Below are 72,089 nucleotides of genomic sequence, written 5' to 3' on the forward strand. Positions count from 1 at the left end.
TTCTAGACTTAGGGAAATATTTGCTGATATTACGATAAGTGACAGGTATTCTAAACACTCGTGAGGCATTTATACACTCTCATTCATCATTAAACTTGACACGCCTCAGACTGTAGCCATAAAGGAACGCTAAAGCCTAAACGTTACACACCATGTCCAGACATATACATGTATCATTTAGCAACGCCATCAGACACGTGAATACGAAAAATCATGTTATGGAATAGACTCAATAGAGCACGTTTTGGAATGCAACAGTACTTCAGTGGTGTAGTGAATGTCGCCCCGCCCTGTCTTTTAGCCACCAAAAGTTCAAAACTTCTGCCTGAAAATTTAGAGTGAATCCTTTGCCTTTAGTTACTGAACCTTCCCGTGGTTTTCACAATCCCGCATCAGTTAGCGAACGGTCCCGAGGAATTCAGTTTCCATCACGGCGGGATAGAATCCAGATGTGAGAGGCGGGCTAACGTAGGGGTTTCAGTTTACGTAATTTTGATTTAAAAATAGAACAGATGGACGTGGTCATTATCAAACAAAACCAAATTTCCCTCATAATAGAAGTTTTTGTTCAGCAAAGAAAATTCCACAGTGGATTGCAATTATTTCATTTTCTATTCACACACACAGGATAACCCGGCAACCCCCTACTGACCCTTAGTCTGTTTATATGTTGTTTACCCATGGTCTACCTTACCTCGTGAGCTGTTTACTTCTATGAATCATTATTTGAGAATCTGGAATTTAGTACAATCTCTGCCAGATAATTTTCTCACCTAGTGATCAAAACTACGGCAAGTATTTGCGTAGCTGCACTAGACGTCATGTCACTGAGTGAATGCATATAGCCCACACAAAATTATTCCGATGTATACACCACCACACAAACCATTGATTTGCAAATTCTACAAACCTTTGAATACCAACACATGCCAGCTTTTCTTACCTGGAAGTTAGTTGATACACAGTCGCCAGTTAAACAACTGCACAACGCGATTGCGGACTCCTGTAAAGCCGGAAATTTGGAAAACTGCTCAAGATGCCGGTCAAGATTCCGTACTGATGCCGACAGGAAAGCCGCCCCGGCAATGCCATGACCCGGAAGTATTCCCGGTCTGAGGTCAAACTTCACTCCCTGATTACCCAACAAATGTACACGGGCTTTAAAACAAAGTGCAGTGCGTAATCGTGCTTGCTGTCTTAGAGTACATGTACTAGTAGGAGTAGGCATCCATGATCTTTCATATACTACTAGTTACAGGTTCGCGATAGCGGAACCTGTTCTACTTTACCTCGATTTTATGGGCGCCGCCATTTTGTTTCCCGTCATGCAATGGGGCAGGCCAAAGTTGAGTGAAGTGCATTGTGGGACCTGTCACCGGGCCACAGTGTAAGGACGACGCCTAGCGGTATGTTTGGAAAGAGCAGTAACTGAAAGCCTACCTGGTTGTGTGTTCATTTTGGCAGGAGTGTATAGAGGCGATGGCTTTGGCGTAATATACGCTGATTGTGTTTAGCACTTGCAATTGAAGTTCAATGTAATTTTCTTAGCATGACGGGAAGGAAACATGGCGGACCTAAGGTTTTTTGTTCTTTTTGGATGATGAGATGATGAGGCTTTGGTATTAGTAGGGTGGTCTTGTGGATCTTGTCGGAGGCCGAAGCTAGGGACGACAGATTGTCCTCAAGTACAGGGTCAGTAGGTGGGATAAATGACATGGAGATTTGGTATTAGTGGGGTGGTCTAGTGGATCTTGTCGGAGGCCGAAGCTAGGGACGACAGATTGTCCTCAAGTACAGGGTCAGTAGGTGGGATAAATGGCATGGAGATTTGGTATAAGTGGAGTGGTCTTCTGGATCTTGTCGGAGGCCGAAGCTAGGGACGACAGATTGTCCTCAAGTACAGGGTCAGTAGGTGGGATAAATGGCATGAAGAGTTGGTATTAGTAGGGTGGTCTTGTGGATCTTGTCGGAGGCCAAAGCTAGGGACGACAGATTGTCCTCAAGTACAGGGTCAGTAGGTGGGATAAATGACATGGAGATTTGGTATTAGTGGGGTGGTCTAGTGGATCTTGTCGGAGGCCGAAGCTAGGGACGACAGATTGTCCTCAAGTACAGGGTCAGTAGGTGGGATAAATGGCATGGAGATTTGGTATTAGTGGGGTGGTCTTGTGGATTTTGTCGGAGGCCGAAGCTAGGGACGACAGATTGTCCTCAAGTACAGGGTTAGTACGTTCAATTGATGAGATGAAGTTGGGGGATGTGATTTTGTCCATCTGAATATTAAGCATCCTGAAACCTGTCCTGTCTAACATTCATAACAGAATAGTCCTTTTTTGTCTGACCTAGGACCTAACTCTAAGAAGTGACAAACTGAGGAATGACAGATAGACTTGCTTTGGTCAAGACTTTTAGACTTGACCTCTGACCTTGCAGTGGGAGACACCTGTACTAGGTCATCTATTACAGCTGTAGAGCCAGGGAACTCCTGTTGCACATGATCATTGGATATTGTACAAAAACTATGCAGATGTCCTACTATAAATACCATACATGCCTCCCTTGTATTTAAGATATTATTATATAGCAGTGAATCATTGAACAAATCTTATATGGCCGTTGTACTCGTTAGTTTGATAACTGGATGTACTGAATAACAGCAATCAGTTTCGATTACAATATAGACTGTATCATTCTCCAGTCTCAAAGCCTGGCTACTGGAGAAGCCAAATGTAATAAAATAATTGACGATACAATTGAACTAGTTGTTGTTACAATGACTGTCGTTCTTTATGCTCAAATGTTTTGTTGTCACTGTCCTTGTAAGGACATATGATGGATCCAGACAATCAAACAATTTGGTCAGGGGTGGTCCTCTGGCTAATGTCTTCAGACATTATGACATTTGGTATCGATCATCCAGACTCTATTGTCTTTTGCGTCCTTATACTGGACATCGAAGAGCACGTTCAGATCGGCCTCGTCGCATCGGCTGTGCCGGGAACTGCCGTCACGTCGGTCTCGGGCGGTGTCTGCTCCCTAATGCAAGGGAAGAAGAGAAAGTGCCCGGGGAAGTACATCCCGGGCCAGATGGATGGGTGGCTGACGTGTCAGGTCCATCAGTGGTCAGCTTCCCCGGATCAGGAACGCCGGGAAGAGACGGTGCCCGTTGGCCGTCCTGTGCCCCGTTATGATCATTCTTGGCCGAGGGTCGCTGCATGTATACTGAAAAAGAAGAAGACATGTGCCCCTTGAACAGTTTCAACCTGACAACCAAATGCAACCACTGGCGACGTCGACATTGACCCAGAACATAGGTTGGGTCAACCTATACATGTACAGTACAGACAAACTCACACGGCCCATGCTGTCAAAACGGACAACTGTTCTCACACATAAACTCACTAGGATCACCACTGAATAAAAACAAACAACAAAGTAGCAAAACCTACGCATACAAAATAGAACAAGAAGCCATAGGTGACAATCCTCCGTGAAGATTTATATATTTCAACAAAAACAATCCCAAGGGTCAACGCCAGACCTACTGTGCAGACATTATAATTAGGCAACGGTTAATACAATGAGGGCGCGTCACAAGCATATAACATAAAAAGACATAAATCCATTACTGCTCCCAGGGCGTGTAAAGATACTGTGCTTCAAGTAAGTTTGAAGTTCATTTTGATTACACACACACAATCATTGCATTCACATAAAGATCGGACTATCATGGTCGTGTCACTATTAACGAAGACACCGTCTTACCGTGCCTGTTACTTATTAAGCGCGACTGGGACAGACCAAATTCCAGCAACAGTCGCGGCTAGCACCGCGAGTGTTACTTCCGCCGGTCAGATACCCGGGATATCTGCTTGGAGAACCTCTGCTACCAGACAACTGCCTAAACCTACGGCCTATTCCACGGGATTGTAAAAGTAGGGATGTTTCTAAAATATGCATTTACTCCAATATCAAAACAGCTACGGTAAAAATAAAAAAGACGTGCATCATCCCGGACATAATGCAACACCACATGCGAAATTACACAGAAATGCGACGTACGGAAGAATGCGTTTTGGCTGCGAACATCTTCCAAAAAACTTGCCATCTCTTAACCATGGGCAAAAACATCTGGAACCACTTATCAAAACCACCCCGTATCTGCATGAAGTTCCACCCCCCACTGCTATTCCAAACAACGCGTTTTTCTGGACCATTCCAATTCGCCTCGTAATTGTAGGGGTGCGTCTGCAGTATTACATTGACCGCGAAAGCAGCAACGGCAAAAATACACATTCGTGCATCAACACGGGCATGCCCGCAGACGGCGTATAAAATTGCGTGCCGATTACACAAAGAGAACCCAGTGTTTTGACTGCGAACACGAAAAATCAGATCTTCACAACACTTCGTTCGGAGGTCCTGACCTCCTTCACGGAGTAATAATAGCTCCATCCCGGCCATCACATTAACTACCATTGTCACGACTTCAACGCGTCAACGCCGTCGAAAAAACAACAACTTTGGAACCTCTAGAGAATTAAAACAACACCAAATTTCCTCAGTTGGCCACATGTCTCGGAGTTATTGAACTTAACGGCCTAACCTTACCATTTTTCGTTCCGAAAAAAATGTAATTTATCGAACCTTCTTTTCGATGTTTTTGACGTCGAAAAATTTCGACGGGCCCTCCGATGTTTTCGACGTCGAAAAATCCCTTTCGATGTTCGACGTTTTCGATGTGTTTCGACGTTTGCGGTTTCGACGTTTTCGTTGTGTGCATCGACGATTTTCGACGTTTTCGTTGTGTGCATCGACGATTTTCGACGTTTTCGTTGTGTGCATCGACGATTTTCGACGTCGGATGGAGACCTAATTATTACCTGACGTTGTCTAATTATGAAAATAAGCCACGCCTCCACTGGTATGCCACGCCTCCAGCACTCAGTAGTTGTAAACGTGTATGTATCCACTCAATTGCGCCCCCTACCTTCCCTGGCTGGGAGCGCTTCTTGTGGACTAAGAGGTATTTTCGTTCTTATTGTTGTTATGTCTGTTCTGTTCTTTTACTGATGACAGATAACCATTTCTGTTTTATTTGGCAATTTGGGCATCGTAACGCAATTAGTAGTTAATCTAAAAGAGATTGGGACTATCTATATCTAAATGACTATCCTTAAACTATTGCCAAACAGTACTAGTATTGATAATTGTAGACCAATCTGTTTACTTAAGGTTGATTCTAAAATATTAGGACATGTACTTGCGAACAGATTAAAGCCTTTTCTGTCAATATCAACCAATCACAATCAAACAGCCTATATCAAAGACAAATGCATTGCACAGAAGTAACGCTGAGTTTGCACTGGGATATCATGACGACATACACAGCAAAGGAATATATTGAATATTTTGACTGCGTTAATCATTACTCAAGATACTAGAGAAAATAAAACGTTGGCAATGAATTTCACCTGGATAAAAACTACTTTAAGCTAAATGTACAAGCGAAATTACCAGTACATGTATCAATAATGGCTGAATTTTTCCCTGTGAAGTAGCTGTGTAAGAGATGGCTGCCCTCTATGTGCAATATTATTTTTTTGTAGTGGAACTACTTGTATTGTATATAAATCAAAACAAAGACATCCTGGGAATCAAGGTGGTGACAACAAAAGAAAAATTACAACCTCATAAGTTGCGGACCAAATGACACCGTTACATGTATTAGGAACGAAAAATCCTTACGTATGCACTGCAATAATGCACTGACTAACTTTAGTATAATTGCAGGAACTGAAATAAGGTATATGGCTTGAATATTAGAAATTCCGAAGATAAAACAAATATATGAAATCCTCGTAGCTTAAGTATGAATCTCCTTTGGATACAATAAGAAACAAAGAATGCGACGAAAGAAATTAGCAAGATAGTCATAAAAATTGAAAATTTGTTAAACGTATGGTAACCTAGACACCTAACTCACGCCATAAAGTTCGCTTCAAAAAAACGCAAAGAATATTTGCGCGAAGAAAATAGTTTACAAGAAAGAATTGAAACTGTTAAAAAAAACCGAGACGACGCGGATAACCCATCTGAAGTTTTGTTTGAAGAACCTGATGCGCTGCAAAGTGAAGTAGAACAAATATACGTGCACAACAGACTGAACAGAAGTTGTACGCTCAGAGGGCAGATTGGATGGAATTCTCCATGTCTCTGACCGATGTAATAAGTATCTATTTGAGCTTAGCTAAACGGATTCATTCTAAAAAGAATATCAAAATGATAAAAACTCAAAGTGGGAAAAATTTTGAACAAAGATTGCTTAATATGCCAACGACTCTAGTTTTCCCATTCAACCACACAATATTTCTCTTGACGCACTAATAGACAAATATCTTTCTGTGATTTTAGGACTAACCCTGAATTTTGATAAATGCAAAGTTTTACAAATAGGCACATTGAAAAGATACACATTTTACTTTGCCATGCCCCCTCCCTTTTCAATGGACAAACGGACCCGTGAGCATGTTAGGTATCAGCCTTACTGGTGAAACCAAAAGGCTGCAGGAAAACTACTGGACTAGATTATCTAAGTTAGACCGGGCGCTTCTCACCTGGAAAGGATATTTCTTAACACTTATGGTAAAATCACATTAGTTAACTTCCTTATAGTTTGACAATTTAGACATGTATTTTTCTAGTTACCTTCTCCATGTACCGAATTTTCACAGAATATGAGAGGAAAATATTTAACTTCATTTGGAACGGTCGCTCGCGAAAAATCTTATATAACTCTTATGGCAACAGAGGACTGGGATTGACACACTTGCCTACTTTTGATCTGACGTGTAAAGCCTATTGGATACCCAGACTATGGAATTCTGATACCCCCGTTAAAGCAAACAGCTAGACGATAAATTCTCCTACACATTTATAGCCAGACTTTATTCCTTTCTACAGTTGTCAAATAACCATATTGAACATATTTGCACCAAGCCCCCTCTCCTTATCAGTCCATTCTTTATTGATGTTCTTAAAGCATCGCAATCCTTTCAATTTAAACCTCCAGAAACGCATTGCAACATACAATGATCACAGCTCTTATGGTTTGATTGAAGCATTCTCCTTGACAATAAGACTATCCAATCCAAATATCAAGGGTTACAACAAATATTATCAATAAATGACCTTTTAAATATTAAGGGTAATGTTTTATCTTATGAAGAATTATTACTGAAATTTGGAAATGTTTTTAATACATTAGAATATAATCAATTAATTTCTGCAATACCTAGTAAATGGAAATAACAGTTGAAAAGAAAATCACCTATCATTGGACCGATTGTATCTAATACATACAATCATTCTTGGTTACAGACACGAAAAATAAATAAGAGTATACAAAAAATACTAGTAACCCCGGTGAAAATACAAATGTATTGGGAAGATGCATTTTGTTTGTTTGTTTGTTTGTTTCGCATAACCGGTAAACCGCCTCTAGGCGTAACACACCAGTTTTGTACATGTGCGTACATGTACAAGCTGCGTAAGACCGGGCTGTAAGGTTTGAACCACTCACACCGGGAAGGTCCCCTACGATAAGTGCGGTGGGTTCTTTAACGTGCTTGGGGTGTGGCTCTCCCCAAACACGGGACCTCCATTTAACGTCCTATCCGAGGGACGTCCATAACCGAAGCTAGGTACTCATTTCCACCTGAGCGAAGTGAGGAAAGTCGTGTAAAGTGCCTTTCCCAAGGGCACAAGTTCGGTGACATGGGTGGGGATCGAACTCATGACCTCTAGGTCCTGAGTCGAACTCGCTACCGCTGCGCCACACATTTCAAATGATTATTCTATGGAAACAAGTATATAGGCTAATATGAGAGTAATATATGACACTACAATATGTCCAAGATTATAACATAAATTTCTACCAAAAAAAGGATGCTATATAGATCTACATGTATTTGGAAACTTAAAGACATCCCTTATTGTGTACACTAGTACTGTACAGTGAAGAAGAAAATACCGTACATTTATTTTGGGGTTGTCCCAGAGTGTATGAATTCTGGAGAGATGTAAAGGACTGGCATCAACAAATAACAAACAAAACATATATATGACGCGGTTCGTGTCATATTTGGGGATGTAAAAAGTGGCATTCCATCAGTTAATAATACAGTTATACTAATTGTACCCTTTTTTTGTTTTCAAACAAAGGGAGAAACTATTATCGTTCAATCACTTTATTTCCTGCATTAAGTCATATCATAGATCAGAATACATAATTGCCACTAGGAAAAATAAACTACTACTACACTAGCGCAAATGGGGGGAAATTACACAAACATTTTTATAATCTGTTGTTTACTCTTGAGTTGTCTCTCACAGCATTACTTTGGCTTTTGTTTTATACCTCCTGTCTCTTAGCCGTTATTACTTTGCATAAAGATATTGTTTGTTTGTTTACTGTATATATATATTGGTTAAACAAAAAAATAATAATAATAAAAAAAGAAAGTTGTACTAATGTGTGTTTAGTGCTGGATGACAATGTAGATGCTTATGTTGCTGGTGTTTGTGATGTTTTGCAGGTCCCACTTCTTCCCACGACCTGGCAGCATGGCAGCTGTGCAGCCTACAACCTCCTCCTGTGCTGCAGCAGACATTTTGATCCTGTGGAGGAAAACATATGATTTTCTTAATTTTCTTATTTTTCAATAGTATATCCTAGTCTGTAGAACGCAAACTCTGGCTTTAGTGGATCCTCCCTACAGGGCGGCTGGATGTTGGGCTACATTTAGCCTGAACCGCGCGAGCCGCTTTCGAAAATTGGAACACCGGGTGTTGTTACATTTTTTTCTAGTTTTAGGGATACAAATTTCGGCTCATTACATCAAAGGGCGTGTTTCCTTGGGTGGGTATGACATAAATAATCTAAAATTCAACATGGTGTATTCCGGTTGTATTCTATATGTAACATTTATATACTGACCTGATTTTTGCCAGCACAGGTGGTCCTGCTACCAGTCGGAGGCACACACACCAGGGCACGCCTCTGTTTGGTGGGACCGCCATGGCCTCCCATGTTCTGTTCCCACTGGTGATGAAGGGAGGTGACCGCACGGGTCGTGTTGGGTCGGCCACCGCCCACTGCAAACTGTGCAGGGGGCCATGTACCACGTGTTCCCCATCGCCACGTGCCCCGGCCTGGTGATAAGAGTTCAAAGTCACAAACAAGTCACAGTCACAAACAAGTCACATTCCAAACATATACTCGCAAACGATTATACACAACAACCACCAAATATCTCATATAAAAAACCGCTTACAAAACCGCGCCTACAATACAGATACTTAATCTACGGCCTATTCCACATGATTACAGGGTGTTTCGGAAATATGATTTTTAACACTGATACTGTCTAAGGGAAACAACGTGCATCATCACGGACATTACGACACACCACATGCCCAGTTACATAGAAATACAACGAAGACAACGATGACTTTTCAACGTGGGTACATTGGAGACGAAACATTGACCGCGAAAGCAGCAACTGTACAAATAAAGACATGTGCATCACAACACAGGTTTGCCTGCAGACGACATACAAAATTGCATGCCGCCGAACCCAGTGTCTTGACTTTGAACACGAAACCGTCTACCCACAATACTCCGCCAGGAGGTAAACCTCCTTCACGGAGTAACAATGAGCAAATAAGTGAAAGTAATATTTTTGAACCAACTTCACCTGACGCAGCAGGAAGTTGTGGGTGGTGACCTCCTGCCTCTCGTGCTCCTGTTGGTCCAGGGTGACGGCGCCACAGCCGGGTATGTGGCATTCCTCCCACCTTCTCCTGCATCCCGTCAGGATGTGGTGTCCCATTTGTCTCCTAAACGAGATGAGTATTTCATTTTTAAACGCAGTACTTGCCGCAAAAACGTAATTAGAGGATTTTGAATTGCTGATTCAGTTGTGAGAGATATCATTTGTAGCCATGGGATGATGACAACGAAGAGACGGAATTTGTGATTTAGCAATTTTACTACACCTTCCGATATCGTCGTCGTTATGGCAGAAGATTATTGTGACACAGTCTGCCTGCTCGATGGTTCCTCTTTAGTTATAGGTGATATCGGAGCGAACATAGTGTTTTACACCATGAAATCATGAATAAAAAGTTCACCTGGCACCTTCCCTTCCACAAAGAAGGGGACATTGGATTCGCGTTTCCGGGCACTTGTTCTCGATATGGTCCTGCATCCTGCTTCTCTTGGCTGTGTTGCCACATCCTATGCACTGTATGTGCACTTCTCCGCAGGTGTCCCTGTGCTCTGCCATGTCCATCCTCAAGGTGGTCTGCTCGCAAGCTGTGCAGTTTATCTATGTAAAATGTATTTAAAAAGCAATATTCAGATAACAATATAAGGTATTAGCGAGCTTCATTTGAACACGAACATACGAAAGATCAAAACGACAAGTTGTGCTTAACGTATGAACAGTGCGTTCGCTGAGCACAGCCCCTTCGCTGTTGAAATTAGTCCCTTCTCTGTTGAATTCTGTTTCTTTGTTGAGCACACCTTTTGTCGTTTTGGTCTTTCGTACGTACGTACGTACGAACAGAAGCATGATTACAAACAAATACAACACACGGATAGAATTAGATGCCTATATTCCTTCCTTTCTTTGTATTGTACGTCATATAAAAATAGCTACCTTTAATCTGTAGGCTGTGTTATATTTCAGTGCTTCTAGACGGTGGTGTAAGTCAATATGTGTTATCATCAATTATGTACTTTTAAACAGTGTAGCAAACAAGGAAAGAGATATTCACCTTCTTCTTGCCACAGACCGCATCGTGGTCACTCAGGCGGCCATGCGGGCCCTTCCAGGTGCACATCGACATACCTGTATGTATATGATGGAAACATCAAATTATAAGATGGATACTGCCCTGCAGCCACCAAACGATCTGCTTAGAGGCCAATCCTGGCCAGATCCGGACCCGGATACTAGTAATATTAGAGCCGGTGGGGCGTGTGGCAGGGCGTATGGCTTCCTGGCCGAAGTTGTTATCACTCATTCGCTAACATTCGCTATTAGGATTACATTGGTTATCCTCAAATTATCGATCACGCATATGTCAACACGGTCCAATATCGACTTATGCTCCCTTCTTGGTTCACATTTATCTTCGCTGCGACAGTATGAGATAATACTTTGTAATTGTATTTGTATTTACCTCCATTTGGGCACCGCACCAATGCCTCGGACAGAAAGTCGTCAATGACCCTGCCCGGCACCATGTCTTTTGGGCGCATCGGCGTCCGGCACGCCGGACATGTATTTCTTCCTCTCAGCCATCTCTGCATGCATGACTTGCAGAAGGCGTGGCCGGCCGGGCAAAACACCGTCTCTCTCAGCAGGCTATAGCTGCGGGATACGGGATATCAATACGGGATATGAGACGTACTGACAATCTCGGCAGGTCAACCTATTATAGTTATTGGTTTCTTGGATATCTGCCGTACCCATTGCTCTATAGCACATATAGGGTCTAAAACTTGTTTATCTTGTTTCTAGAGGGAAGGAAGCCTGCCTATAGCTAGGCGTTTTAACCTGTGCCTTTCTTTCCTGACACGCTGTCTTTCTATGGGGCTGTCACCTCTTCATTGTTAATAAAAGCGCATCGTGCTTTCATGAACTGGACGGGCGGTCTTGAAGGCATGGTTCGTACTTCCAGCCCAGACAACAGTAGGCTCAAAGTTATCACACTGGATAATTTTGAGCCTAGTCAACTAGTAGCCTAGTGTGTTGTGGGTTTGGCGTCCACGCTAGCGCCACCCTCAGTTCTCCAGATACGGTGCCTCCATAGTCCAAGTGTTTTGCAGTTCCAAAAAGTTAAAAAGGCCACTTAACCTACATGCATGATAACAATCAGATACTCGTACATGTACTTACCAAACTCCACACTTGAAGATGTCGGTAATCACTGTCTGTAGGGTCTCCAAATCCCGCTTCACTTCCTCCTGTGCCCTATCAAAATTGGAAAGTGATTTCAGTGGTGCTAATTTCTGGGTATTTCACGGCGCAATTTAGAAACTGTCTTACAAAAAATTGGTTTCAATAGCAGTCTCGGTTATAGTACTAGGCCAGGTAGGTAGGTAGGTAGGTGGGATTCAATACAGTTTATTTCGCGCGAATTCGGATGTACATTTGTGCTCTAACAAGCTAAGGCCAGGTCATGAATAAGCAGGGGAAAAGAATACAGCAAAGCAATAACACTTAAACTATACATACTTATGTGATCTACTGTTTAAAGGTTCATCTTCTTCTCGTTACAGATGAGATTGGTGTTTGTATAGATTTATTTGTGTTTTGAACCCAATAGTTATGGAACTGTAATGCAGTTATCGTGACATGTTATGTTCCCTCCGAGCAAGATTTTTAATGAATTACGTATACCCAAACAACAGCACACGTTCATGATACCTAGCCTGGGAGCCATCCTATTCGCCCAAAAAAAATCTGGAGACGGTTAGGTAATGATCTCATTAGCTAGCCCTTATGGGACCATATGGGAAGAGCTGGGTGTGACCTTTTCAAATTAGACCCTGAATTCAATATAGATATGTTGTTTTTGTAAAGGTAATAAATTTGCTGCACATGAGACGTCTACAACAGTCATTTCTTGCAGCACTTCTTCAAGATGTTTTTTTAGGGCTGTGGTATCTTCGAATCTTCATGACAACATTCTCTCATGCCTGCAACCCATCCCCTGATATATGGCACCCAATTTACTTGATACCACCTAATGTGAGAAAATCAGTCAAATAAAAAGACAACGACCTTGTGATGTTTTTGGCCCTGGAATGAGACGTTTTATTTAGACGAGTCTGCGAGGAGGATGTGGGGCAAAAGTTAACGGTAAATTCAGAAGAGCCGACAACACTAAACTGGCTTGTAAAATTGACCCCGACTTTCTCAAAACTTCCTGGGAATGATTTATGAGCGCTGTTCACCACGTTTTGACTTTTGCATCGACTTAGCAATACAAACTATTATTTATGGTCGCTCAAAGTTCGCTACCCAGCAAATCTTTCATGAGTGCACAGACGGTATAAAACAAAATAATGCCAATAATGGAAGTTATTGGGTGGGGTGTGGGAGTGGTGTTGGGTAGTTTTTGTACATTCTATAATCGTAAAGTACATACCTGGACATAGTTGAAGTTTTTACGCAGGCAGGTCACTCCTGATTATATCGTCCACGAGCACTGATCAGGGATGCGGCGAGCGAGGTAACGTGTGCGTGGTGGTGATGCTGCACTACAACCAGATGCGAATGAAATGGCGACGGTAAGCGGCGAGCGAGGTAACGTGTGCGTGGTGGTGATGCTGCGCTGCACACAGATGCGAATGAAATGGCGACGGTAAGCGCAGGCCGCGCAGACAAACAAGATGTGGCCAACGATGACAGGCTGATTAATAGTCCCTCAAATCGGAAGGTACCAATTGGGGCATGGGGAAGGAGGCTGAGTGTGTGTTTGTGTGTGTCGGTGTGTGTGTGTGTCTGTATGTATGTCTGTCTGTATGTGTGTGCGTGCGCGTGTGTGTCTCTTTGTGTGTGAGCGTCTGTGTGTCTGTCTGTGTGTTTGCGCGCGCGTGTGTGTGTGCGTGCGCGCCTGTGTGTGTGTGTGTGTGTTTTTGTGTGTGTGTCTGTATGTGCGTGAGTTGAGTCTGTGTGCGTGTGAGTCTGCTTGTATGTGTGTGTGTGTGTGTGTGTGTGCGTGGGTTGGGAGGCTGAGTGTTTGTCTGTGTGTGTGTGTGTGTGTGTGTGTGTGTGTGTGTGTGTGTGTGTTTGTGTGTGCGCGTGGGTTGGGAGGCTGAGTGTCTATGTGTTTGTCTGTCTGTGTGTGTGTGTGTGTGTGTGTGAGTGAGTGAGTCTGTCTGTGTGTGTATGTGTGTGTGGGTGGGGGGGGGGTTATGTGGTCATATTGTGGGGGTTGTCTAGTGCCCGGGGGTTGAACACTACTGGGTGGCTTCTCATCTGTTTGTCCAATTTGTTTTTAAAACTGTTCACACTTGGGGCTGTTACCACCTCCTCGAGTAGACTTTTCCACCATGTTACGAGCCTGTTGCTGTAAAAGAGCAGCCTTTTGCTGTTGTTCGCTGATCTTTTGCTTATAAGCGTAAACTATTCCCTTTTAAATTCTTTTGTTTTTGCTCGTATTTTTTGTAGGCCCTCTGTGTCCAGCTTCCCGTGAATGTATTTGTGAGTCATAGTCATGTCCCCACGTATTCCTCTGTGTACCAGTGTTGGGATCCTAGGTGATGATATTTTTGGCCTCTAGCAGCCTGTTATGTTATTGCAACCCAACATCCGGTTTTGAAATTTGGAAGGTAAGTTGCTCTTACTGGGTAACTTTTATATACCAGATGAAGTAACTAGCATTGAAGGTAATAAACAAGTAGCCTCCTTCGGAGCGAGCGCGAAACATTCTCTTCGCGGCAAAAACTCCCTCGGCAGCAACATCGTCCCTCCGCGGCACATGATTACTCGTGTCGCTCGCTCACTGAAAAATGTAATGCCGACGCCCAATATGTCTGTGAAGGAGGCTAATTATCAACGGTAACGGAGGTTACAGTCATTACTGCAAAACATTTGTTCAACAAGAGTGGCTACAGGTGGGACCAAGCACCCCTTTCTCCTGGAGCGGAGGAACGGAGCGGAGGCACAGCGTGCACGGATGGATTCCAGGCTACAGAAAACTTGCAAAAAGTTATCAAAATTGCAATTTCGTGTCTTTCGTATATATGGCTCTATTTCAACTGCAACTGCACGACTACATTTCTTGAGCGGTAGTGGAGGTTACAGATCTTGGCGACAGGTATGAACCACCTCGCACAAGAATAATAATAATGAATGAATGAAGACCTTTATTGTACATTTTTTTACCCCACTGGGCTAAGCACAGGTTATAAAATACATACACATACTCGTATACTAATAAATATTCATATAAATATACATATAACTATTGCATGTACATGTATATATAAATGTCTAATGTATGTAATAGTGACTGGGGCAATTTGACTTGACCAGTGAAAGGACCTGGGCAGCGCAGGCCCTGGCTATCTAAGTATCCAGTTTCAACAGCCACCAAACGTTTTAGACTGCTTTTTGCATTTTATATCTCTCTCATGCGAACTAGAGTAAAATCACTTGCATACACGTCACGTGTAAGACTGAACCAAGAACATGCCGCCACAGTATGGGATCCATAATGAAAGAAGTGCTAGTGTCACGGAAATGAAACCTACAGTGTGTGTCACGGACGAAAAAATGACTATGCATCAAGTTGTACAAAATGATTAATAAACTGGTGGGACTATCAACCACAAAGTGTCTAATACCAGCTCAGAAAAGAACAAGAAGAAATAGTCATGCCTTCAAGTACCAGAGTTATCTGTATCTGTATAGCCGGTATAACCGCCTTTCGGCGTAACACACCAGCTTCGCAGGCACGCGGCGCGGCGGCAGCTGGCTACATAACACCGATCGACTTATTACACCTAACCCTTGAACATCTAACGCTAGACTTTATATAGTGACAATGCCCCTACTGTACTTGTGTTTTCTCCTTCCCGAGTACTAGACTAAGAACAAACTCGAGAAATATTGATAGCCCCACCTACTGGACAAGAATTGAGATTTCATGGAAGATGTTAAATGCGTATTGTTGGGTTTGACGCGATATGCAAAATGCAGCATTGTCATGATGTTTTGTTGAAATTTACTGCATGATCTCTATAAAGAAATGTTGGTTTGTTGCAGTTTCACTTCATCTCGCCAGGATATCTGCATTTATTTTTGAGGAGTTACGCCCAATATGAAAGATCGAATTGTGAGGCGATGGAAAGATTAACAAAAAAGAACGTTTTACGTGATTATCGGTCAATTCTATTGCGAATTTGCCCGAATCTTCTCAAATATTTACTTGCTGCTTTTTTTTTAAATTTCCGCTGGGACACTTTGTAAAGTGTTTAATTACGAAAAAAACTGTTTGGGATACGGTCTACGTTATTGTGCTTAAAGTTACATAGTATCGTATGCTATCCGGTTTCAAAGTATGGTGTACCTGTCTTGAACTAAACGTGATCTTATGTGGCTCTGAAGTGTTATATCCACGATTTCGTCTCAAGACAAACTTTTAAGTTTGTCAAGACAAACTTTTAAGTTTGTTTTTCACCTGTCTTAAAAGACAGGTGAATGCCCGTAGTGCATTAATTAATCACAAATGATCAAGGGAGAGGAAACACCACAGCCAGATCAGTATATCAGCCAAATGTTGGGTAAGGTTTTTACGGATATACAAGATCCTTATCAATTTTTGAACGAAAACACACTTATGTGAGGTGCGGTCCTGAAATCGTGCGCGTGAGAAACGTTATGTTGGGACGACACTTATTGCCAAGATGTCTGGGTGTTATAATTCGCTACGAGTTGAACGCATTTTTTCAAATTTGACTAACTAATTTTTAAATGCTTTTTAGCCCATACCCAAATTCCTATGTCGATATCATAATTCATTTTTAGTTAACCGTCTTAAACATTTGGGAGATTCCTAAATTTTTAATTTGGAGATTTTCATCTTCCCTAACAACTTTAACGTTACATGTCATCTCAATTGAAGACCTTGGATGCCCTGTACTAGCTGTACTAGGGATTAGAAGATCAGCTTTATTACAGCACGGCTAGATCAATATACTAGATTGGTAGTTTTGTCCCTATATGCATGACCTTATTGTTTCATGGTCCTAAAATCGTAGTCGTACTAGGAAAGGTTGGAACACCTCTTTGCCCAACGTGCCGGAGGTCATAGCTTGCTTAGAATTCAGTGGATATGTTTTTTTTACAAAACCCAAGGACTGATTTATGGATCCTTTTATAGACGATACCCGAATTCCCATATTGAAATCATAATTCATTGGTGAGTCACTATCATGCTTGTCCCACCGCGATTGAAAACTTCGTCTTATGCCTCATCCTTCCTGCCACGCATCGAGTCCAACTGGCGTGGCGGCTTTCAACAGAAAGTGTCAGTTGTCTATGCGCAATGGATTCAATCAATATTTCAGTGTGCATATGCCGTGCTCCTGCATGGGTGCTGTTGTGTTGCTGCACCACCTGCCGCACTACGAGGCCACTAATTATTGTTTTAATTGTCGTGTATATACAGTATAATTAAGGATTAATGTCCCGCCTCGAGGTGAATATGGTGTGATAAAGCCTTGTTAGCTGCTATAACCGCCGAATAAAGCCACTGAGTGACCGCAGCTAGCGAACGAGGTGGCTTTATGATTTGATTATAGCAACTAACAACGCTATATCACACCATATTCATCGAGAAATTGTATCATATAGCCTTTCAAAACTTACACAGTTAAGAGTGACACATTATTGTATGTAACATATACAAACTAAATAGAACATATTTCCATCTGGAGTCACCTGAGGTCACTGGGGGAGGGTCGTGTTCTATCTGGGTCAAAGGGAGGGAACAGGTGTTCTTATGAGTCGTCCGAGGTCATTGGAACACTACTCAAGTTATTATTTTTTTTTTTTGGGACAGAATCTTGTTCTATTAGGGTCATCTGAGGATTGTTCGATGTATGGATTGGGATGAATGAATACCCGGTTTTGACTCTATTTGTGACATTACGGCGTCATAAGGAATGTGGAATGGAGCCTTCTGATTGGTCAATGTCACCCGGCTATATGGTTGTTGTTTATTTTTTATGCACATTGTGTATTTATTTGTTGGCATGGTGGCCTTGAAAAGAATTACTTAGGTCCACCTGCTCCACCATGCCTTCCATGTAACTACATACCAAAAACCGTCAACCGGTTCTTGAGTTATCCTATATTTTCAAACAGATAGCCCTGCAGTTTCAAAGCAAAGTCACGTCACTTCCTCCCGAGCACAAGAGCTACATACCATCTAAATTTTATCACCCTAGCATGTCTAGATCATGAGATATCAAAACCAGAAATTCAGTTGCAGTATCATAACAAGCCGCTAGGGGGTCCAAAATTTAATCATTTTGAGGTCTCATCAAGACCTACCCATCTACCAAGTATCAAAACAATCCATCAAAGCCTTCTCGAGTTATCGTGTCTACAGACGGACGGACAGACGAACACACACACATAATACATACACGGACGCCTCTGAAAACATATTTGGCGAAGGTAATTATCAGGACCGGTTAAAATGTCCTCGGACCGCCTGCTCTTGCTGTGATGTCGTCGAGGGTAAGACCAGGAGCACCAAAACAAAAAAGTGCATTCTGATGGTTTATTCAACGTCGTCACACAGGCCAACAGCTTATGGGGGACGATCGGTAGGTGGTCATGGATGGATGGATGAAAAGTTCTAATGGTCCGGGTCAACAGGTGGTTTCCAGATCGCTAGAGACCCCGCCTTCTCTCTCAAAGCTCCAAGTTTTTCCTTTTTTTATTCTCTAAATCTTTGTTCTCCTCCCATTCCCCAATTTGTTAATTCTTATCATGAATCAAATAAGGCCAAAGTATCTTAATTTTGATAAAACAAATCGTCTTTTTTCAAACTTTCCGATGGATTGTAGCGTGTTTATTTCGGGGCCAGGAGAAAGCACGTTCCATCTGAATACTTGTTGTTCATCCTGTTCCTGCAACAAAACTACAAACCAATTACTAGTTCTTCGTAAAGTCAACATCATTATGCTACTTCGAAATATTGCTTTTTATTTGCAAATTACACCAGGAGGGAAACTTGTACATTATTTATTGGCTGTTTTGCACTTGTTCATTTTGATAGGTTGATGACCCCCTCGTGACCCCAATAACCGACAGACTTGTCATGTAACGCGGGGCGTGACCTTCGAGTGAAAGTGTCCTGCTGGCAGCGTGCAGTTCACACGTCCCTGCTAAATCGCCTGTATTAAAGTGTTTTTGAATGTGAATTGTCCTGAGTAATGTCCTTGATTATCCTTTCAGTTACGGCAAGTTAGACTCCTGTGCAGGTTTCGGGGCGGGTAGGAATTTTGATACAGTGTTTCGAATATTTTTTTAACGCGTGATTTCAATAGCCAGCCATCCTAAAACTAGCCGCCGGGAGAACGTTTCATTCTGCGAGCCCCGGAGCCTGCACAGGAGGCCACACAGCCAGTAACATATACAAAATAAAGCTGACATTACACCGGAGGCTTGTCACACAGTTTGTCTTGTCTTTGCCGCAAACCTTGTGACTTGGTTTTAACATTCAGGCTGGTTTTAACATTCACGCATTGGTTATGCTGTTTATTTCCTATCGATTCAGTATTGCAAAGCAAATAAAATGATACTCAGTAACCTGGGTGCCAGGCAAGTTTGGGTCGCTTTATGCGCTACCCATTTTCTTCCGGCAGCCAGAAGCCCTTCGCCCGCCTATTGAAATCACTACTGTGGAGTTGGGACCATGAGGAGTACTCGGCAGGACCGAAGAATGACGTTTATAGTTAGCCTCTACCAGGCACCGCGGATCGCTGGAGTAGTAGAAATTGGCCGAAATAAAGGAATAATACCAGGGAAGTTAGCTGGCCAGAGAAGCTCCATTCAGTGCGACCCACGGGTGGCATAACCGCAGTCCAAAAACTGTCGCTAAAAAACTGCAGCAAGAAACTACACGACGCCGACATCTACATGTACAAAACTTTGGTATAACGTCCTTGTTACACCCTCCCAAGCCGTGGGCCAATTTAGCTGTAAACATAGACGTGTGAATTACTTCTCGCGATACTGTTAATCGTTCCTCGCGGATACGTTAATCGGTACCGAACCAGAGCAGGCGTTAGTATGTAGGGTTGCCTCCTTTGCAGACCTGTTGGACGGCGGCGTTATTTTTTTTTTTCGGAGAGCGGCGCGAGTTATGCTGCAGAGGGGCAATTTTGCCGCGGAGGGAGTTTTGCCACGGAGAGAAGGTTCTCTCCGTGGCAAAGGGGCAAGAGTAAAATGCATTACTGTTTTTCGGAGTCATTGACTTTTTACCTACAGCAGCCTGTGAATTTTGACACATAAACAGTTCTGATCTGTTCACAAATTGTGTGTATGTATGTGTGTGTGTGTGTGTGTGTGTGTGTGTGTGTGTGTGTGTACATGTATGTGTGTGTGTGTGTGTGTGTGTATGTGTATGTGTGTGTGTGTGTGTGTGTTTGTAAAAATCTATCGCTTATGAACGCCATCGTCTGGCACCCAGTCTATTCCGTGACCACCCTGTGACGCCAGTAGGTTGGCGGGGCGTATGGCTTATATCTGGCCCGTTTTCTCTCTTTGAGGCTACTATTTTGGTGGTAGTAGCAGCAACAAAAAAACGGCCATACATAAAAAGCAAACCATCTTCCACCATCAACTTCTGCTTGGAGAGTAATGCAAAATCAGACGTATTTGTCGCGAATTGGGTTGACTTCCCGTAGTTTTCTTATCATGATTGTCCAAGTGTTTATTTTGTTTGAACCCTTGACATCAGCGTTTCCCATGGACATGTTGTGAAATGTGGTTCTCATCATCATGTCCTATGTTTTCACGTCATCAATAATTTCCGTTCTCTTCTCTTCACTGAAACCTACCATGACAGTTGATTGAGGAGACAGATAAGGAGACATGGCTGATACTCCTTTTGCACATGGAGTTAGAACTTATGGGTAGCAAGGTGTTGACATTTTCTGACGTCGTCATAATCCATGTGTGTATACTAACCAAATGTGCTTTATCGTGATATTACCAAAATGATGACTTGCTCGGTTGACCTTCCGTGGCCTAACTTCGTAATTTAATATTCACCTATAGTTCGATCAAGCACCTCTAATACTTCTACTTAGGTAACGTTCGACAAAAATTCACCATCCTCTTGATCTCTTACTTGCAAAATCATGTCCAAATGGTAACTGCGGGTACTTTAATTTTATTGGCTGTACTGCATTGTATTTAGAAAGATGTGGTGACCCATATGTGAATCCGATGACCATTTCTGACTTGACGTGTCCTGTTGGCAGCGTGCGTCCCCTGTACTCCGACATTGTTCCCATGGATACAGTAACATATGGCTAAGTTTAATGGACTGTTCCAAAAATATAATTTGGAGGGGAGGTTGAAGAGATTGGATTTTCTACTTTCTGACTCCCCTTTCATTATCATCCGAGTACAATGTACCTTTAACCCCATTCATTTCATCCATATCCAGGTGCCTTGGCCCCTTAAAATTTTTATCCAAGTGACTTGACCCTATAATTTCATCCAAAGCCAGGGCTTTCTTCTTGTAAACCCCGCCTCAATTCAAATCCAACAAATGCCACACCCACTATACCCCCCTTATGGTAAAATCCGACCTCTTCAACCCGACCCCCCCCCTTCCTTGAATTTGAACCATCTGTGTGATACCGTAGAGAGAAGAGTGCCTTTCTTCCTCCTATCAGTTATTCACACGTCGTCAAACCGTGCGCACGCTTTCCTGTCCGTCCCTCTGTGTCCGTCTCGAAGCCTGACTCTTGTCGTCTCCGCGTTAACTACCTTCGTCATACACGTGGAAGACATGGCAGCACCCTTGTTTGCAGAGATCGAGCTGGTAACACGACCAGGGGCGCCCATGGCCGACTGCTTGGACTGGTTAATGGAGCATCAGTTGCTGGCATCTAGCATGGACTGTCTCCGGTGTGACGGTCATGTGGCGATGGAGTACGTGGAGCGCAGGGACGTAAGTGACGAGTTTACGTGGCGCTGTCCCAGGGCGACGTGTCGTACATCCCGCTCAGTTCGCACGGACTCCATATTCGCCGAGTTCCCCAAGATTGACCTGCGAGTTTTCCTGCGAGTCATCGTAAAGTGGGCGGAGGGAAAACTTGTCAAAGACATAGCTGAGGAGCTGCTTTCCATTGGTTATGTGAGTAAGCACACATTGTGCAAAATGTGCCGGGTCCTCAGACAAGTTTGTGAAAATAAACTTGTCATCGATCCTCCCATTCCAATGGGAGGTCAGAACACTATCCTAGTCATGGATGAGTCAGTTTTCAGGAAAAAACCAAAATATCGACGTGGCCGCAGGGCGAGGCCCATCTGGGTGTTTGGCATTGTGAGGACTGACGTCCAGCCGTGCATTGGTTACATGGAGGTAGTGGAATCCAGGGATGCCAACACTTTGCTGCCAATAATTGAAAGATGTGTACTACCGGGGTCCACCATCTACTCCGACGAATGGGCAGCATACAGACGCGTTCAACAACTGCCAAATGTCGCCCAACACAGCACTGTTAACCACAGCCGTCACTTTGTAGACCCTGTGACCGGGGTTCATACCCAACACATCGAGTCCTACTGGAACCGAAAAAAAAAGAAACTGAAAGCCATGCACGGATGTATGGGAGAGGACACTTCCAGCTACCTCAAAGAAGAAATGTGGCGAGAGAGATACGCTAAAACATCACGGGAGGGACTACAAAGTATCCTAGCCGACATTGCTGAGCAGTACAACGTTTAAACGTTGAACTAACCAAAAGACGGACCGGACAGTTGAGACTGTGTGAAAAAAAAACAAACACTGCCTTAAACAAGGCCATATGTCACCATGGTGGGGTGCCTCCTCGTTGGCGGTTGACGGAAATGCGTTATCTAACTTAATCTATAATATATAGTCCTGACTGGATTACGTATATAGGTTATGTTTGATGCGTAGCTAAATCCCCACCACAAATCCTGACAAAATCACCCCATATAGCTCTGACACTGGTGCAGCTCACACACACAAACAAAGAAATTGGAATAAAGAATGACATACGTTCACTAAAAATACTACACACTACGGTCTTCGTTATACTTCTTATACCTCAATGAATAGTCTTGGTAACCCCAAGCCCTGTAGCCTGGCTACTAGGCTCCGGAATACAGATACAGTCAAACCTGCCACCTCTTCAAGCTCACCACCTGGCCATGGTGACCGCTTTTTCTGGGTACCCAAAATTTTCGCCATTGACGCAGAAATACCTGTGCAAGATCATGCCCGTAGCAAGGATTTTGAATGGGGGGTCCTTGGCATTTCAAAGAAAAAAATCAGACAACTTTTTATTTAATGCTAGTTTCTGCTCTTGTCAGCCCGAAGCCTGCTGTGCCCAACGAACTTTTTTCATATTCACGCCTAACATGGGCCAAATTTAGCCTCCTCATGTTGCAGACTTGTTGGGGGTCTGCGTTAACTGTGATCATGGAGCGTCAGCGAAGCAGTAAATTGAGTAATATGGAGTACATCTCAAACGAAATGCTAAAACACGGGGCTGAACAGTTTTGTAAACCACTGGTACAATCCTTTCAAACGGCGCTTTCCCATTCAATTGGAATACGAGCATACTCACACCAATCTTAAAGTCGGAAAGCAAGTCCAATGTAGCCTGGGTGCCAGACCCATGGCACACTGGACACAAAGTATCTCACTGAGATACTTTGTGTCCAGTGTGCTATGAGTCTGGCACCCAGGCTAGTCCAATGTGTATAATTACCGCGATTTAAGTTGTCCGTCAAAACTATTCATCCTCCTCTTGAATAATAGATTACAGAACTTGTAGAAAAGAATTGTCTGTTAGCTGACACGCGATTTGGTTTCAGAAATAAATGCCGAACAGCTGACGATGTTTTTATTCTTAAAGCTTTAATTTAAAAAAAATATCTCCAAAAAAGAGGGGGAAACTATTTGTTTGCTTTGTCGACATGAAAAAGGCATTTGACAGTGTCTGGCGGCATTATTAAAGCTATATATTATTACTGAGGCACAATGGCCTTGGTGCCCAACGCTGGCGTTTATAAGCGATAGATTTTGGGGTGGGGTGGGGTGCGTGAAGAAGCATACTGTCCGCTACAAACCCGGCTGCCCCAAACCCTTTTATTTCACGCCATCACAGCTTACGCTATGTTACCGACAAGCTCTCTCAGTCGGAGGTCACCGGTAGGGCGGCAGCCGCCAAGAAACGCGATTAGCCAGGGTAGTCTGGCATCTAGATTTGAGATGAGATCTGAAGTACTCTCCAAGCAGAGGTTTGGGGTTATTTTCAGCGTGTTTTTAGGCTTTTTATCTTTTTTTTCTGCACTGGGTTTCGTGGGAATAAATCCAGTGCAACTTGCAAAGAGAAACCCCGATAAAAAAGCCTAGAAACACGCTAAAAATAACCCCAAACCCAAACCTCTGCTTGTGGAGCAATTTGGAGGGATAAAGCCCGCGGCTCGTCCTCCCGGTGTTTATTTTTCTTACATGCGTCAGCAGAGCCTCCCACTGACATGTACGTTCTGACTTGGTTCTAATTACTCATCACGTCTTCATAATTCACGTTCCTTTCTCAAAAACCTCAGTCGCCCGACCCGGCGATCCAAGACCGTACTCTGACACTGTCTCTGATCTAGCTAATTTCACTTTAGCCTGGGTACTAAACCTTTGGTCGGCTTGGCTGTAGTTTTCGGCCGCGCTGAGCTCACGGCTTGCCAGGCTAATTTCACTTTGATTCCTTTTCAATAACTGTGATGCCGGGGTATGATGAGTTGACTTCCTAAACTGGTATGATAAATATACGAAAAAACATAATGAACATAGAATTAGAAATAAAACAAAAGTACAAGTAGCAAGGAGTCTAAAAATTATCTGATGTCTTGTCAACATGTGGCCATGTGTTCTTCGGAAAAGAGAAGCCACATATTTGTTTTCAATTAGAATCGACCGGGACACCCTCTGAGCTAACGGTCGTTTACGATATACCACCAGATGTGTTATCACATTTTATCATCGTGCCTTCCAGTCAGCATTATTTAGCTGAGGTGAACAAATAACATCTTTTGTTAAATGATGATACTAGTATCCTTATGTTATAATTTGCCCTGTAGGAGACATGCAGCACAATGGCACCCGATTGTCGTCAGAGGACATCCCCGCAATATTACGGGAGCATCTGTCGCCTACGAACCCAACGACACTAATCACCACAGTCACCTCCGGTTCTCCTACAAACACCACAGCCACTACTGGATCGAATGCCCCACCAACAGCCCCACCTACGAAACACCACAGCCACTACTGGATCGAATGCCCCACCACCAGACTCCACCACCAACCCAGCAGCCGGGGCACGACCAGACTCCACCACCTCCCCAGCAGGCTGGGCACCACCAGGCTCCACCACCACCTCAGCAGCCGGGGCACCACCAGGCTCCACAGCCACCACAGACTCCACAGCCACTGCAGGCTCCTTGGCTCATGACAACTAGAGTGGCCAGACAAATGGCCACACTGGCCAACAGGGTGCCCTTTGGACCCCTCGGAGGTGGAAACTTTGGTGAGCATACTATTCTGAATAAATGTAATTAAAACCTCATACTGAATGGGAAATATTTGGAAGGGACCAAGTGACTTTGTTGTGTCAGTGTAATTTTTTTAGCTAAGCCTCTTGTTGGTTATAGCTATAGAGTGTAACTTACATACCAGATGCAAAAAAAAACAATGTATCAAGATGTAACAAATCACATTAGACCATAGGCTATGACTACAAGATTGAGGTCATTCGTGCTACTGTGTCATTCATGCTACTGTATCATGTCATGTAGGTCGCATCAGAATGGTGCCAAGGATGGTTCAGCTCCCAACCTGGAGGCACCAGCCACCCCGGGCAGGCCAGATGCAAACCAGGCCACCCCAGCACTCATTGGCAGAGCACCAGCTACCAGCCAGAATGGTGCCAAGGATGGCATTTCAGCCACAGGGAACCCCCTGGAGGTTCTTTCAGAAGTAAGACTTTTCAGGATTCCTGACTCTTAACATTAAAAATGAATGAATGACGAATCACTTATGACAAATCACTTAACCCTCTTCGTGACTCTATTCATCTATTCAGGGTTTGTTTTTCCAGGGACAGTAATTGTCAGAAATGTTATGTCTTTAATGTTGGCTGCTTTAATATGTTTGATCACAAACCTTAAGTCGTTACTTAGAGCACTGCCAGGTCCCCTCAGCCAATAGGGAGCCTGTTTTTTTATGATTATATCCACATGCATGTAGTACTAGCTGCCTTTTTGCCAGTTAGTGAACCTCTCACTGCACTAACTAACCAGCCACCCTCTTCTCAGCCAACCAGTGAGCTGGAATTGGTCTCTCTCTAGTGATAGAGGTGCTCTAACTAACCGAATAGATTAGACTATGTTGGAGACGCCTACTGTGGTATCCATAAAAACAACAGCTGGCCAATGGCAGTGTACAGCTTTCTGCCTTTGGCAGGCTGACCGGCTCACTACCACACATGGCTTGAGTCTTCTCAGACAGCAAAACAACTCCTTGAAACTAGACAGAAAGTGACACTGAACAAAGATTTATAAAGCTAAATATAGTCAGTGTTCGAAATACCCATCTGCAGTCTGCAATTTGCAGATAGATTTTCAAGATTGCAGAAGAGAAAACTTACAATCTGCAATTTTGCAGAAGGAAAAAATAGGCTCCGGATTCAATAATTTTCAATTAGCAAAGCAGTGGCGCTGTGAATAGATCGAAAACCTGCGCCGCACGAACCTGCCGGCGTTTTCCAGCAGACTGTAATGGTCCCAAATAAGGGAATTTGGGGTCAAAGTTGAACGATTTCGACAAGGCGACGAAAGGCGACGATAACCAAATATGGGCACTCGCCATTTTCCGATGTTAGATTTCGTCTCCCGGGAGGACCCGACAACTGCCTCGGCAATTTTCGCTGAGCATTTCCCAGCAGGTGAAGGTGAAGGTGTGATTTCCCAGCAGGCAACACGGCAAAGGAAACATGGCTCCTCCGAAAAACCACACTCGCCTCGGCGTTAATTTGCCGAAATTTTGATGTTTTTCCTTGGTATTTTGCACGATTCAAGCAAAGAAAACAAGTTGATCACATGAACAAAAGAGAAATACAGCACTGGGAACCAAATGGTCCGTTTTGTTGGGCGGTAATTTCTCATTTCGAGTGAAAATTTACGTGCATCACATTGCGACCATATGGTGTAAAATCAGTGATTTTCGGCTCGATCCGAACCAAGCACGGCCCGTAGACTTGTCCTTTATGATTTCTAGATGACTATCGGTACCAAAATAAGGTAAAATATTGTTGCAAAATGAGAGAGACGGAGACTAAGGTAAACTTCTTTTATTTAAAGGCTGGATTTTCATTTTCCTGGCAGGCTTCTTTGTATGTAGTGATCATCAGTTATTCAGTAACGTTACAAATATGGATTTTTGTTCCGGTCAAAAAAAAACCGGTCCACCGACGTTTCGGTTTTTTTGGACCGGACCGATAAAATTTTTCGGTCCGAACATATGTAAAAGAGTGATATTTTGAAGAATTTCAGTAATGCTACAGATTTACAAAGCTATACCGTTATATATATATGATGTAAAAATAGGCATTATTGGTTTCAGAAGGTTGTAATATGGGGGCTTGTGTATTTGCAGAAAGTATTTCAAAATTGCAGGACGAAATTTTGATACTTCTGCAATATTGCAGAGCACTGAAAAAAAAGTATTTCGACCACTGATAGTACTAGTGCAGTAGTGGATGGGGTTTATCAACTTCGTGGACCTAAAAGTGCTCTAAGTTAGATAGAGCATGGTTTGAGGCTGAATACTCGGATTTAGAACTGCCCGCCCAATTTCATGTCACCCTCGGCCTCCAGCCTCCTGAGGCATGAAATCCCCTTGGTGGGCAGGGCAGTTCTATATCCTCATAGTCAGCCTCAAACCATGCTCTATCTATATAGACTAATACATGTACAAGGTAGAGTGAAGACACTCTGTACTTAAATGTACTATTTGAGGGCAAATCTTACACTGTTTGAATGACAGGGGCCCCCAACATCTTTTGTTGTGAGTTAGCCCCGGCCTACACTGTCTCTAAAGTTTGACTCACAAATGAAGTTGTAAACAAGGAATTTGGCCTTCAATAAAGGGAACCCTCTAGAATTTTTTGGGGGATACCAGACCCCATACTGTTCATGGCATTGAGACTCGATGTGTGGCAATGTATTGCAGAAGATTGTCCTTCTGTACTTGACTCCTACACCATAACAAAAATTCCAATGAAACATCAGCTTATCCCAACAGGATTCTTTTACCCCATACACTGTTTACACTAGAACATTGTTTGTCCATACCAGTATGATGGTTGTTGCAGGAATGCTTAATTCAAGAAAATAAGTAAGATTTACAAAATTGCGAGTAGCAAAAATGGCATTATATGAAACCTCTTTGTGGTACAAAACCAAACTGTTAAAACCATACTCTCTTCTTTGATTTTCAGTTACCGATAAGTCGCAGCAGCTAGACCTGGAAACATCTCTTGGATGTGTTGGTGTCACCAAAAGGGGTGGGCATTTCCTAACATGAGAAGTTCAAGATAACTGTATCTTTGAAGAAATACCTTGCACTTAAAGGGAGCAGTACATCTACAGAGGCCATATGAATGACATTACCCCCGAGTCCCATTTCAGTTTTCAAGTAATCTGCAGTTTACACGAAGACGCTGTAGTGTTTGCCGTCTTTCTGAGAGGGAGTCATTAAGCTTGTACTATTGAGAGTGACTGCCATAGATTAGGACGTCTGTGTTTGAGGAATTTTGTTATTCCTACGCTTTAGTTTGTAACTTCATACACTGTTGCTCCTAGATAGTAAACGTTTCATCCAGCTATCATCTGATCATCTCATCTTTTAGAAAGCTTGCAGCACAATATCGTACCATGAAGTGAGAAATGTATTAAATTTACATGTGGATGTGTTATAGAATGCTCTCACAAAAAGGGAAATAAAGTACATACACATAACTTTGAAATGTCTCTATATCTGTATGATAAGGCAATTGGACATGAAAATGAAGAATATGTCAGTGGTCTTGTTAGTGGATAGCATTTTGCATTGTAGATATTGTAGACATCTTTTGTATAAAACGTTTTGCATTTAAATGGTGATTATTGTGTTAACATTGTATGACATACGAGTTAATATTATTATTTTTGCTCTATAAACTTCTGAGGTAGCCATGTATTTAGGATACTTTTTTTGCAAAGCATGCTGAACACAAACATAGGTAAAACACTGCTGAACACCTCTGTACAAGTCTAAAGTGAGGAATACCCATAGAAAATAAAAAGGAAGAAAGTCCTGGAACTCAAAACGTCACATTATTTGCCACAACTGTATCCAACCTGCATGAATTTTATCACCTAATCTTTCTCTGTATTAGGCCATACCAAGAGAAGGTAAATCGAAAACTACACAATTATAAGGTGTTAAGACGAATATTATTCTAATTTCTGATAAGATGTATGTATCCTACTTCCTGCATATAATGCTTTTCAGCACAAATAAAAGTTTTGAGTGTACCCTTTGAGAACATGAATGAAAGTATTGTGTGAATGTGTGTTGTCTCCCATGCATAAAGATCAACATATGATTTTTTGTCGATTTTGAAAAAAATATTTTTTGCCCTTTTCCAATCATACGGCAATACTGGACAAGATGAGGAACCTTGCCTAATTTACACCTAAGCTAATGACGTAGTCCACCGACTTTGACTTCTATCAATGACGCTATAGAATTAGCATAAATGGTGAATTTGTAGGTGTAGAAAGTAAAAAAAAATGTTTAAGGCGTTAGAAAACGTGTGAATTAACAAAAGTCCGTTGTCTAAACCTAAATTTCAAACCAATAAATCTCTATCAAATTCTCGTTTCCATGGTAACACCAAAGGTGAGTATGAAATCGGATATATTAAAGAAAGGTTTTGCGGCTCTACCTCTAAACATTCAGGAATAATGTCACATGAAATCCGTGACACCGGCCTGCCACCCCCTCCCCTCTTGATAAGGTTAAGATGCCTAACTAGTTGAGGCAGCAATACACATCTTTAAAACACTTGACAAGTAGGTGTTAACGAGTACGCAATGAGGTGTGAACTCTTGTGCGTGCGCCTTCTTAAGCTTGGTTAAGTGTTGTCAACATATATGTACCTTGCTCATTCATTGACAAAGACTGGAGTCTTACACTTACAGTCGTAAAGTTGGTGAGTCCAATTTTTGTGTTGGAATTTACAGTTTAAACTTGCTCCATAATAATACATTTTCCTTCGTTATACATAATTATGAAAGGTCATGAGAAAGACATTCACAACAATGAAACAAGAAATTCACAACAACTATATTATTCAGAAGAGTTTTTACGAATTCATTTTCTTAGTAATTAATATGACTATGAATATGATGGTCCAGCTATGCTCGACATAACAATGTCTATTTTTAAAGTCTCATCACATGTAACCATAACTCCCACTTGTGATAGAACGTCCTTGCTCGAATAACGTTTAAGAAGTTTTAAAATAGTTTAACCGCCTTGCTCAAACCGACTCTCTATTGACTTGACCTTCCAAAGGTCACCCTTCGAGTGTGTTGTCAAAATACCGCTTTTTTACCTCCATGGACAGATGCGAAAAAATATCGTACCTTGTTGCCTGATCCTGTAACAACTTAAGCCAATATCCTACCAGAATGTGGCATATGACTGTGGCTGTGACACTTCCCGCAAGATTTACAGATATATAACACATCGAAGAAGTTGAGCAAGGACATTCAACAAGAAATTATGCACCAAGGAGCTTCTATCACCTCTTTGGTTACACTTACAGAATTTTGGAGTGACCCATTCTAACAGGGGTGATTAAAAATACTATGGTAGTATGTTTGCCCTCACTTTGTTGAATCCTATGTGTATGACTTACGTCTATAGTTCGAAAGTTTAACAGAATATTGTCAGTATTGAATATAGTCATATATCACATGAAGTGATCTTTGCGGCCCAAAATGTGTGCACCCAGGATCATCATTACGGCTCCCCTCGACCTGGATGGACCGGACCAGACCGCTTCCGTTAAAAATTGTCACGTGACCTGTACCCAACCAGTGCTCTTATACACATTAGCCACGATTTCAAATGTAAGGAAAGGTTCGACCAACGTCCGCGTCCTGTATGATGTGGCGGCATGCGACACGAGCAAGGGGCTGAGGGATCAAGTCTACAGTGAATTATCTGTGATCACCAACTGTTATGGGACGGTGAGTGAAACTTTATTTAATACAGAAGCTCAGAACAATAACCTCCTTGCTCAGAATGATTGTAATGCAGTGTTCATTGTTCTCAACCCTGCTGGATCCAACATGGCGTCACGTGCCGAAAATTTGTCATATATGTGAATTTTGTAGGACGCAGAAGAAAGATGGGTCATAACCAGGGTTTGAAAGGTATAAATCGTAATCCTGGCAATCTCACGGAGTTCACTATAGGAAATATATTAAAGTAATTAGAATAGGTCGGGTCAACTTTGAGCTTTTTTCCGTAGACCGTAGTTTTTCGTGTGAAGACAAAGGGGTTTGGGTAGGAGGGTATAACTACGTGTATGTACTAGTATGTATGTATGCTTCATACCACATTGAATTTATAACCTACCGTCGACATTGTTCAGTATTGTACAGACTTAGTTATTGGTAAAAATAAGTTGTTAAGGGGATCTTGGTATACGCAAATTGGTTGTATACGCGCCCTCCCCCAACGACTTCCCGCCTTCACATCTGTTTTCTATCATGCCATCATGGTCGCGAAAACACGAGAGAAGAGACAAAGCCAGGGGGAGATTCACTAACTAAGTTGTAATCTGGATTCGGGAGCCTCCTGCTTGAAAAGCAAAATGTCCATGCCATGGTCCAAACCAGTATTCAATGAAGAGTGGCTGCTAATTCTGAAAATGTCTCTACTAATCAGGAATAGGTTTGCCAGCACGCCATTCCAGGGTTTTCTAGATAAATTTAGCATGGGGGAGCAGATTGCAAGCATGGCGAGATAGCAAAGCAACCAAGGTTTCTTTTGAGAGTAACACAGTTTTTAATGCTAGAATTCTTTGTTGTAAATGTGGAAGTTGTGAAATTTGGTTGTGTAAAAGAAAACTCCTTTACACTTCAGGGTTTTTCTAGAAAAGTTTAGCATGAGGGAGCAGATCGCAAGCGTGGCAAGGGGGCAAAGCATCCGTGGGGTGATTTTTTATGAGAGTAACACAGTTTGTAATGCTAGAATACACTGGATGATTGCTGTATTGTTTTTACATCTTTACTGGAAAAAGGTCATTTTGAGAAAGACTAATTGGTGTGTAAGTAGCCACTTAGGGTTCAATCTGAGAATTGATATGAGGGAGCTGGCTGGTTACATGAGGGAGCAGCTCCCCTGTTCCCCTGTTTAGAAAAAAACCTGCACTTTTTACAGCATATAAACAATGACCCAGTTTAGACCAGACTTTTAGATCCCATTCAGACCAGACTTTTAAAAACAAGTTGAAACCGCTAAATCATTAGCGGGGTAAACCAGGCTAAAATCCCTAGCGTTCACGCCAGACTTACAAAACCGTTTTTTCAAAAACCCTGTCCAGCCATTAGAGGCGAGGTCCAAGTAGCAGAAATTAACCAGTGACGTCAAAGGTACTGTCGCTGCACCGCCTAGCGGACAATCGGGCGGTAGCCAGGGAACATGAGCAGGTCATATCACGGCAAATATGTGCAGGGGTGGCAGAAACCAATAAAACACCATTTACAAATAGGATTTTCGGTAGAAAGGCCCCAAAATTGAAAGTATTGGACCTCGCCTTTAAGCCATGACTGCAGTTTGTATGAAAACTGAATCAAAACTAAAACAAAATATACAGGTAAACATTCTTGTTTTGGTGCAGCCCCCCCCCCCCCCCCAACGTTGTGTGGAATTTGTACACGGCCTTTGCACATGGCAATAATGCTATAATGAATCCATATGAATAGATATCATAAACATTTGAATTCATCCTGGGAAGCAGTCGTGGACATTGCCTGCCCTTTTCTCACCAACTTTTGAGAACAGTTCATGTATAAAAAATACAAACCATGGTTCAAAAGAAAACATACCAGTTTGTGTACATTTTTTAGCTTCTTTGAAGAGGGTTGCCATTACAGTAACTTTTATACCAGACTTATATTTAGCGGTTTCAACCGGTTTTTCAAAAACCGGTTTTTATTTAACCTGGTGTGAACGCAAATTAACCGGTTTTTTAGGGGTTTAAATCCGATTTTGAAAAACCACCTCGGGAGGTGGTTTTTGAGGGGTTTTTGTGGGGGTTTTCCACCGAAAAACCTGGTCTGAACGCTAAGGGTTTATTGAACCGGTTTTTGCGTCATAATTCCGGGGTCACGGGGTCAGCATCCTGGCCGTGTGCGACCTGCAAGCTTTTTTGATCGCGTTGTTTTGACCAACTTGAGTTCGTTTCCACTGTTTTTCCACGGTTTTTCTTTATTTTGCGATGGAATCAGCAAACGCAACCTGGTCGGCGGACGGGACGTTCCTGATACTTATTTAGGTTTGGAGAGCAGCAGTCGCCGAATTCGAACTCTACCGAACCAAAAATGTTGGAGGAGGCTGATTTCTTGAAGATAAAGGATCAGTGCCGCACTAAGGTAAAAACAAACTGAAGACGGCATGCAAGCAAGAAGGCCAAGGACAACAATCAGAAGAGCGGGAGGAACGGTTATTCAAACTGCAGTCATGGCCGATTAATTGGATATTCACCGGACAGGATTTTTACAAAACCGGTTATCAAAAGTCTGGTATGAACGCTAAGGGTTTTAGCCGGGTTTTTGAAAAACCGGTTGAAACCGCTAAATATAAGTCTGGTATGAACAGGGTCTTAGTTTGGACAGTACTACATTGCATCAGTGGCCCATTTTCTGCTGTGCAGGTTTCGGGGCGGGTAGGAATTTTGATAGTGTTTCGAATATTTTTTTAACGCGTGATTTCAATAGCCAGCCATCCTAAACAGGGCTCAAACTTAACTTTTTTCCCTACTGTCCCAGAATTGTCCCAAAAGTAATTTCCAACTGTCCCGAAGTGAGAATGGACTGTCCCAACCTGGTTTTCATGAATTATGTATAACAACAACTGTAGAGCTTAGTCAGAGTGTAGTATTACTGTGTAAGCCAATTGACAATGAAATTAACTCAAATCCAACTCAAATTCAAACTTGTCCAGTTTAAGTTTACAGGAGTATCGCCAGAATGCGCAGCGCGTTGCAGGGGGAGGTCTATCGGGGGAAGCTATTGCATTTTGTCTTTTCTGAACACAAAATCATCTCGGGCAACTTCAGTTCTACATTTTCTGTACAAATGCAGACTTATGAGGCTGGAGAAATGTTAAAGATCTGTACTTAATTCTATAATACCCTCTTCATGTTCAAAAAAATTGTATTAGCACACTTAATTTTGAAAAAAATTGGGCATAGGTTCCCCGGATGACCCCTAACCGGGGGCCAACGGTGCTTCCACAAGTTCAACAAGTGAAAAATACATGATACAAACTGTACATGTATTTACTACCTGGAACTTGGAGCTAGTATTTCAAAGGTGTTACAGTGTGATATAACCAAGCTAGTGACCCAGTAATATTTCCTTAAACCATTAAAAAAATCACATATTGACACAACTAAACAAATAAAAATGTGATTATGTCTATAAACTCATACTCAAAAACAATTATTGAGAGACACTCGGATCGCCGTATTACTAATTATCTCCCCCAATGTATCAAGTATCAATGTAAAACTAAAACTAGTAAAAGTCCTTCACAGCATCCAACCGCACATTCATAGAAACAATAACATACTAGTATTATATTCTGATAATAGAAACCAATAAATTCGGAAATTTTCACAGCTTTGTTTGCAAATTAACGTTCTAAAATATTGAGTGAATTTGTATTTCTGTTGCCGAAAAATATTTTTTATGCATTTGAAGTATCGTTTTAGCACGTTGTAATATCTTGTACGTTTGGATGCTATCTTGACCTTTCAGGTCATTTTTTTTGTGAAAAGCGTCCGCCATTTTTTTCTGTCTTTCAAATGGACTTTCTAGCTGTTTTTTCGGACAAATGTCAACCGTTTAAAACATTTTACGGCCTCAAAAACCCATATAACGAGGAAATCAAGTTATAGTTGTTATTTTCGTGCGTAACATTTCTTCTTGGGGTGGATTATTTCTCCGTCGAGCCGCCAAAAACTAGCATAGCATGCGTGGCCCGATCCATGCGATTAGCGGCGTAGCGGCTCGATCCATGTCGCCCGGCGGAAGAAAATTGGAATGACGAGCACATTTATCGGGAAAATATTGGAATAAAATCGCTAATTTTGAAATTTATCGCAGAAATATTGGAATAAAATCCTTAACTTTCGGCAGGTTTTTCTGGAGCCGAAAGCCGGGTCGCGCGCCCGATAAACGCATGAAGGGCAGACATTCTAAGTTTATTATTTTTCTATTGTCCCAAAATGATTTTTCAGTTGTCTCGGCCGAAATTCAGTGGCCAGGGGACATCGGGACATCGTTAAGTTCGAGCCCTGCCTAAAACTAGCCGCCGGGAGAACGTTTCATTCTGCGAGCCCCGGAGCCTGCACAGGAGGCCACACAGCCAGTAACATATACAAAATAAAGCTGACATTACACCGGAGGCTTGTCACACAGTTTGTCTTGTCTTTGCCGCAAACCTTGTGACTTGGTTTTAACATTCAGGCTGGTTTTAACATTCACGTATTGGTTATCATGGCTTCACCAAACCACGAAGTGGTTTTGTGAAACATATTGTGTTCTCTCATGTTTCTCCTTCTTCTGCCATTTCTCCTGCCATTTCTTTAAAGGGATTCAACTCAGCCGTTTTCAGCCAAATGACCTGAAATTTGGCATGGAGGTAGAGTGGGTCAATACCCAGATGCATTTTTTTCATTTTTTTGATACATGCCTTTGAAAAAAATTATGAAGGTTTTTTGGGGCATTTTTCGACAAAAATTGGATTTTTGGATCCTGAGCGCTCATATTACAACTATATGACCTGAAATTCGGTATAAGGGTACCTTGAACATGTGTATATAAAATAGCAGTCACGTATTTGGCATACACCACTTTCAAATCACTCATTTGGGGGACTTTAAAAAGTTTAATGGCTATTTTCACCCGAAAAAGTCCCGTTCCACGTTCGATCTAAAGAATGGCTCGTTCCATCTGCCGTTGGCCATCGAACACGTGTTCCATTTCGGGTTACCTGGGGTCACGTTGCACGTAAGTCGTGGGAAATGACCCACATAGTGCTCATCCTCCCATAGCAGGGTCAGTGGCTCCGAGTTCGTTAGTGGTGGAGAAGGAACTCGGAGCCGCTGACCCTGCCATGGGAGGATGATAGTGCTGCGTACCGGTTCGCTGAAAAGTGAGATGTGGTGAAGCCATGCTGAATTTGCTCCAAAGCAAATGTAGGCCTTTCTAGTTCCTGATGAATCCTGTCACCTAACCTGCACCATGTAAACCGTGTATGACAATTGTTGCTGCAGTAACATGTTACAAGTTGGAAATGGTGTCTTAATTTATAGTTTTAAGTCTGAAAACTCTGAATAAACTATGATTCTCAAATTATGGTTCTGGAAAATGTCTACTGTTCATGTAGGTGCCTGGTAATTCTCAGTGTTACCTCCAGTCTGCACCAGTGAACGTATTTGGAAAAGGTATTTCAAGCCATGTATGCTAGTGATTAGCCTGTGCTTGGGTTGGTACTAAGTATCTATCGGATGATCCAATTTTTGAATCTACATTTTCTATTTCAGGGGCCTCCCGCCCTGAAGGGAGTCGGAAATTGGCAAAAGGTCAGTGAAGGAAATGGAGCTGCACCATCCAGTCCAGTCTGAGCTACTACCAACATGACAAGAAAGAAAGTGGAGAATTACAGTACCTGTCCCTGTACACAAACACACAGTGTCCATCTTTGTTGGGTGAGTTCTTAAATTTCTCATTGCAGGAAAATAAGAGTAGCAATTGGGAAAAAAATTAATCGGTGACACAAGGCATTTTATGCATAGCTTGCCAGCCCTTCTGTCATTTTAACCCACAATATTCCACTCACAGGTAGCCTGCTATGCGTTCACCCATGTATCTAAAGACAATGCACAAAATACTTTTTTTGAACTAGGTTGGGCAACCTACAGCAAAAATTAGGTTGCCCATCAGGATTCAAGGTTGCTCCACCTGTAAGTTTCTACTTTCCTCAAGTTATGTTACATACGCCTTAGACAATACATGTATTTCTAGCAGCCTATAGTTAAAAGGGGTTAATGGCCCACCCCGAGGTGAATATGGTGTGATAAAGCTTTGGCATTTGCTACAATCTGGGTCAAAGGTTATGGGAGTCACCCAAGGTCATTGGAACACCACTCAAGTTATTGTTGGATTTTTTAGGACAGAGCGGTGTTCTATTGGGTCACCTGAGGTCATGTGGGTGATTATTGTATGTTTGATGTATGGATTGGGATGAATAAAGACCCAGTTTTGACTCTATTTGTGACATTACGGCATCATAAGGAATGTGGAATGGAGCCTTCTGATTGGTCAACACCACCCGGCTATATGATAATAAAGGGTTAATGCCCCGCCCCAAGGTGTATATGGTGAGATAATCTCTGGTCAGGTTTTGTGACATGAGAAATTCTGCACGTCTGAAGGAAGTACAATGTAGTACGAGCACTGAAATAGATATGTATGTATTTACATCATAGGGTTGCATATATTAGCAATGACTTAATTCATAATTGTCTCTCATTTCAATTTCAGTCTTCACAAGTTCTTGTCCACTGCCACAGCAATGTTATCATTCCCTGATACCTCCACAAAAGGGTTGGTGGTACACATACTTGTGATTAAAATGTTTTGCTGTTTTGTGAAAGTAGAATGTTTTGCTGTTTTATTATAAAGCATGCCAAAGTGATTTTAAGTTCAAATGTTTAACTGTTTTAAGCATGCCTAAATGATTTGAACTTTGAAGTAAGAATGTTTCACTATTTTAAGCATGCCCAAATGATTTTAATTAAGAATATTTTGCTGTTTTAAACAAGCCAAAGTGATTCTAAGTTAAAATGTTTCACTGTTTTAAGCATACCTAAATGATTTGAAGTAAGACTGTTTGCTGTTTTATTATAAAGCATGCCAAAGTGATTTTAAGTTAAAATGTTTTACTTTTTTAAGCATGCCTAAATGATTTGAAGTAAGACTGTTTTGCTGTTTAATTATAAAGCATGCCAAAGTGATTTTAAGTTAAAATGTTTTACTTTTTAAGCATGCCTAAATGATTTGAAGTAAGACTGTTTTGCTGTTTAATTATAAAGCATGCCAAAGTGATTTTAAGTTAAAATGTTTTACTGTTTTAAGCATGCCTAAATCATTTGAAGTAAGACTGTTTTGCTGTTTTATTATAAAGCATGCCAAGGTGGTTGTAAGTTAAAATGTTTTACTGTTTTAAGCATGTCTAAATGATTTGAAGTAAGACTGTTTTGCTGTTTTATTATAAAGCATGCCAAAGTGGTTATAAGTTAAAATGTTTTACTGTTTTAAGCATGCCTAAATGATTTGAAGTAAGACTGTTTTGCTGTTCTATTATAAAGCATGCAAAAGTGATTTTAAGTTAAAATGTTTTACTGTTTTAATCATGTCAAAATGATTTCAACTAAGACTGTTTTACTGTTAAGCATGCCTGGGTGATTTTTCAGGAGCTTGCCTAAGTGATTTTAAGTTAGGATGTTTTCAGCACTTTAAGGGAAAATGTTTTACTGTTCTGAGCATGCCCATGTTTAACTGCGTGCATGTGAATGGACCAGAATGAAACTTTCACTTATTTTAATTGCTAGAGATGGTTTATTCTAAGGACACACTTTAATATGTGCACCCGAAATCAGGTAATACTGACAATTATTCTATACTTTATCTCCAATGAGAGGTTTGGCCGATTTATTTTTTAGTAGGATACCCTGACATCTTTAACGGTGCACACCCCAGTTCTTCCGCGACCTGGGTCCGTGGTAGTCCGTGGTAAAAAAAGTGAGGAAAGGGTTTTGAGGGTCCAAGTTTGAGGTGACATTTCTCATAAACTGCCATAAAATATTATTAAGCATTAACATGGCTGAAGAGTGTAAGAAATGGTGATTTTGGGGTGAAAATTTCTTTTGGCTCCGAACTTTACTTCCGGGTATTCTTGCGCGCTAAGTGTAATCCGCCCGTTTGACCTAGATTTCGCTCCGCGCCTTCCCCAGAGTCGATTCGCAACCCCTCGCGCCAATGATTATTTAAACAAAATCAGTACTAGAACTTTCTTTATAATTTACTCGTTTATAGTCGAGGCTTAGGTCTTTCTGACAGTATCAGTCATTTCCGCCGGAAAATTTTTTTCTCTGAGATTATCCTACGCGAAAATTGCCAATTTCGTGCATTAATTTTGGAGTGAAAATAATGTTTTTTCTGATGATTTTACCACAATTAAAGAGGTTGAAGAAACCAAACTCAGTTGGCCTTGTAGCTGAAGTTATATACTTTCGTCTCATATACAGTTATTCTCCTTCCGAATCATTCCACGTTAGAGACGGTCGCTAGACTAGAGGGTGTGCAGCTTCGAATAGAAACCCCAAATAAACTGGGGTGTGCCCCCTTAAGCATCTGATTTGTGATGCTTGAGCCTTTGTTCGAAGAATAACCAAGGCATCACTGACTTTTCTACATGTATATGAAGGGTATCCATGGCACATGTTTCACCTTTTTAATCAGTTTCAAGTAAGATGTTATTGAATGACTTAATGATGCATTGGTTACAACCTGGGAATGAGAGGACGACTTAGGACGTTGGGTACAGCCTGGGAAGGAGAGGATGGCTTCATATTTTGCAGTGTCATGGGTTGGTCGGATTGTCTTGTCAATGGGAATGGTTGGCACGGGTACAAGCAGATGCTGGGATAAGACGAGGGGGTGGAATGACTACAAGTGTTAGTCATTCCAGGGCTCGAAATACTGGGTGCATGTGCGCCTTAGTTAGTGCGCCCATATTTGGATCTGTGCACCCAATTTTTTTTCTCTTGGTACACCAGTGTACCCAAATATTTTTATAGGTTTTCATAATGTAAAAATGTTAAATGTACAGTAGTATAAAGCATATTATTAATTTTTAAGAATCAGAAAAATAATAGAATTATTGTAGTAGTACTTTGCTTTAGATATGAATCATGTTTTTGGTAACATTCTACTTATTTTATTTATTCATCCTGCACCCCCCAAAAATATTTTTTTTGCACCCAATATTTTAAGTTGGGTGCGCCTGTTTAGAAAAATGACTTCCGTACATCCTGATTAACTGTGAATCACAACGGCGTGTTTGGACTGACTGCCATCTTAGGTAGGGGTCCCAGATGACTGCCCCATACTCTGGTAAAGCGGACAAGACTAAAGTATGCTGTCTCTCACACTTTCAAGGGACAGTAACATAAGGAAATTGATTGTGTGGTTGGCTCGTTTCGCTGCAGTGTTTTTGAGTACTGACCAATTCAGGTTGTGGCGGATACTTGGCTAATGTTCTGTTTGGTGGACGAACTCGCCACTCATTTCGTACATTCTAGTGAGAGGGTTCTTGTTCTGCATAATGGACATGGTGTTGCACCTCTTTGGCTTGAACTTCATACCATGCTAGCGAGTGTTTGCCATGCACATGGACCTGTCTTGGAGGAACAATTTAATCAATTGGTGGATGGGACCTCTAATGCCATAGCGTGCAAGTTTAAAGAGGAGTCTCGTGTGGCATCGTGCCAAAGGTAAAACTGAAATCCAGGATCCCCACGTCTACCTGCGTCTTCTTGTCGTACGCTGACACAATTTCACAAAATCATTGATGGTGAAAAGCAGCTGGGTTGCACAAGAATGGGCTATGTGGAAACCATGTTGGAAAACTCAGATTGTATTTCTCAAGGTAGCCCAGAATGTGTTTCCATGAGTTTGGATATGTCGAAGTCACAAAACGGGCCTGTAATTCCCAGGTTATGTACTCCACCCTTGCTAAAGACATGGCCTTTGTCCAACTCTTGGGGACGTGCCCATGTTGCTGTGACTGGTTGAAAAGTGTTGCAAGTATGGGGGATAAGTCACTGGCCAGTTCCATCAGGACACGATTCAGGATCCCATCCAGACCAGATGCCCTGTTGGAAACATTTCCACCTTCCTACTGACGACCATGTGTCTGTCTACATCTCCTACATTCGGCCAGTCATGGAATACAGGGCACCTGTATGGTATTCCGGACTCTCTAACTTCCTCAGCGACAAACTTGAGAAAGTACAACGTAGGGCCGTGCGGATTATCCTGGGAGCCAGCTTCACGTCGTACACTACGGCATGCGTGCAACTGGGTCTTCCTACACTCTACGCACGGCGCCAAGACCTGCAGCTGACTGTAAAACTCGCCAAGTCCCTGGGACAGTCTGACCAGTACAGACATTTACTACCACCGTTACAGGGGGAAATGGGTGGAAGGAAAACTAGGTCATCTCACAAACTCAGTAGCATCCACTGCAAAACAGAAAGATATAACTCTAGCGCAATTCCTCACATGGTGCGACTGTTGAACCTGTGATGAAAAGACACCGACCTATTGTAAAACGTTCATCTAGTGGTTCCTAATGTTTGCAAATCCGCTATGTGCGTCTAATTCCGAGATTTTTATATACACATATCCTATAATATATAATGTGTCTTTTAAAATTGTTAATATTGTGTAATTCTTTTATTGTATAACAATGCTTTTGATAGTGTACCCAATATCGCTAATGTTCTTGCATAATACCAACCTTTGTTTATGGACCCCCACGCAATTCAGTCTGTGACTCCCATGTGGGAACCATTGTCTGGTGTTTTTCATGAAGTAAATAAACCATTGTTATTACATCTTTCAAGACTTTTAGCACAACAGCATGATGCACAGTCAGATTTGGGATGAGAGGGTGGGAGAACCATCAAGAGTCCACAGAAGTGAAGACGGACTTGATTTCTTGTAGCAAGATGTAAGCTTTGTCCTTTAGAACAGATCTCCATTGCTTGAGGGGAGGGACACCAATGAAGTCCTGCCTTTATGAACTCCCAGACTGACACCTGGCACACTTGAGGTCTCATGCAGCATTCATAGACTTTTTCACTTTCTTGTACAGTCTGTGCTTCATCCAGGGAAGGATGTGAACTTGGACCAATGATAATAGAAAGGAAAGGTGGATGGGAGAGAACATGGCATGGAATGGAGAGGCCACTTTTTGGATTTTCCAGCCTGGGAAAGAGAGACCAGACAAGAGGGACAACTGAAGTACTCCCCTTAGAACTGAGACAGATATATGACTGACTTGTTTTTTATTTCAGAACAGACGAGTGTATGGTTTTGTAAGACTATGATGAGATGGTTTCTGAGATGACCTTGTTTTCTTAATAACAAAGTACTTCTTACAGAATTTCATTCTTACATGAAAGTGTTACACAGCAAAGCAGAGAGCTGAGTCTGTTGGCAACGCTGACTTTCACTCAAGTTTCAGCACCATTTGGTTAATAAGATATATTTTTTTCTGACTAATAATAACATAGACCTATTTTAAGTAAGTACAGTTCCATATGAAGTACTTGTAAGTGTACTCAAAATTAGACATCTTTTCAAAACCTGCAGTTATGAGCTGTCATGACTTGTGGAAAATGTTAATACGTGTACATGTTTTAGGCGACTGAAATCCTACTGAATTGGAAAATATTATTATGGTAGGTTCGTATTAGCTATGTAAATAAGAATATGCCACGGTGAAATTACTTTCCATTTGCATTATTTCAGATAATAGCTGGCAAGGCCAATTGAAGAACTGAGGGATGTGCAATGAATGCAGTGATCTCCAGTAGTCTGCCTGCCTGGTATCTCGCAAGTGAGAGGTCGTACAGATTTGAGGTCAGTACAGAGCAGTTCTAACAGAGTAGTTACTGCAAAACATTAGCAATGTATATTGGCCACTCATGAAATGATGGTCTAAAGAGTGGTAGGTCACGCCTGGTGCACGGTAATCACCTGCATGAATTTAATAGATAGGTCATCATCAGACTGCTATCTGTAAATTGCTGGATCTCGGTGTTCAACTGTTGCTTGTACCATGGGTCTGCAGTTTTCTGTCAGGCCGCCCCAACGTGTAAGGTACCAGGGCGTGTGTTCGGACTGGCAATCGCTGATGTGTGGCGTGCCCCAAGGCACAAAACAAGGCCCGCTTGTTTTTCTCGCCCTGGTTAATGATGCCCTCCCAATCAAGCGCAGCAAACAAGGTGGCTTTATGACGGAAAACAACCACATGGCTCTAAACCCAGCAAATCACCTGATTCGTCAACGTCACCCGGCTATGTTAATTGATGTTAACCCTTGTCCTGCTGGCATTCCTGGCACAATATTTTTCAATATTTTCATGTCTTAATTAGATTAAAAAGAAAACAAATTTTTTTGCCCTGCAGTGGCATAGTTACTTCCGCATTCGTTGCGTTTCGCTGCGGTGTAATCCGTTGCACGAGAAATACCCCCAAATCGTACCTATACAGGGTGTTATGTAGATGGTACTGTATGTGCCGCGCAACATATGTTGCGCACAGCAGTACCCACCATCGATGCATACTGGGAAGAAAAGCAGGACGAAGTCATCAGGGTTTTGAGGAACAAGGAGGAGGTTATTCTCCTTGGTATGTACACCAGTAGTGTTTTGTTGAATCTTGAATCTTGTTGCTATCCTTCTGTATGTGATTATTTGTCCACCATTGGAGAAAACATGGCATAGTTAGCCCAAAAATTTCAACATTTGTGATTTATTTCTTTTTTCATGTAAACATGTTGTATAAGCTAAGTGCTTCCTAGCAGCAATAATTTCATTGTGCACTGCTATTTTTATATTGTTTTATGCCAGGGGAGGCCTGAGTATGCTGTTAAAGTCTAGAGGGGGATATCTCATAAAGTCTTCATTGTCAGAAACATTAAGACAGAAAATGTAAGTACTTCAAAAAGACCTACAGAAGATTACATAATGCCTATGCATACTTATGCCATTACGTAAAAAAAAAGTCATGTTAAGCTTTGGCAGGAGCACATAATACATTTAGTAGTAATTTCAACACTGCTATGTTCTACCTAATTACGACACTAAATGGTTCTTAACACTAATGAGACTTTTTTTTTATTACACGCTACACAGGTGATGGAAGGATGGATTCACCGGGCTACTGTGCGCAGTACTGCACATATACTGCCATTGACAACCATACGAAGTCCATTGTAGCGGTTGAGGTGGTCGACAAGAGGGAGACGAACCGGAAGTCGACCACCATGGAGAAGGAAGGGTTCAAACGAACCATGGACAGGCTGCTGGGAGAGCGTGTGCCCATCACGGAGGTGTGCACAGACGCACATCCTCAAATCTCTGCACTGATGAGTAAGCTTATAAGTACATTGGAGCCATAGACTGTCTCTTCCGTTGCACAACACATTTCTTCAACTGTGAGATATTCAGAGCTTGTACTGTTGTAGGTTTTCAATTACCTGTTCCATTTTTTTACTAGAATCAATAGATATAGTGTTCTGTCAAAACTAAGGTGCCGAATGTTTCCTTTATTTGTACAAATTGATGACACCTGTACTTCAGTGACCTGTGATAATACTTACATTACAAAAAACAATGATTCATGATGTTGAAAATACAAATGTATTTTATTTCTCGTAAACAGACCAGGACAAGGGTGAATACGGCACCAGAGGTGTTCACCACTCTCTCGATGTCTGGCACGGGGCCAAGAACCTCACCAAGAAGATAGTGGCAGTAAGTACACAGCTTCAACTCAATGCAACGTGATCCCATGTATGTCTTTTAATGTAATGTAGTGGAATGATATCTTACATGAACAAGAATAGCATGCACATAGACTCATTATGAACTACATTGTACGCATAGAGGCCAAGAATTATCATTATTGCATAAGGCCAAGCGTACACGTACCAATGCATCATTATTTGCTGTTGCAAGAAACTTGATTCTTGCAATGACCATGGCCCTTGACAGAAATTGAGGTACATTTGTACTACTAGTACTTGAAATGATCTTACTTTATCCACCCAGGCTGGGCAGGTGAAAGGCTGCACAGAGATAAAGCCATGGACAAAAGACATCGTGAACCACTTCTGGTGGTGCTGTAAAAAGGCCAGGAACTACGAAGAGTTCATCGTAAGTATCACGTCCTATACATTAAAAAAAAACTATGGCCACACGAGCTTAATGACTGCAAATACTGCTAGTATGTAGGTCAGCAAAGTGCTGATGTCTTTTGCAATGAAAAGTTATCCAAGACACACTGATCTAGAGAATACAATGTAGTACCTACTGTATTGTGCTGATACAGTAATTGCAGTTTAAGACATTCTTTTGATCTTTCACCTATATTATTCTTTGTCCTTTGTCCTGTTTAAATTTTAGTAGGTACATGACATTCCTGTTCTATGGTTGACTTGTATGGTTCTCACTTTAAGTATCCATGCGTTGTGTTACTTGTTATTAGGTGCTGTGGAAGGGTGTGCTGCACCACGTGTGTGACGAGCACACATGGGCTACGGGCTCTTGTCACCATGAACATCTCAGCACCACTGAACCGAGGACAAAGAACTGGCTGGCTCCAGGGTCAGCTGCACACAAGAAACTGAGCACTGTAGTGCTAAACAAGAGGTGGCTGAAGACAGCTTCAAAGTACCTACGGTTCAGGTGAGAATACTTGCATATGTTGATACAAGATATCATTTTATGTTTCCCATACTTCACTTGTTCCCAATCTTTTTAAACCCTGCTTAACAGTCTTGCTATTAACTGACAAGTTTTACTAGGGAATTTGTTAAACAAATCATGCTGATGGTTCTAGTAGTAATGTTGCAATACTGCTTTGTTCCAGAACAACTTCGGATCTGGAATCCTTTCAGAACCACATTTTAATGTATGCCTCTAAGAGGCATGCCTACAGTCCTCCCGTCTACAGGGCCCGATGTCAGCTGGCTGCAATTGATTACAACGCTCACAAAGACCGTGCAGTATGGAAGACGAAGGATGGGCATATCAAGTAAGTTAATGTTTTCTGCAGTATATAGTAGATTGGATTCATTCCTTAAGCTAACCAACATTTTATACACGCAGTCGTCCCTCAGTAAGACATCTGGAGTAGCATAGTTCCCGTTTAGAACTTTTATTCAGACTGTCACATATTATGCTGCAATATACTCAATATTCATACAGTGAAGAAAGCAGGGTTAAATTGACTTTCAGCATACTGTTCTAACAGCACTTAAACAAGTGGGGCCAAGTATTTATGGACACTAAGCATGTGCCAGAAATGTTGTAACACTCGCCTCATGTAAAATGTCCTAATTCAAGATATTTCTGTGGAAACATTTGGTACAGCAAGGCATCTATTATGCAATCATAAACTATTGATGTACTTACGTAATTACAGACCATCTTATACTCAACTGGGAATGTTAGAACTTTCATGTTGATAGTGAAGTACATCTACATGTACTGTTTTTTTACAGGTACAAGAGGAGGTTTCAAAAGAAGTCAGAAAGGTGGTCTGTACATGTCCCAAAACAGCCAAAGACCTACAGCTACATCAAGACCCTGCAGGCTTGCATCGTCAACACCAGAATCCAGTCTGGCTCTGGTATGAGTAGGACACAGCCCCTTTCTGAGACTGACCCCAGGAGAGCTGGGAACCTGGCAGGGGTACCACCACCAGCAACATCAGTTCTTGTTGAACAACACAGGTCCAGGATGGACAATGATAACTAGGGCAGTTCAACAGCCCAACTAAATCTACTTCTGACTAATGTATAATGTACTTCTCACTATTGTATGTCAAATGTGGGGGACTGAACAACAACATGATACCTCACCTATCGAAAATGTACACAACCATTGTTCTTGGTGTTTTTAGAAATAGTAGCAATGTTGCATGTAGAGCAGAATTAGGTAGATTTCCTTTAGATATTGATATTTGTATATCTGTAGTTAAGTTCTGGTTACGCATGATCAAAATGGATACAAGCTCACACCCCCTTCAAATGGACGCACTCCTCTCACAGCAAAGCCTCACAACAAATACCTGTAGACGAACTTTATTGCAACGAGTAAAAGACATATTAGATCACAATGGATACTCCTTTTTGTGGCAATCCGATACCTCACATTGTGACCCTGAACATGTCGGGAAACCCTGAGAAGGAGACTTACAGATGTACATATACAAACATTTTTTCATACTATGTCAACTGATAGTGGTAAGTTAAGATATTATTCAAAATGTAAAACCATGTACAGCATAGAGCGATATCTTAATCTTGCAGATTTCGAACTACGCTCAGCCATAAGCAAAATTAGAGTTAGTGCCCATCCTCTGGAATTAGAGAGAGGCCGGTATAGAAGGCTACCTGTATGTGAAAGAATTTGTAAATATTGTAGCGCAAAGGCTGTGGAAGACGAAATACACTTTATCTGAAACTGTTCCTTTCATAACAACGCTCGAAATGAGTTGACTATTCAAACTTCTACAATTTATCTCAATTTTACTAAAGTTGCAGACAAAGACAAAACAACTCTTCTTTTAACTAAACAAAACCCACTAATTGTAGAAAAGGTTGGGCATTACGTCTGGTTAGAGCCTGTTGGCAATGTAACCAGTGTAGTGGTTGTGGGGGTCAGGGTAGGTGTCCCTAATCCTCCAGACACAACAGCTAGGGATCACCACCCTGTTCCCCTCTCCCAGCCTTCCGTACTGCCACAAGACGTAGTGCCTGTAGGCAGCGTGCCTGAATTCTCTGTTGTCGGCCCCAGGCTCTTGGGCATCTTGTAGTGCCAGCATGTCATTCCTGTAGTTCCTGGCAAACCAGAGGGTACCAGGGTCCAAGATGTACAGGTCCATGTCCTGAAAAAGATGAGAAAGATTACAAGACTGTCTACTAGTATATTACATGTACTAGCATATTTATCCTTTCCCAAATTATATGTTCAAACAGTAACAGAAAGGACAAACATGAGTCTTTTATATTGAACACACCGCATGATACCCATCATCTGGGAAAAAAGTCTATTATATGATAATTGATTGTCCATAATGAGTTTTGATACACATTAGTCTATTTGGAGGATTTTATGTTTAAAAATTCCCAAGTGCCATGACCTTTCTTTGGATGATACCCATCAGCCAGAAAAAAAGTCCAGTTTTCTGTTGTGAAATAAAGGATTACCTGTAATGAATTTTGATCAATAGATTTATGTAGATGTTAGATGTCAGCATTACACAGCTTTACTTACATGAAGTGTAGAAACACAGGAGTCTGGCCCCCCACCGCAACAGATCCTCTCCTGATCTGTGGGCATCTCTCGGCAGTGGTGACAGGTGCACCACTCCAACCCATGGCCACCTCCACCTGCAGCACCGCCACCTGGGGCACCACCTGCAGCACCGCCACCTGGAGCACCACCTGCAGCACCGCCACCTGGAGCACCACCTGCAGCAACGCCACCTGGAGCAGCACCGCCACCTGGAGCACCACCTGCAGCACCGCCACCTGGAGCACCACCTGCAGCACCGCCACCTGCAGCAGCACCGCCACCTGGAGCACCACCTGCAGCACCGGCACCTGGAGCACCACCTGCAGCAACGCCACCTGGAGCACCACCTGCAGCACCGCCACCTGCAGCAACGCCACCTGCAGCACCTCTGCCTCCGTCTGTTCCCCCACCTGCAGCACCTCCAACTGCAGCCTCCTCAGCAGCCTCCCTCTGCATGTCAACATCAATGATGTCCAGGACAACAGCTGGCCGCTTATCAACCATCTTGAGGACAAGGGCCCTCAACTCCTCAAGAGTCATGGCATGGACCTTGTCCTGTAGACAACAACAATGGTATACTAGTAAGACAATTGTTTAGATCCGAAAGTAATGACAGAAAGGCCCCGTGGCCAACAACAAATGATATAAAACAATTGATGATCGAACTAATGACAGAAACAAACAATGTCCAAGCAACGACATTTCAGAATGAATTCTAGTATGTATACAGACTATGTTCAATGTTTTTAAACCTGTTTGAGGATGACCTGAAATGAACTGAATTACCTGCAATCTCGTCCTCCTCCTTTCTCTCAGCTGCTGTATGGTGGCAACTTGCTGATTGGTGGATAAGGCAGGCGTGTGTCTCCGCCTGCCTCTCCTACCCGGGGCCGCGTTTCTTCTTCCCCTTCTTGGAGGTGCGATCTCCTCTCCAGGGGCGGGCGTGCCAGGCTCCTCCTCCGGTTCCATGGCCATGACGTCGTCAATCTCCAATGACATGTCGCCAAAATCGTCAGAGAGGGCAGAAGTGTCCATGTCGGTGGGGGAAGTAGGAGGCATTTCCCGAACAGGGGATGGTACCTGAAGGCCAGCCCTCTCAACATTGTGCCGTGCAAACGCCCTGCCGCGCACTCGATCTCCCTGGATCGATAAAAGAGAAGCTATGTGAGGACACAGAACCAACCAAATATATAATGTCTTCGGAAGAACTCTTGTCTTTTTCACGTCAGCGGCAAATTTTCTCTTGTTCTTTTTGATGGTAAACATGCAATTAATAATAATAGAAAGCACCTTACTGGGAAAAAATTAGCACCTTACTGGGAAAAGTAATTGGGATCCCGGGAGCATTGGAATGCGAATTGCTTGTGCCAAATCAAGATAATGTCTTCGGAATTCTCATGTCTTTTTCACGTCAGCGGCAAATTTTCTTTTGTACTTTTTGATGGTAAACATGCAATTAGCACCTTACTGGGAAAAGTAACGGGGAGTATTGGAATGCGAATTGCTTGTGCCAAATCAAGATAACAAAAGAAAAAGAAAGAAAAATACAACAACTTTCGTATGGTGAGCTTCAAAAGTAGAAACATCAGATCTACGTAAGTTTCACAAAACAATAGTAACTTTGCAGCACACCATCAGCAGGAAAAATACTACTAAATAAAACCATGACTTGCCGACAGAGATAAAAATGCATCCACTGAGCTTTCCATCTGTGCACAAAATTATCTATTCGAAATTAACTATGAGTGGTTCACAGATCTTTTTTTATAAACTTTATTTGAATGATTAGTTTTCTTTCGATATCACTGGTCTAATTATCTTATTTTCTGACCACAACCTCTGCCGGTCGGCTGATCCAGAAAGTTGAGAAACGTCAAAACAACATAATGTATACGTACGTCGTGATTGTCCTCCTCCGCTAAAACTCTGAAAAGCTCCCGGGCACTCTGAGCAGACGCTCGTCGAGGACGATCCATGTCGGCAAAAACAGCAAAACGCAACGTAAAATGGAATAGAAATGATACCGCCCGCACGTGAGACACTACCAGTAAACGTAAACAAGCGAAATTGCGAAATCGCCGGCGAGCGCGTTCTATTGACCCCTGGAAAGGTCGCGGTAAACCACGTGACTCGTCCTCGGCTCTGGTCGGAAGAAGTCGGAAGTGTCCGGGAGCGGTCGGAATTTTCAAAAATGGCTGACACCACTGGCGGCGGCGGGAGGCACGTAGTTTTTCATGGCGTTTGTACGGCAAAGCGACATCGAATTTTTGCTCCATGACTATCGGTATGGGATAGGATAGGGTTGATTCAACATACTACGTGAAAATGTGACAAAAAGACAGACTTTTTTAATATAATGCTACCAGCGTACTATCGGCCAGATATCGCTTAGGGCACCTTTAATATGTCTGGAATGTTATATTGTTTTAATCTATGCGATAAGATTTTGTATAATTTGTTAATGAGTCTTACATGAATGAATTGTTAAAGAACCACAATTCAGCCTGCCAGTGTTTTTTATCATCAATAAACCACACACCAAACCATCATCAAGTAGGTGTAGGTGAGAACTTACAAATATATACATGCCATTCTGTTTCCATATAGGTTGAAACTGCTGGAGAACAGGCAGGGGTCTTCAACAGAATACAGTGACAAGTCAATCTTCGTCTCCAGAACACAGTCTTGGTAGACATGCTTAAAAACCTAGAAAGGAACATTTGCAAAGCAAATATATAATACCGGTACTTACATGTAGCTTAACAAATTACTGGTTTGTTTACACTTACTGGAAGTGTAAAGCAAAGTGCTTGTGTAAATGTCTGTTTAGTGGGCAAGGGTAGAAATTACTAGAATACATACATGTATAGGGATTCATTTTCAGTTTTTTTAAAGTTTAGATCTACCCAAAGTGATTCAAAATGTACAGTCAATCATTGAATGTAACACAGATTTGTCCAGTACAGTTTTTTGTTTGTACTCAAACCCAAATGTTAGGTCTAGTTCTGATTCTGTCTAGTGTACCAATACGCATATAGGTATGGATGGCTAATTCTCATTGAAATGTACAGAATTCAGGTATGACCTCACAAAGTCATACTTGTTTTTCTCAAGATGAAAATATCCTTCAGGAGCACAGACAACGTGCAATGTTCTTATACCAGGTGTGAAGTTTACTACTAATATTGAAAGTAACAACAGTTTTGGAGGTTAAAGTCAGTACTGTACGACATTTTTTTGTTCAGTAACAATGGCTACAAATGACAGGAAACACTTTCTTATTCCATCAGAAATCAAGGAAACTTGCAAAATGTCATCAAAACAGCAATTTTGGTCTAATATGAGTATTACTTGGTTACAGAAATGTGCGGTAACAAAGGTTACATATCCCTCCAAACAAAAGGCAGTAATTTCTTCCATGTCGTAAACCAAACCTTGTGTTCCTGTACATTTGTTGTGAAACATAGTAAGGCCACAGCAAGTAAATTTTATGGATGACATCCGCGCGCGCATTAATTTTCGCCTGATTTTGGAAAAAAAAAACGAAATTTTGTTGCCTTCTGACAGTGGTCAACATGCCAAAAATGGGCAAAGGTGTCTGTTGCCATGCCGGAAGGTGAATGGCAGATAACTAGGAAGAGAGGAGACAAGAAAATGCTCTGATTTAATGTTTTGTTTCTTACTTTGATGCAGTGATATGTGATGCTGGCTGTGTATATGTGATGTTCCTACTGAATCAAAACCATTTGTACAATGATTGAGTCAAAATTTTACATTGTAGGAACCTTGTTTTTTTCGGCCCGCCTTGTTTTTTTTTCGCCCGCTAGCATTAGATTTGGAGTCTGCGGAGGATGTCATCCATAAAATTTACTTGCTGTGGCCTAAGTGAAAAAAGCAACGATGAGGTCCATGGTCTACCAGTAGTGCATATCTAGTCATAAAGAGTGGTGACAGCATATTGCACATTTGAATGAGAACGAGCCAGATATCACCCCATCGGGATCACTCAGTCATGCCTATAAACACTAAAAAAATCAGACTAACAGCTTTCCACAAATCCTTCAAACTACTAGGCAGTACAGGGATTTAGTTCTAAATGGAATACAGGAATGTGCTGATAAAAACATTAGGGAAACTGTATGTATGTAACATCCTGTCTCCGATATTTTGAACAAATGTACCTTTTAAAGTTGCCTGTACTGGTAGGCAGTGATATATACATGTATGTATGTATATGCTGTATATATCAGTTTGTTTCAGGAAGTAAAATGATAAGTCAAACTTGTATTTAAACTTAAATCGAATATCTTACTAGAACAGCCTAATATGTCATATGACTTGGAGTTGTTGTGTTTGAGTATGTCCTTGTTAACTACCGGTATCGTAAATTGTTAATTAAGATTAAATGCCACCATAAGAGGCGAGCTAGGAGTATTTCCTAGTACATTGATTAACAAACACAACTTGTTACATACTGTACATACATTACATACTGGTCAAATGGCAGTGGTACAAGAAGCAGACTGGCTTGTTTATGTTAAAGATATTTTGTATTTGCGGAGAGGCTGTATGACTCAGGAGCTATAATAGGTTTAGTAACCATTCTAATTTTGTGTAGGCAAGGTTTCCGGGATAACACTTTGGTAACATATTCAAACAATGCTTGAAGGACACATTCCTCTAAGGTTGGTAACTAAAAATAAGGAAATGTAAAACAAGGAGTCGTAATAAACTATAAGCTAATTCCTAACTTTCCAAGTAAAAACTGACGTCACATTGGAAAATAGCCTTTCATCAATCAGTAAAAAAAGCCTTTAATGTTACATATACATATATACAGAGACAATATTCCTCATGTATAGATGGATACACATAGATAGGACAAGTCATTAGAAAATGATACTCATCATGTGCTGTTTATGTTCACATCCCTATAGTAGTAGTAGTTTCTTAGTTTTATACATTGTACCATGTACAACCGTCCCGCAATAAAGTGCATTCATGACGACAATGATTCTGTCTTTCACAATATCTTAGCCTGACTGAAATCCCAAAAATCAGTGAGAAGCCACGTATGTGAAGAGTGTAAAAGTGAGAGAGTGTACGTAACTTGGTTTGTGTTTGTTGGTATTTTGGGCAACAACAGTAAAAAGCATAAAAAATAAAGGCGCTCCCAGCCAGGGAAGGTAGGGGGCGCAATTGAGTGGATACATACACGTTTACAACTACTGAGTGCTGGAGGCGTGGCATACCAGTGGAGGCGTGGCTTATTTTTATAATTAGACAACGTCAGGTAATAATTAGGTCTCCATCCGACGTCGAAAATCGTCGATGCACACAACGAAAACGTCGAAACCGCAAACGTCGAAACACATCGAAAACGTCGAACATCGAAAGGGATTTTTCGACGTCGAAAACATCGGAGGGCCCGTCGAAATTTTTCGACGTCAAAAACATCGAAAAGAAGGTTCGATAAATTACATTTTTTTCGGAACGAAAAATGGTAAGGTTAGGCCGTTAAGTTCAATAACTCCGAGAATCGAGCTGAACCACGAAAATCGAGCTGAACCACGAGAATCGAGCTGAACCACGAGAATCGAGTTGAACCACGAGAATCGAGCTGAACCAAGAGAATCGAGCTGAACCACGAGAATCGAGTTGAACAAAGAGAATCGAGTTTGAATGAGAGATGAGAGATGAACGAAAGAAATGAGTTGAACGACGAGAAATGAGTTGTACGTCTTCACCCCAAATAAAGATTACCAAGCCCAGCAGGCTCTATCATTCTTGCCTTTGTCGGAAAGAGAGAGTGCATGTACATTGTGTACAGCATAACCTTGTCACAAGTAGCATAGTATAAAATGTTGGTAGTATACTTAGTCTGGTAATGTATGTCTCAGTTAGTCTATTACAAGGTTATTAGCTGTCGTAGGGAGTCTGTGATTCCCCCTCCACTCACGCTCAACGGAGAGACTATAGAGAGAGTTCCTGCATTCAAACTTCTATGGGTGATCATCAGTAACGACCTGTCGTGGGGTGCACACGTTGAATACATGTTGTCCAAGGTCCGACCTCGCCTTCACTACTTGCGACTGTCCAAACGAGCGGGGCTTCCAGTAGACGTCCTGTTACAAATTTACAAGACATTTGTTAGACCAGTGCTGGAATACGGATCACCAGTGTGGGGAGGGTTACCTCGCGGGTTGGCTGACGAGCTCGAGAAAGTACAGAAAATCTGCTGCAGAATCATTGGAATCCCTTCCGGTCAACTGCCGACCCTGGAGGAGCGGAGACGTGAGGCATCCGTACGAGAACTCAGGAGGGTGATGGCGGATGACACTCACCCTTGCCAGCAGTTCCTTGAGCCGGGTAGACGGACAACCTACCAACTACGCCGTCAGACTTCCAGCTACAAGATCCCACTTAACCGTACAGTGAGACATAGACAATCATTTATCCCCAGATCACTCAACATCTTGCAGCAGTGAGGGACACTATAGACTTTTAAAAAATCTGAAGGACACTATAGACTTTTATAGAAAAATTGTATTGCCTCCTTGTACTTGTGTCCTAAAGTTGTTCCACTCAATTATTGTCTATATTTTAATGTGTTATCGATATTTTATACGTCATTATCGGATATACTTCTTTTAACACTTAAGCTTTTAACGCTAAAATGTTACAATTGTTATTGTTAATATGAATGTACATGTAATTTACAACACAATTCAGGCTGTTTCAGCCTGCAATGCTGTTTTGATGAATAAAGTTCTAACAATGTAGAAATGAGATCTACATTATAGATCTCATCAAAATATAGGTTAATACATAGTTAATGTTGGATTAAGTTCCTGTATGCAACCTGAATGCTCTATTACTGTTGCTTGTGATAACAATGGTCTGAGGACTATTAAACATAGAAAAGTCATTGCAATGAGGTTATATAGAGAATATATAACCTCCTTGGTCATTGCAGGGAAATCGTGAGTCACGGTACCAATTATGCAAGAATGGCATCCATTGTATGGCTATTCCCACACAACACTTTATATAATACTTACCTTTTCCCTGTTGAGTAAACCAAACTTTGAATGAGAAAAAAATGCCCTTTCAAAGACAAACATCATCTCTGAGATGAGTTTTCATGTCGTGCAAGGATAGTAGTAATAATAATGGTGAAGTGTACAAAATCTCCCAGGTCTCCATCAATGGGACGTAGTCCATGTCTTCTTGTGTCCCAACATTTATCAGTCATTACTAACTCCTCACTCTGGAGTATCAGGATGGGGCAGGCAGCTCAGTCAGAAGACAGTCTATCACATAATCTGTCCAAAACGGCAGATGCGACTGTTTTCTGCATGACAAGTCATTTATTGTAAATTTGTGTATATTTTGGAAGGATGCCCTGTCCTTGGTGCTGAACCGTTCTTATTTGATGGCCACATTGGTGTGATAGAACCAGCTGCCACAGTGTACCCGCAAGTCTGGTGTGTTATTTGGGAGGGCGCATGTTTGTCCATTCAGTTTCCCAACTGTTTACTGTATGGCAAGTCATTTGTTGTGACAGAACCAGCTGCCACAGTGTACCAACAAGACTGGTGTGTTCCCTTGTGAAAGTGTTGATTCATTTCACACTTTTGCCATAAGCTTTCTGAGCTTTCATGGTGTGGCACTGGTGCCCTCTGTCATGGTAATTTCATGGCAATTATGGTTGTCCAACTTTCCCTTCCTATACTGTCAACTCGATAAAGCCTTGAACCAACTAGTGGGTGCAGCCCGGCACTGGTGCCATTTCCTGTCATTGTAATTATTCAGCTTGTTTAGGAGGGTACCGGTTTGTTCCATTCAGTTTCCGGTCAGTCCAGTCTCTTGCAGCCACAGAGGACACACAGACACACCAGCAGTAGCACGATCCCTGATGTCGCCACACTCATCCACAGGTACATCTGGGCATGGCTGTTGGAGGAGCCTTCTGGAGAAACATGCAAACACAGACATGATGTATCTTGTCAAAGTAGGACAACCTTAATCTCAAGAATGCAAATCTCAGACAAAGCAGCATAATTGCGCCAAAAACAGTTATATTTATTTCGTATGTTTTATGTACTTTATTAGTCTGTTCCGTTTCTTTTATCATTATCTTTTGATTGTACTTAAGTTACCTTTTATTATGTTATGTATGTCACAGGGAGCTTTGAAAATCGCCAAAATGGCGATATGCTAACCTGTATAAATAAATAAAATGATGAAATGATATATTTTGCATTCCATAATGAGACTTTCCTCTTTCATATTAAACTTCTCCCTGCTGCCTAACCTAACCTAATCAAATTTGATGCCATTATGGCTACCTAAGCATACTGAAAGTTAAAATGTCAGTGATTCTATGAAATATGGCAGCCCTTGTAAATGGACATACTCAGTACCATGAATTGATGCTACATAAAATACCTCTGAGAGAATCCGTGCCAGATACATGTAGCTATGGTATCCACTTTGCATCTTACTCTTAAGTAGAATGTATTGAAATTCTGACAAATATTCATCTTTCCCTTTGACAGAAGAGCGTGGGTAGCGGTAACAACACCCCAGACACTGCTTTAGCCTACAGTTATTGATTCTATGAATTCCATTGGCAAATACAATACTTCTTCACCATTATACTTGAGTCTCATGTGTATATCAGGTTTTCATGTGGGTGGGTGGATATAGCTGCACACTGAAATGCTCCCAGCAAATTTACAATAGATACATATTAGGGTTTAATTTAGGGATCCCCAAATGCCCATATCTGATCCATAATTTTATAAGTAAGAATACTTAATTTGATTAATGCAGCTTTCTGCCTCTAACATGGTTCCCCTGATTTCCCCTGCCCCACTGCTTTTCGTTATGTTTACCAAATGTTCTTCAAACCAATAAGGTCAATGACCTGAACCAGACGTCTGTCACCATGGTAACTAGTGCTGGGTTACATCACGTTACAATTTTATAGCAGGAGGGATTTAGACTCCTGTCTGACCATATATATGAAAGTGTTTGAGTAAAAATTAACAGAGCAGACCATATGCGAAGGTAAATATGCATTTGCTTTGCAAATGTTACGTTTCTAGTTTAAAAACTAAAATCTAAATTTGTGACACTTGCCTTAGCAGTAAAGCTCAACGCCATTCGAATTCACATCATACACATTGATTTTGAAGTTAAGCTGAATTGTTCTGGGATAGACTTGCATGGACTCTGGAGACATGAAATATGACCGTGAAGTTTCACACCTCTGACCTCAGCTTACAAGTATAGACACACCGTGGGGTCTGGAGGATTTTGTTTTAGCCTGTCGAGCCCTGTTAGCTACTCTTTGAAGGACATAAGTCAGGGACGATCAAGCAGCTAAGGTCCCTGTGTGCGAATAAGCTTAAGGTACAATGCACTATAAATTTTACATGTTTCGTCATGTCGTTTTTACTACTACGTATGGTGTATAGCCAAACTTCGTGCATATGTTTATTCCAAAAATAAAGATGGAAAATTTGGCCTTCAGTTTTTGAAGCATTAACAGAAAAAGAGCAACGACTTCTGACATCGTCTACCAGATACCTTTGACCCAGTGTTGACGTCACACTTCAAAGAAGCCACGTGACAAGCCTCACTAGGTCAGTCTGTACTGAGGAAGACCAGAGTGATTGGTCAAAAGCTCTAGGTGAGAGATCTTTATTGTGTTGGATCAAAAGTTTTAACTTTAAATATGTAACTACAAACACAGATGAACTTTCATGATAATATTGCATCAGGTTTGCTGACCTTGCACTTCGCAGCAGGTCCCATCATGGTACGGCGGACAGAGACACTTGTACCCGGCATGCACTTGGCTGTAGTACCGGGTTCCGCCGTGGAAACACTCCGCACAGATCGGCACCTTGGCTTGGACATGGGGAGGGCAAGACAAATAGAGATATAGTTGGTCCATGCTAAGTATTGAGGTATTCAAAAATTCATTCTTTTTTAGAACTATCGCAGAGTGGAACTCACTGTCACCAAGTACAGCAGGGGCATCATCATTAAATAGCTTTACACAATGTTTTACACAACGTTAGGTGTAACAAGTCGGTGTAATATAGCTAGCTGCCGCCGCGCCGCGTGCCTGCGAAGCTGGTGTGTTACGCCGAAGGGCAGTTATACCGGCTAAGTATACAGATATGGATACAGATTGCTGTTGTAATTGCAGTTGCTTTCTGACTTCATTGACTGTCGTAAATTTGGAAACATTCTTGTAAACAGAACAGCAAATCGACATGCAGGCAATTGAATTTACTTCAATCAGCCATTTCATGTCTTACCATTAGGGTCAATTTTTGGGCACTGTCATGGCTCAGCAGTGGAAATTATAGGAACTCTAACTTAAACGGTGACCCAAAACTGTCAAATATGGTGCAGAAGACAAGTGTTTTCATGTCGTCAGTTATTCCTTTGCTCCTGTTGTAGGACCCGCCAACATCGATATTGCTTATCCAGTAATTCTTATAAATTCCTTCGCCTGTTACAGTTATCCCTAGAGCGCAGTTCTCATTGATTCTGAGACAGCCAACTTGATTTCTGCCATTTTCCTTCCCCGCAAATGAGTAAACAAAAGAATAAGTACGTTGATGAAGGTTAGACATCCAGGTAATAAGATACGACAAAAAGCAGTTACTCAAGCAACTGGATATGATGTTTTTAAGAGACTGCATATGATTTTGGAAACGGTAAATGGTAAAACGGAAAATGCTTACAAACCTGCATTTCTCCTCTGGTCTATCAGTCACTGACGAAAGCTAGTGGATACTAGCTGAAACGTCTGACCGTTTCCAAAATCATATCCAGTTGCTTGAGTAACTGCTTTAGTTTCAAACGAACGAACACGATGTTGTGTTTTGTAAAGTTTGCAAGGTTTGATTGATACCTTTATATACTAGCTAATAACAAGATGTTTACATGACAAACGTTCCCTAGCTGATAATCAATAGATTTGAAGATGAACATGCATATAATAGTGAATACACAGAAATTTGAGTAATGAGACGTTGTGATGTCAGATAACAGGATTCGGCATGTGGCTTATATATAGATATAGAAATACATGTACAACATAATTGTATTGTGCATACAAACAAGTAACTTTACTTAATGAGACTGCATTGCCCTTGAGATATCTAAAATGTATCCACAAATTAGTCAATGGATCTACAAAAGACATGACTGATAATGCAGTTATCCGCTGTTTTGCGGTATGAATACCGTACAGAGTGAAATGAGGTCAGGTAGGGTAATGAACCCTTGCGCGCAGTAGAATGTCCTTTTAAAATGTGTTTTGGTGTTGATAAGAAACCTCTGCGCTACGTTTTGGCAGTGAAACAGATAAGATAGATGTTCGTGTGATGTTTATCGAGTAAAATTCATAATGAGGGAAGACTGAGAGCAGTCCTGAATTCATTCATGCTATCTTCAGTAACACATAACGGTCGGTATAATAGCTAAGATTTTAATTAAGAAACTACCACATTATGCACCTTACTCCTTACCGGTAGCCCCTCCCTCCCATACTCCCATACTAATTGCCGCATTTTTGATACTGCAGTCAATTTCATTTCTCAGTCTGGAGGATTTAATTTATCACAAAAAAACATCCATCTTACGTCTATTGGTGCACCAGCTACTTTCATTTCATGTTGAACTTCATTATTCATTTTTTATTTGTTACTTAAACCTACATTTTTTTCTGTTCTTGAGCAAAGGATCTTATAAGCTCGTACGTGCTTGCCATCCAATGTCCATAAATCCATGTAAATAAACTAAACTCACCTACACTCTTCCTAGACAAGAGTGGAACGGATGACAGCTTGTTGCCAGTTTCACAACACGTGCCCCTGAAGTGTTCGTTACACACACACGTCCCGTCTGCCCGGGGTATACCTCCGTTAAGGCACGTTCCAGCTATACACATCTCCATGCTACTGGTACTCTTCAATGCATCTGTAGAAAATGAACAAATGAAGACATTTTTTATCATAAGATTGACCACACTTGTGGAAGGATTGACATAACAGGTGATTATCACCTCTTCAAGATGTCAACCCCGAGACCAGACTGTAAGGTTTGAACCACTCACACTGGGAAGACCTGATCTTTTCGAGTTGTAATAGCTCTCACTTTCTTATTTGGGTCCTTGTCTGAGACACAGAGTGGTCTTCCAACGCTTTTGGTTTTCATTCTCTTGATCTTTTACTCAGATGTACATTTCTTTAGCAAAGTCTTTTTTTATTCTGTTTTCTTTAGCCTGGGTGGCCCTCTCAGTGGCTAAGCACTGCTTTGCAGTGGAGCTCTGGACAAGTCGTAAGATATATGCTATTTCATGCCTGCAGCCCTTTGCCTCTGTATCAACACCGTAGAGGTTTCAGCACCAAGGATAGCACCAAAGGTTTTTCCGCACCATTTGTTTCCTTTACATAGCCTCCATCCTGGCTTGCTGCTGTGATATAAATCTGTACATTTTTCTTACTTCGTAGATAAAGTCAAAATCTGCACACCATCAGAATTCATAACTGGAAAGGTAACATTTGCAAAGCAAATTCACAATGTTTACCTTCACATATGGTCTGCTCTGTTAATTCTTACTCAAACACATTTATATACAAAATGTATATGGTGACAGGAGTCTAAATCCCTCCTGCTATAAAATTGCGACATGATGTAACCCAACACTAGTTACCATGGTGACAGACGTCTGGTTCTGGTCATTGACCTTTTTATGTCGGGAACGGAAGAATAAACAGAGAGCAAAAACAACATGTCTTCCTTCGGTAAACATAAAAACAGGCACACTTGTTCAAACCAATAAAATCAGCAATTATAAATGAGCATGTTTTGCAGCAAAACTAAGGAACATCTGTATATGCTGCTGATTTGTGTCAAAATGATGCATCACCATGTACGAGGCTTGCAATTAATGGTTATAAAATGTACACTGCATCTTATTCACTCCTACACCAATTAACCCAGTCAGAGATATATATGCTCTTGTGTCCTACGCAATAGCTCTAGAACGACGTGTAAACAGATGTCCCAACCAAGGTTAACTAAGGACAAAAATCCCCGTGGACATGTGGAAGGAACGTAAATGTCAATTGCCTGTGTCTGTCCTTGGTGCTGAATCCTCTGTCGTATTAATCTAAAGGTAATGGGTCGCCGGCCTTAACTCACATCTGTCTAACGGCCTTGCTTATATAACCGCACATCCATCACGAAACACATTTGTCTCTGGGATCTAAAAAAACACTTTAGGGGAATGGAAAAATAATCTGTATTTACAACGAAAGACCATTTTGAACTAGAAAGGTAACATTTGCAAAGCAAATGCATAATGTTTACCTTTGCATATGGTCTGCTCTGTTAATTCGTACACAAACACATTCATATATATGGTCAGACAGGAGTTTAAATCCCTCCTACTATTAAATTGCAACATGATGTAACCCAAAATCAGCTACCATGGTGATAGACTGTCTGGCCCAGTTCATTGACCTTATGTGTGTGGAGAAGAGGAAACAGAGCAAAAACAATACGTACGATGATGGGTTGGCATATAAGAAAAACTGCCCAAACTATTCATTTATTTATTCATTCGGATGTAAAAAAGACAAATTGTACAGCCAGGGCAGCCCAACTAGCCAGGCGGACATTATTAAGGGCTTGCCATGCTGACGAGACAAACATTTACACATACATTTACAACAATACAATACATCAACGTGGAGAGGTCAGGTCACACACCCAAGGCTTATAAGGGTCTCCTAGAGAGTCCCATAGCTTCCTTTTTAAGGAGGCAATAGTGACAATCGGGCATCTTCATGCCCAAACTAACCTGTCAGTGTCAGCAGACCGGCGAGCATCACAACCAAAACAGCTGCCACCGACCGTCGACTTGGTCTCCTCTGACACACGAGGCAGTTTCCCGTTGATGAGACCCAGTACTGTGGTCCGCAGTCCGGCATCTTACCTGTCTGGTGCCGTCATCACAGCTCCGCGGCGTGATGGACGCTTAACTAATCTCCAAGCAGATCCCTTTCGGTGGCAAAAAGACAGTATCAAATTGGCCAGGCAGTATCCATTAGCCAGAGAAGGTCGCCGGCCACCGACGGGTGGTGGGGGTTGTTGATGGGGGTCAGGACAAAAAAAAAACGGCCATATATAAAAAGCTAACGATCATTCCCCAACAGCCTCTGCTTGGGGAGTACGCTTAAACACTGTAAACTGTCCGTCCTCATTGTGTCACCGCGGTACTGTTGCAGACAGAGATAGGAGCTCTCCGGAGCTGCGCCGGGCGTACATAACAGATGAGGTCCGCTTAATTTGATCCCATGACGGAGATATGCTCCGGTGATGAAGATGCCAAACCGTCGGTCGAAGGTCTTCGGAACCAGGTTGACGAACCTCTAGCCTGGTAACCAGACCCCCGTATCTGTATCTGTATAGCCGGTATAACAGCCCTTCGGCGTAACACACCAGCTTCTGTATCTGTATAGCCGGTATAACAGCCCTTCGGCGTAACACACCAGCTTCTGTATCTGTATAGCCGGTATAACAGCCCTCTGGCGTAACACACCAGCTTCGCAGGCACGCGGCGCGGCGGCAGCTGGCTACACTACATCGATCGACCGTGAGCTCAGCGCTATCTCTTCGGTGCTGGTAGAGTTTCGGGCCACCAAACCAGGCCACAATTACCGCGCGCCGGGGGTAGCTTTATGCAGACGGTTTTCTTCGCTCACAAGGGTCGGCGGAATAGAAGACTCGGCATATTACAGGAAGCCAGCAGATAAAGAGAAACCAGCTGGAGATAGGCCCGTGGGTACAGATCGACTGTGCTTAGTAAAGATCGGGGTAGGAAAAGTATCAGTATCAGTATAGCCGGTATAACCGCCCTTCGGCGTAACACACCAGCTTCGCAGGCACGCGGCGCGGCGGCAGCTAGCTAAATCACCACCAAGCCGACCCTTGAGGTTTGGTACCCAGGCTAACGAGCCTCCACCGCGCGAGGCAATGGTATTTTCCACAGTCACGTCTTCTGTAAAAGTGACACACACGGCAGAACATCCACGTGAGAAAGCGGATGTGAAAGATCCATTAAACCACATTATCCACACAACGTCATGCGTTTGGTCGATTTCTGCAAATCCTGTTTCTACGTTACGACCGCGTCCCTACCTATCACCGTTTCCCTAGTCAAGCCTCGATGTAAATGTGTATGAATGAGAAAAATAAACGCGTCGGACAGTTTCTGATAGCTGCATAGTCAGTGGATCCCAAAGTCAATGTCACCCCGGAAAAGCAGAGTAGACGTTCAATATTATTCCAACTTATAATATTTCCTCTTCGACGCCCGAAAGTCTCTTCTTTTCATAGCAACTTATATCAATAATGACGCCTTCGCTTCCTGTCTCATGACGTCGCAAGCAACGGAAATCTATCTCTCGTGACGTACAGACGTTTTTATTCCTGTTCCTATCTTATTACATGTCAGTGGGGTTTCGGGACATGACCGAAAAATGCAGCCAAATGACTGACCTGTATCTACCAAAAGGAATAGAAGAAGAGCAAATCTGTTAACACCACAGATAGATCGGTATTTCAAGATACTAATGCCCAAGTTTCATTCTAGAATATCACTTCCTTCTTGATCTAAAAGTACTTTGTATGTAGAACGTTTTCATATGTCATAGAGGCTTTCTAGACGCTACGATGTGTGGGCATCTGTAGGGGTCCTCCCTGTGATATCACCATGTCTGGATATTGTATATAGTAGAGGGGATTCATTCGTCAAGCTAACCGACATCTTGCACACGCAGTCGTCCCTCAGTATATATTAAAGACACCTGGAGCCGAATAGTTCCCGTTTAGAACTTTTATTAACCTGTCAGGTCTGGATATTGTGATATATGACATGTTCTTAACACTGCCCTCTACGTACCGGGAAGCTCTTTTCCGCTGTCAGCTGAACTCAGTGATAACAGTGCTGCAGCCACGTAGGCCACAGTTGTAGGTGATTTGGTTAAACGTTTTGGTAGATCCCGCCATTCAACGTACATTACGATGACTCCGAAACATGCAGGAAACATGAAGAAAGATTAAATGACCACTGAAAGACGTCCCATTTTTGAAAGACAAGGTTTCCTTATAGTATACAGTAGAGTGGATTCATTCCATAAGCTACCGACATCTTGCACACGCAGTCGTCAATCGGTAAGACATATGGAGCTACATAGTTCCCGTTTAGAACTTTTATTCAGCCTGTCACACTTAAGGTTTCCTAATATTCACGTAGGTGCTAGTTGAATGGGGAGGATTTGGTAAAGCGTTCTGTTAATCTATCTCTTGTTTTCGTGAGGCCTCTGTCCGTAAAGATAAGGCACCCGGTTTCGGACAGGCAACAGATAAATAGTCAATTTAGACCAACCCTAAAGTGGGACCCCGCCAGGACAGATAAGCGGGAGGCAAGGCAGGGCTCGAAATTCATATTTGGGAATAGGTGCACTGGTGCATCCACCTAAGACAATTATGTGCACAAAAAAGTTTTGGGTGCACCATATAAGATAAAATAAGTAGAATGCCAGCAAAAATTAATCATGTTTCATTCCTAAAGAAAAGTACTACAACAATGACTTTATAATTTATATGCTAAGAATATGCTGTATACTACCATACACTTAACATCTTTACATACATAAACCTACGAAAATATTTGGGTGCACTGGTGCACCAACAGAAAAATGTTGGGTGCACAGCTCCAAATTTGGGTGCACTAAGGTGCACACGCACCCAGTATTTCCAGCCCTGCAATAAGAAGTACGTTTCCGTCTCTGACGGGGATTGAATCATGCATGAGAGGAAAAGGTTGAAATAAACGCCGGGGAGAAACGAAGTAACAGAACCAGACGTCATAAACATCGCGAGTACTCTTAAGAGAGTTGTCAAACGAATTCAGATCCTTCCCTTACGGCACATCACGAGGCTGAAACCGCAGTGCCTGACTGGTTTTATTGCTGCGTGATGAAGAGGGATGTGGACGCTAGTTTTATTACAGTCTGCGGGCAGCTGATTTAGGGCTTGCGTCAAAGTCCCGCCAGCCTGGTTGAACACAGTAAGTCTATGGAGCTGCATTTCGTCGTTTTAATAATGTGAACATTGAATGTGAGATCTTCTTTGTGTGTTTTTTTTCATCATTAAAATGAACTACGTATGAATTCTTCAGACGTCCCACTGAGTTTGTACGTGTCTGCAGCTGTCTGGAGATTTTATACGTAGGCCTGGGTGGCATATATTGATTGGACGCAAATTTTAATTGGAAACGGAAAAATTCCACACGGCACGACTCGAAAGCAAGACACAGCACGGCACGCCAAAAAGCAGTTACTCAAGCAACTGGATATGATTTTGGAAATCGTATTACCAGGGTGTCTAACCTTCACCGACGTACAGCACGGCACGATTCGACAGGATACGCCACGACACGCCACAACACCGGTACCACACGATCATGTGCACGACACAAGTACGACGCAATACAACACGACAATTTAATTGCACAAGACACCCTCAAAACTCCGACACCCTATAGATTTGAAGTAGAGCCACAGACATTCAACAAAACGTTCCCCTTGGTCTTCCATCATTGATAGAATACCGCATTGCAGAATGTCACATGTATTATAGACAGACTCGTAGTAGAGAAAAATGACTTTCTAAAATATGACGTGCAATGCAAACTGTCCGTAAGGCATTCAACCATAGAAAAATAAGTCATTTGGTGGCATTATGGCCATTATACAGCAAAAGAAACCGTACCGTGCATACCCATTGTGTTGCAATAAATGGGACCTTCGGAAAGTGTAGAGTGAGCGCGAACGGCAAATTCACCATTAGTGGAAGTCATTATTTGAGGGACACAATTTCAGCATGCTATTGGGCCTGTTAGCTTTGCAGATATAAACGGCCGTGCCTACGCACTTATCGGTCATCGGATAGCCGTGTAGGACTTCCTGTTCAATCTGGTAACTATTGCTTGTACCATTGTATTTATAACTCTAGACAGCCTTCGGTTAAAGTTACCTTACTAAGTTCACAGGTAGAACATATAGATATAGACGAGAGTAGCTAGCTCTGTGGGCACTTGGTAAAAGCTAGGCTTTAAATCGTATGGTACAAGCTTAAGTCTAGAATAGTGTGCCGATGACTGGACTGACTGGAAACGTCAGCAAGGTAAACTATCTTGGTTGTGTAAAAGAAAACTTCTGTATTCTATACTTTACCAACCTGGTGAAACTATTTTCGGGAGAAATTTATTTTCCTATGACCTATCCACCCGATGAAGCCTGCCCTTATACTGATAGCACGATGGGATACGAGTACTGAGGGGATCTGTTTTTGGCAAGAAAGCAATCGAATGCCCATCTATATATATAGCTATGCCGCACGTATCATAAATGATCTATGAAGGGGCAAGAAAGTTTACATGACCGATGGCACACTGAAAATAGGCATTAGATCACCGGTAATGTTTCATGTTACAGTAGGTCATTTGCTATATATAGGTCCAAGCGGGAAATGATCGTTGTCGCAGCTATATATATAGTAGAGTGGATTCATTTATCAGGCTAACCGACATCTCAAACACGCAGTCGTCCCTCAGTAAGACATCTGGAGCCGCATAGTTCCCGTTTAGAAACTTTTATTCAGCCTGTCACACGACCTGTGTGGCTTCTTCAAGTGTACAGTGTGCTAAATGACATAAGTACATGAAGTTTTCACTCTTATATACCTTTCCGGTGCATATTGCCCTCAGGTCAGTAACTGGGCGTTCGGATCGCAGTACTGGCCTTTTGGCTATATATAGGTCCTGGCGGAAAATGATCGTTGTCGCGGCTAAGTGTTACCGAATACGCACCATTGCTTGCTTAATGTGGCATGGACAGTCCACCTACCTCACAGGCTAAAGTCATTAGAACACACTAAAGACAGATGTACGCGTCAACCGACACATTTAGCAGTACGGACTCACATCCATCTAACGTCTAGCTGTAGATGAATAATCGGCCACATTGTATTTCTGAACGAGTACGGCAAGTCCGGGGACTGATAGTCGTGGCAGTGAGCAGAAAATACTGCTGGAGTTCGAACTACGAACTACCATAATAACTGAATGATAATGTTCTACTTCGGTGATTTCCCCGATCATCTTGCCAATGTATGTTAAACTATTAATATCTTAAATTGCTGTATCCAAAGGCCCTTATATTCGTTACTGCTACTTAAGTAATACTATGATCCTCACCATTAACAATTAGGTAGAAAGAATTGACAGAAAAATGTATAGAAGTCTCATTTTATTTAAATCATTTTCTAATCATCTGCACTAAAATTATTGCAATTTCTATAGTAAGCCCTGTATTCCTAAGACAGAGAGATAAAAATCAGTGATAATACAAAACTACAGATTATCTACAATTTAGCTCTCTCTTTAACAAGAGTAAAAAGTTACATAGACATTTTTCAGGCATTTCATTGAAAATAATCAAATTGGAAATCTTTTTGCCTGATTTGCACAGACACTATTGAAGGAAATATCCTCAAGGCTATTAAACATGACTACAATATTTTATAAGCCAGTTGCACATGTCTAGGGCTATAATTGCACATAAACAAGCTTGAGCTGCACATCATTTGCTGGTAGAAATATTTACAACATTTCAAGTAATTTCTGCAAAAAAAGTTCAATATTCACAATGTTCTCTCTTTCACAAAAGCTGCCACCTTACAATTTAATCAAAACAGCGAGCAACAGCCATTATCATCTAAAGTGACAATTTTTTTCAAAGCTCTGATATCTAAATACAATCAATCTTTATTGCGCAACAATTGCAATAGATACAATGTATGGCAAGTGTTTAAATCAAAAGATAACAACAATACTAAAATCTACATTCTACTCTAAATTTGATAGCCAGGCTCTTCTAAAATACAACTCAATCTTCTACAATGACACCTATAGCTAGATGAACCCAGCTCCCTTTGCACAGTTTGCTGTAAAAGTTATTATCAAATGTACTACTTGTAACAAGATCTTGAATTTACAATGCATCTGATCATACATAACTTTTACATTGTTGTGCAAGCACTGCTTGTAGTAAAACATTAGGAATTTGTACCTATAGGCATTATACATTCCCTGATTCAGACATATTTCTTATATTATGTATCATGTACATGTACATGTACATGTACATGTACGAGTACATGCATATACAATCTCAATGTTGCTTAAATAACAAGAAATCACAAAATTCCCACAGGAAATATTGCACAATATATAATCTTAGGCTCTCAGGTATCAAAATACTTGTTCTTATATACAAAGTTGTTCTTATATACAAAGTCTTTACTGTGAGTTGTGATGCTTCTACAGTCTGATTCGTGTAATTAACCTGTAGGCTTGGAATGGCCTTCGGGTCACACCTTTAACTGGCCAATGATAAAAAACAACTATTGTATGAAATCCAAATCCTACAGAATCTGACAGAAGTTAGATTTCTTCATCATGCGGCTTCTGACTTTGATAACAGGCTGATCAGCTTCCTCTGCATTCCCGTTGACAGACTGTCTGACTTAATTAGGGAGAAGAGATGCTATTACAAAATTTGACAGAAGTTAGATTTCTTCATCATACGACTCCTGACTTTTAAAACCGGCTGATCAGCTTCATCTGCATTCCCGTTCACAGACCGTCCACTGAACAGGTTTTCTTCCTCCGGTTCCGGAGTTCTTGGCGAGGGAAGCAAAATGTCCTCAATGATGACGTAGCCTAGTTTTGTTGTCAGGACAATGTTGTCTCGGTTGGCCACGATGTTGGTGATGGTTGCGTACACATACTGGGCAGTCACCATGTTTCCTGTGGACAAGGAGAATAAGCAGTTCCATCAGACAAATTGGAGATAATTCAGGCAATGTAGCATGTTTCAGGGTACGTGGGTGCAGGTTAGACATCCAGGTAATAAGATACACCAAAAAACAGTTACTCATGTAACTGGATATGACTTTGGAAATGGTCAGACGTTTCAGGTAGCATCCACTACCTTTCATCAGTGACACTAGAGACTGCAGGAGAATGGCAGGTTTCAGCCTTGCATCCTCTTTTTACAAACATATGCAATCTTGAATGGTCTTAGTTAAAAGCTTCAATCAAATTGTAGTTCATAAATAATGTGTTAAAGATTGAAGTGATATTTCTCCCACCTGTTTGGAGGTCCCACATCTTGAGTGACCTGTCGTGGCCCCCAGTCAGCAGGTACTTGTCGTCGTGACTGAACGACAGGCACACGATCCCTTTGAACACGGGAGACTTGGCGTACAGCTCGTGCACCAGTCTGCCCGTGCCCAGGTCCCAAACCCGCATGGTCTCTCCCGTCGACCCTGATGCCAACAACTTCTGGTCGTGGCTGACGCTCAGACACGTCAGCGGGCTGTCATGGCCCACCAGGACATACACAACTTTGTCCTGCTTGTTATCGAAGACCAGAATCTGCTTATCGTCCGTGCCGACTGCGGTGTATTTCCGGTCGTCTGTCATGGTGACGCAGGTGATTTTTCCATCACAGTTCGGTTTGCGGGTCCAGAGAAGCGTCATGGAGTCAATGTCCCAGGATGACACGGAGTTGTTGTCTGTGACTGCAACCAGGTACCTTTATTAAAAAAAATCAAAGAAAAACACTTATTAGTTATTGGTCTCCAATTCGAGGTGTTTCAGTGTCAAATACCGTAGGTATCTTTAGCTTTCCAGGGCCTAAACTTCACAATTTCTGGTAAATAAAGCAATGGTTGCCCAGGTGGCTGCCCTGGGTAGGTTGCTTAGTGCTTGCGTCAATGTGGAAAATTTTCGGGACCGAGAAAAAGCGGCATGCGATGGCCTGGTGCTTGGGTTGAAGAGGCGGTCCCCTGTGCAGGTTTGACTGTATAGTCATGTACACATACCTGTCCATACGTGTGATCCAGAAGCACCTGATGCCACCTGCGCCCTGGTCCAACTGCCGTATAAACTGGCCCGTGTTCAGGTTCCACAGCTTGATGAAACCTGCCTCGTCTCCAGTCACCACACAGTTGTTGTCGTGAGTGATTCTCAGGTAGGTTACAGAGCCTGCAGGAAAAAAGTGTTTTCAACTTTCGTTACAATCACAAAATTTGTGAATTCTTTCTTCAGGTTGGTAAGTCACTGAGTAAAGTCAGACACTTTTACACATTCAACCAAGTGTTTTATTCAGCCAACGTTTCGGTGACAATGTGAACCAGTCAGAATTTCCCTGAAGAAGGTGACAGATGGTCATCGAAACGTCAGCTGAATAAAGACGACAGGTTGTGCAAAAAGAGTCTCTTTACTTGAGCACAAAATTGCTCATACAAAATATTACATAAATATGCACTGTTGCTAATAAAGGTACAATTTAAAATTGGTCGATTTACACTTCAGATCAATGTAAAATGACTACAATTATAGTGTCAGACTTTCTAAGAGAATAGGTATGGGACAACTGCATGTGCAAGATGTCGGTTAGCTTGAGGAATGAATCCATTCTTCTATACAGAGTATTCAGAAGTTAAGTTACCAAAAGCTATCTAACATCAAAATGTAACCACTCACCATCCTTGTCAGTGATAGTTCGGACGTCTTTGCCGTCTTTTGAGTTCCACACGCTCACCTCGTTCTCGCTGCCCTCCCGTTTGTACACCACGTACCCTGCATCACACGTCACTCCCACAATGCTGTGCTTGTCGATGAACCTGGGGGTGGACATCTTCATCTTGCTCTGTTCGACTTCCCAAACCTTATTTTTAATCAGAAAAACAGTAATGAATACAAATGAATGAAAGGGCACAGACAAAATGGCTGCGAACTCAAGTTAGGCACAACCTATTTACAATGTATATTCTCGCAAATCTGAACTGGCGAGGACCCTGCTGCAGTGAGCCACCCCATCATGTCTTGTATAAATGTATATTTACTAAGTAAACGCACTAATGCACTTGTCCCGTCTTTGGCACACATAGAATCAGTTGTTCATGTTCCCTTCTTGATTATCCTTTTCTTTCCTTTATTTACAAATGTACAGTGTATGTACTGGATCACAATTGTTACTGACAATGCGCAACCTGCCAATAATCCTATATTGTAGGGCTAGGAAGAAATGAAGAAGAAGAATTGACTATTTTTCAAAGAATGCTGAAGAGCTTGCCGAAGAGGACTGAACGCTGGTAGGTACTAGTATATCCCAAACCTTTGTGTAGTAGGAGTCGGTGGACGCCGTCACCACGATGTACCCCGTCACCTCCATGGCCGTGATTTTTGCCGCCTGTCCGTCCAGCGTCTGGACAAGCCGGCCGCTCCCGAAGTCCCAGACGTTCAGGTGTTCGTCCCGAGCTCCGGACACGATGACCTGCAAGATTCAAGATCACTTGACACTGTAAGGATTTTGGACACTGAACAAGACTATTTCCTGAGAGTGGTGAAGGAGGCTATTTAGGCTATTCAGGGCCCATCACCCTTCACTAAACCACGACGGGGGCCGACATCGTCTACAGATACCTTTGACCCAGTGTTGACGTCACACTTCAGAGAAGCCATGTGACAAGCCTCACTGGGT

The 72,089-nt window shown here is 41.9% G+C and overlaps 4 protein-coding genes across 4 annotated transcripts in view; 1 reads left to right on the plus strand and 3 right to left on the minus strand.

Annotated features, from left to right (window-relative positions):
* Positions 1-1,043, minus strand: part of LOC109487379 (zinc finger protein 239-like) — a 2,726-nt gene extending 1,683 nt beyond the window's left edge. Inside the window, exon 1 of the mRNA XM_019791361.1 lies at positions 944-1,043. The gene's annotated coding sequence lies outside the window, so the exon portion shown is untranslated. The remainder of the gene's footprint in view (positions 1-943) is intronic.
* A 20,578-nt stretch (positions 1,044-21,621) lies between these two features.
* LOC109487386 lies at positions 21,622-46,852 on the plus strand. The gene is made up of 9 exons (XM_019791375.1): positions 21,622-21,911; positions 24,945-25,393; positions 43,610-43,696; positions 44,203-44,439; positions 44,732-44,823; positions 45,121-45,225; positions 45,557-45,756; positions 45,941-46,105; positions 46,575-46,852. The coding sequence occupies exons 1-9, from the start codon at positions 21,622-21,624 to the stop codon at positions 46,828-46,830; spliced, it is 1,881 nt and encodes a 626-aa protein (XP_019646934.1). The 3' UTR covers positions 46,831-46,852.
* An 810-nt stretch (positions 46,853-47,662) lies between these two features.
* LOC109487396 (translation initiation factor IF-2-like) lies at positions 47,663-50,024 on the minus strand. The gene is made up of 3 exons (XM_019791385.1): positions 49,159-50,024; positions 48,352-48,927; positions 47,663-47,989 (listed from the first exon to the last, which is right to left on the minus strand). The coding sequence occupies exons 1-3, from the start codon at positions 49,636-49,638 to the stop codon at positions 47,693-47,695; spliced, it is 1,353 nt and encodes a 450-aa protein (XP_019646944.1). The 5' UTR covers positions 49,639-50,024; the 3' UTR covers positions 47,663-47,692.
* An 18,359-nt stretch (positions 50,025-68,383) lies between these two features.
* Positions 68,384-72,089, minus strand: part of LOC109487977 (NACHT domain- and WD repeat-containing protein 1-like) — a 19,731-nt gene continuing 16,025 nt past the window's right edge. The window contains exons 18-22 of the mRNA XM_019792111.1: positions 71,724-71,882; positions 71,090-71,273; positions 70,426-70,588; positions 69,691-70,136; positions 68,384-69,346 (exon numbers count right to left, since the gene is read on the minus strand). Of these exons, the coding sequence (XP_019647670.1) occupies positions 69,087-69,346; positions 69,691-70,136; positions 70,426-70,588; positions 71,090-71,273; positions 71,724-71,882 (1,212 nt within the window). The 3' untranslated portion in view covers positions 68,384-69,086. The remainder of the gene's footprint in view (positions 69,347-69,690; positions 70,137-70,425; positions 70,589-71,089; positions 71,274-71,723; positions 71,883-72,089) is intronic.

Source organism: Branchiostoma belcheri, unplaced genomic scaffold, assembly GCF_001625305.1.
Source record: "Branchiostoma belcheri isolate BF01 breed outbred unplaced genomic scaffold, Haploidv18h27 scaffold111, whole genome shotgun sequence".
NCBI classification, from domain to species: domain Eukaryota; kingdom Metazoa; phylum Chordata; class Leptocardii; order Amphioxiformes; family Branchiostomatidae; genus Branchiostoma; species Branchiostoma belcheri.

Coding starts and splice junctions, on each gene's coding strand:
- LOC109487386 (XM_019791375.1), top strand. CDS start 21,622: ATGGCAGCACCCTTGTTTGCAGAGATCGAGCTGGTAACACGACCAGGG. Junction 21,912..24,944: donor TTCCTGCGAGTCATCGTAAA/GTGGGCGGAGGG, acceptor TTTGCCCTGTAG/GAGACATGCAGCACAATGGC. Junction 44,824..45,120: donor TCACCAAGAAGATAGTGGCA/GTAAGTACACAG, acceptor TTATCCACCCAG/GCTGGGCAGGTGAAAGGCTG.
- LOC109487396 (XM_019791385.1), bottom strand. CDS start 49,638: ATGTTTACCATCAAAAAGAACAAGAGAAAATTTGCCGCTGACGTGAAA. Junction 48,928..49,158: donor GGAGGAGGACGAGATTGCAG/GTAATTCAGTTC, acceptor TGTTGTCTACAG/GACAAGGTCCATGCCATGAC. Junction 47,990..48,351: donor CCTGTGTTTCTACACTTCAT/GTAAGTAAAGCT, acceptor ACTAGTAGACAG/TCTTGTAATCTTTCTCATCT.